Genomic DNA, 72,089 nt, shown 5'->3' with positions numbered 1-72,089 from the left:
CTAATACCAAATGCAAAAAAATTAATTTGAGAGATACACACAAACCTATTCTTATTGCATCAATATATTAGCTGCTAATGAAAACATCCCGAAGTTCTAATGGCTAATGAATAGGTAAAGAAGCTCTAGTAAATATGCATAATGACAGACTATAAAGACTATATAAAATGTGATATCATGCAATTCACTACAACCTAGAGAACATTATATAAAGTGAAATAAGTCATAAAGTTAAGGACACAATTTGGAGAAATAGAGATAAGTGATTGGAGGCAAGAAATGGTGCCAAAGACTTGGCTCTGGATTACAGATATAGAATGTTAAATTTTGGGGACAGGATGATAAATTTATTAGAGAAAACATAAAGACATTGGGTGAGTGTCTTGGGCACTTTGATGATTGTGAGTTAATGTAACTGCACATATCAAACTAATAAACAATAATACTATTATAAACATCTGATTCAAATTACTAATTACATTTAAAAATAATTCTGCCAATGAGATGGAGAGGGTAATCTGAAAGATGCCTGAGACATTTATTGAGGAACACTGATAAGACTAGTGAATATGAAGAAAAAATATTGTATGCTGGATACTATGTTAGTATTGTAAGTTGCAGCACCTTAAAATAATGAAGGCTATTATAAATAGAACTTACAAATTTTTTACTACCATAATAAAAATATTGAATAGTATAATACCACTTGTTTATCTTTAGTCTATTTATACCTATTATAACCATCTTCAAGATATCAATTTTTATTCCAAAAAATTCCCACAATTATCAAAGAAGACATATATAACTAGTAAATTATATCACCATTTCAATGACTCAATTCACTTGATACCCAGTAGCATTTAAGATTACTCTTTGATTCTTCCTGTCTCTTCTTTTGCTTCTTCTTATATAAATATCACTTACTCTAATTTTAACTTTCACTGCCTTTAAGTTTTTTTTCTTCTGTTAAATCCAGGGAATCAGGGACCAAGCTTGTTTAGAAGGAAAATGATGGGGGTTTATTATTCAGTGAAATGGTCTTTTTTTTTTTTTTTTTTTTTTGGTTTTTGGGTCACACCCAGCAGCGCTTAGGCATTACTCCTGGCTCTATGCTCAGAAATCGCTCCTGGCAGGAGCAGGGGACCATATGGGATGCCAGGATTTGAACCACCATTCTTCTGCATGCAGGGTAAATGCCTCACCTCCATGCTATCTCTCTGGCACAGTGAAGTAGTCTTAATCACAAAGTGAAGTGGAAGCTTCATGCCCCATTCCCAAGGGACTGCTGATATAGAAAATAATTTACACAGGTTGAAAGGAATAAAACAGGTTCAGGAAATATCCACCACAAGGCTTCCACTTATAGCAAGACATACTGCAATCATATAGACCAGCTGTGGAAACAAAACTGAAAGCTGTTTCTTCCTGAGACCCAAGATCTTTATTGGGAAGAGAAAGGCCACTCCCTAGGGTGGAGAATAGGTTTGGTAAGGAACCAATCCAGGGGCGCTTCTGGTACTTAGTGACAAGAATCAGCAAAAAATAATTATACTGAATAGAATAAAAACAATTTACTCCAACATTTATCCCTTTTTAATTTTATAGAAAATGCAGAAATATGAGATAAAACAAAGTAGTTCATTTTCTAAGGTTCTCTGAAAAAGGCAAGAGCCACTAGCTAAAAAAACGGTGGCACTTTTTACATAGACACAGTAAAATGTTGAAAAAACAGAAAAAATTATTGGCCTAAAAAAGGGTGTCCTTATCCATGAAGCATTCTTCTGGTTTCACAAATTGGACCCACAAGTCAGGGGAGAACAGCTGATGTCTGAGCAACTAAAGCCTAAGTAAAGTCACTAAAACAAATTTTCAGGGTGGAACACCTGCTCTCCTCAAAACAAAACATTTCAGAGTTCCCATCCATATTAGATAGGAAATTCTCTTTATACCTAAGATTCCCTCCATAATATTGTGTTCTATAAAAAAGAAAAATGCCACGGATACTGGGTAAAAATATCAAGCTCTACAATACCTATAATCTGGTTCTATCAGAAACACAGAACCCAAGCTATACTTATTTACTAATTATCCTATTAAACAAATTCAAAATATAAAAGGGGAAAACTACATCTACATAAGGAACTACATAACAAGAATTATACATATTAAGGAAATACATCTAAAGAAATATATACAAAAAAGGAATGTATACATATCCCCTTTAATTCTTTTGAAATAGTCTTTAAGAAAATTCTGAATCATAGTTCAGCCAGCAATGTGGTCTTGTGGTATCTGAAAAATGGCTCTGAGCAGTCATAGATCAGGAATTGTCCTTGGACCTAGGGTCTCTCAAAAGCTAAATCTGTTATTGAGCAACACTCCACTGGGAAGAGAGGTGGGAGAAAAGAGGTCACCAAGAGCAAATTATCAGGGCTGAATCAAGAGGTGGGCTAGGTTATTTAGAACATTCCAGTTTCTGAGGAACTGAGGGTATAAAGGGTTAGTGAGAAAGAAATAACAAATCAGGGGTGAGAGAGTGAAAGGAAACAATAGAAAAGGATTTGTAAAGTGTTAATCAGGATTGGGGAAAAGGTAGGGCTTTAAACAGCAAAAAAAGAAAGACTAAATGCCACATAGATATTATGTAAAATATAAAAGAACATTAAAAAGACATAGAATAGACTGCCACATTGGGGCTGGATCAATAGTACAGTGGTAGAGTGTTTGCCTTGCTTGCAGCTGATCCAGGAAGGACCTTGATTCCATCCTTCAGAGTCCCATATGGTCTCCCAAATCAGGAGTGATTTCTGAGCTTATAGCCAGGAGTAACCCCTGAGTGTCACCGGGTGTGGCCCGAAAACAAAACAAAAAGAATTGACTGCCACACATACACATAGACAGACAATAAATACTGGTCCATAGGCTGTAGTTGAAAAACTAACTGAGGTGGAATGGATCGAAGTGTTTCCAAAATATAAAGCCAGCAGATCAAATGGAAAAGTTTTCTAATTCCTATGAAAATCATTATTGATGAGGGTAAACTTTGCTGGAAAGGGCTTCATGGGTTAGATTGTACATAGAACATTCTCAAAACAATCATAATTTTCAAATCTAGAATGTTAAGTAATGTGGTAATGAGCACTGAAAAATGAGTCTACACCAAAGGGTATCATATTACAGATCAGAAGCTTTCAGGGTCCCTTCATGTAGGTAAATTAATAGCAAAGGCTAATGATAAAATAGAAAACTAGCTTTAATTTAAAATAAATTGCAAAAATATATCAATGAATGAGCATTGTAGCAAAAGTCTATAATATACAGATGCCTTTTCCAAGAATATCTATGGAGAGAAGCAGGCATAATCAAATGAAAAAAAATGAATAATTTAGATTATTTAAGACATTATATGAACACTATTAGGAGTATAAAAGAATATAGCACTGTATTGCAAAACTATAGTATACAACCTATGTCTCCAAGGACTACTGTGAACAAAATCATTAAAATGTTATTATAAACATAATAGTATTAAAATTAAGACACTAAAACAATCTTTTATTTGTTTTGTTTTGTTTTTGTTTTTGTTTTTGGGCCACACCCGTTTGACACTCAGGGGTTACTCCTGGCTATGCTTTCAGATATCGACCCTAGCTTGGGGGGACCATATTGGATGCCGGGGGATCGAACCGTGGTCTGTCCTGCGCTAGTGCTTGCCAGGAAGACACCTTACCTCTAGTGCCACCTTCCTGGCCCCCACTAAAACAATCTTATAGTGATTTCTCTAGTAGGAGTTCATGGCTTCCAAATGCATTTTGCAGCTATTTCTGTGAGTAAAAGCATTAGAACATTATTATAGACATAGATAAAAAGCAGTTAGTTGAACACCTGCTTATTTTAAACAGTTGTATTTGTTGCTGCAGTATAAAGTATAAAAGTTGGTAGAAAGCTCCTTTTCTTGTATTTTAATAATTTACTCTTGAGGTTTCTGTGAGCCCTTTCAACTATGTCTTTTTTTTTTTTTTTTTTTTTTTTTTGGTTTTTGGGCAACACCCTATGATGCTCAGGGGTTACTCCTGGCTATGCACTCAGAAATTGCTCCTGGCTCAGGGGACCATATGGGATGCCGGGGATTGAACTAAGGTTTGTTCTCGGTTGGCCACGTGCAAGGCAAATGCCGTAAGGCTGTGCTATCACTCTGGCCTCTCAAATATGTCTTGCCCCTGAGGATTATAGGAGATATCAGTGATATGTTTGATTTGCCATTCTTTGCAAAATGATTGAAAAGTTTTAAACTTTTAAAATGAAAAAAAAATTTAAATAAAAGAAAAAAGAAAAGTTTTAAACTGGTTTAGACAGGGCCATTGTCTATTTTTTGATTGAGTAATGCCAATAAAAATAAAACAAAACATTGTTTTCATGAAGATGCAAACAGTATTATCTCTTTCAGAAGTCATTGGTCATATGAACTAATTATATGCATCCATAGACACATGGAGCTAGAGTTTCTATGAAAGAAGTTAACATGTATAATATCCTTTTGGCATAGTTCATTTGTCTGTAAACCTTGAGGTTGGCCCTAGCTACACATTTTCTTTTATGCAATGGTGCACAAATGGTAAATCTGTCTGGCTTGCCTCCATGAAATATAATAGTTCACATGTAGGTGGTAGGCATTTTTATGGTGGGATACAAGTTATTCTTCAGGTAAAATAAATATTGACATGGCTAAACAATCAGCAGTTTCATTTCCTTGTACCATCAGGCCTGGGATGTCAGAATGGGCTTTTATGTTAGTGATGAAGATGGTCTCAAAATACTTTTGTAGAAAGGCTTGTTATTGCTGCAGCAGAAAATTTTGAACAATTTGGTTATGAGCACCTAAAGAGGCAGTGACTATGCCTCAAAGCAATTCTACCATGTAATCTGAATTACTTACTATGCTGCATGGCTTTGAATTATGTGATAATAAGTTATTTAAGTTAGCAAGTTACATTTTTTAGCATATTTGTGGTCACTTTTGTGGTCTGTGAAGGGCCAGTGAGACTGTCTTTTTCTGATGATGACCCTTCAATGGGTCTTCTGGTAATGGAGAAGAATGAAAAATTGAATAAATCATAATACTTGTTCTTCTGATAAAGTACCAGTTCTTTCCAGAACAATAATGGAAAGATATGTCTCCTGAAATATCTGATAAGGCTCTTTTATGGGGTCACTAAGAGGTAATATGAATTCTACTTCATTTTTTTATTTTGCAGACTATTATTTCAGGATTAAAACCTAACAAAGGAACTGCTCTGAGCCTTGCATTGATAAGAGCAGCAGCAATCAACTCTGTAGGTCACAAATGTACAAGGTTGTTTGTCATAAATAAATTTATTCTAAATAGTCCTAACAATTGAACAATATATCTTGTTGGAGATAAAGGAGTCACAGAAATCAATAGTCACACTTCCTCTTCAGATGTGAACCTGAAAAGATAAGACTTTTGGAGACAGTCTATGAGGATATCCCATCTTTCCAATGTGCTGAATAATTTGCTGATTTTAAAATCCCATGGAAGAGACTGATTCAATTTATGTCACTTAAGAGTTTTTGAAAAATCATTAAGAGTTCTTGTATTATTCTCATAGAGATCTTTTGGGGACACATTGAAGTACACTCCAATATGAAACCCAGATATTTAAACGGTGACAGTCTGAAATTTTTTTGTGGTTATTTTTAAATCAGTAGCTGCAGACAACTGATGACATTTAAACAAACATTGTAATTCTCTGTCCAAAGAGCAAACAAGCAATATATTATTAATATAGTGAAAGCTATACATATCAATATATATCAACAATATATTATCAATATCAACAATATGTATCAACAATATATTATCAATATAGTGAAAATATACATGGGAACTTTTCCTGAGCTGGGTTTAAGCCACATCAACAAAATACTGACGTATAGTGAGTGCGTTTGCCATAACTTGAGAAAAAACCATTCACTGAAATTTCCACATATAAGCTCTATATTTGAGAGGAGGAACTTAAAGGAAAAGTATTCTTTTTTTATTGTTGGGTGAATGGAATTATTATAAAAACAGTATTTTAAGTTAGTTACTATCAAAGCTAGTCTTTTAGAATCGTGACTAGTGAAGGAAAACCATTCTGTAATTTCCCCCTTAAAAATCATGCATGAATTAATAGCTCTTAAATCAGATAGTTTACAGCTACCTGATTTCTTTTTTATTACAAAGACAGGGGAATTTTATTCAGAAAAAGAGATTTCAATATTTTCCATATTTAGTTGTTTGTCAATCAAGATTATTATTGCCTATAATTTTATGTTGTTTGTGGACACTGGGAATCCAGATAGGAACATTTGATTTCCATTTGAATGGAATGGGTGCCCAGTGCTGTAATTCAGTGGCTCCAATTAAAAGGCAAAACTTCTGAGTTGGTGGACTGAGAGTGTTTGAACAAGTGGGTGAAACATCTGACCTAGTAATTTAAGAGGGGATTGGGCGAGAGATATAGTACTCCACCCCTCACTTTCTATGCAATTCACATGCCCAGAAGTAAATTAAAATTGAAGTCATGTATGGCAAAAAAAAAAGCCTCTTGTTACTATTCTGGTCATTTAAATATTAAAATTTCCTTAAAATATTAAACTTTTGGGCTGGAGACATAGCATGAAGGTATGGTGTTTGCCTTGCATATAGAGGGATAATGATTCGAATTCTGGCATTCCATATGGTCCCCAGAGCCTGCCAGGAGCAATTTCTGAGCGTAGAGCCAGAAATAGCCCCTGAGTGCTGCCGGGTGTGACCCCTTCAAGTACTCCGCCGCCAAAATTGAGCTTTTGATTGACAGATTCTGAAGGCAAACCAGCATCTATTTTTCTCAGGCTATATATAAGATGCATCTTGCAAAGCCCAATTACTGGGCTAGTGTTTTAACTCAATCACAGACAGATCAGTGCCAAAATCAAATAGTTCTTCAAATTTTCTGAATTTCAAGGGTTAACATTACATATTCTTCTTTAAGCTTTAGCAGTATAGACTTTTAAGGGAGTACCAGAGGCATCAGGTTCTGAAACCCTAACCCGTGGCTGTTTGGTTTTCCAGGCATAACAAAAGGAAGTAATAAAAATTGAGCTATGTTTTCATCTTCTTTAAAATTCCAAACTCTGTGCATGGAAATAAAAACTATTATTTATTCAATGTAGTCAGATCTATATTTCCCAACTGAACAGAAATGCCTTTAGTAGTTAGATTACTTCTCCAATATCAGGCCCATAGTTCCTAAAAGAATTAGCCTTTTTATGTCAGATCTTAATTTACAAGGACAATGGGCTGGTATTATTACGATTCTGTCATGACTGAAAATATACAAAGCACAGCTTCCTTAATTAGCTGGCTTTAATGAGTGTATGGTTGGAATCTATTCACTTGGGCTGGGAAGTTAAATTGTTGACAAAGAAATTATCTGATTTTGTGGGGTCCAGATAATTAGATCTTGGCCTTATTGGGGCAGATTTGAAAGCAGGGGGTAAAGGGGTGGAATCTTGCAGTCTCTGTGTAAGTGTCCCGTTTTGCCACAGTTAAAGCATCTGACCTTTTCTTGCGGGGCTTGGTTTGGATCTCTTCCCCTAGTACTCAAGTTACAATAAAATGAGAAACAATATATTGCCCAATGTACTGTATTTTATGGCGTATAAGACTACTTTTGAAACAAAAATAAGTCAACCAAAAATCGGGGGTCGTCTTATACGCCGAGTATATCTGAAAAATGTTTCGATATGCCGCTAAACAAAAATTGTCTGAATATTGCCACAAAACGAATTTTCCAACTCGATCCTGCACCAATCACTGCAAGGCTGCTCGGACCGCCTCTCTAACTCAGCCAATCCAAGCAGGCTTTTTATGCATGCAAATTAGACAATGTTCTGGACCCAAATCTATACTGTAAAAAGCCTGCTCAGATTGGTCATAGTCAGAGAGGAAATGTATTACAGTATAACCTTTGAACCTTTGCTTGTTGTGATTGGCTCACTGTGGTACATGAGCACAGGAACACATGCAGCACATGCAGCACAGGAACGTTCTGTCTGATACAGCAAATATAGGCCTAAACCTATGTTTTAACTGCAAAATTAGGGGGTCATCTTATACTCCCAGTCGTCTTATACACCAGCAAATATGGTAAACCTTTGTCCCACTTGAACAAAGTCCAGATAGTCTCCACGGACAGAGTCCTCTTTGTTTTCTACAGAATAATTAGATTTGTTCTTGTTCCCTGGAATTTGCCTCTCTACTGAGTAGTTTACTAAAGGTTTCATGAAACTTCATGATCAAGTATTAACACAAGCATGTAGAAATGCTATGACATCTCTCTCTAAAATGATGTAAAACAATAATTTTCATTGACATTTTTAAAGGCTAACATTTTTGTCAGAGGCTGTTATATTTCTCTGCCTTTAACCTTTAACAAATAGCATCTATCATTTTCCCTTGAAATTCTTCAAATGGCTCTGAGATAGCCTGAAAATCCTTAAATTCTGATCTGCATCATTTTTTTATCCCAAACACTCAATGCAATCGTTCTGACCAGTTCCTAAACTACATGGGGTACAGTCATCTGCTTGGGGTATCTGAGAAAGCCCCTTTCCCTATTAACAGCTCAAAAGACAATTTAACTCCTCTAGTCATACTTCCAGAATAATCTAGGTTATTAAGCTTAGGTTTAGCTCTGTCATAAATCTACATTTTCCTCATGCAAGTATTAGCAACACTAGTAAAGTTCTTTTTTATTAATTTTTTATTCATAATTAAGTTTTAGACATACAATATTTCAACCCCAATCCCACCACCAGTGTCACCTTGTGCATTATTTTAAATTTATTTTTTGGTTATTTGGACCACACCCATTTGATGCTCAGGGGTTACTCCTGGCTAAGCGCTCAGAAATTGCCCCTGGCTTGGGGGGACCATATGGGATGCTGGGGGATCAAACTGTGGTCCTTCCTTGGGTAGCACTGCAAGGCAGACACCTTATCTCTAGCACCACCTCACCAGCCCCCAAAAATACCAACATTTTAAATTTTTTTTTTGGTTTTTGGACCACACCCGGTAATGCTCAGAGGTTACTCCAGTCTATGCGCTCAGAAGTCGCTCCTGGCTTGGGCGATCATATGGGACGCGGGGGGATCTAACCACAGTTCATCCTATGCTAGCACTGGCAAGGCAGACACCTTACCTCTAGTGCCACCACTCCGGCCCCGATATATGTTAGGTATTTAAATAAAAATATTCTCAAGAGGGGCTGGAGAGACACTATGGAGGTAGGGAGTTTGCCTTGCATGCAGAAGGACAGTAGTTCGAATCCGGCATCCCATATGGTCCCCCGAGCCTGCCAGGATCGATTTCTGAGTGTAGAGCCAGGAGTAACTCCTGAGTGCTGCCGGGTGTGACCCTTCCAAAAAAATATTCTCAAGAAATATCTTTTTTTTTTTCTACAGTGTTATGGATTGTAAGTAAATGGGTTGATAATCAATTATGAGATTCTATAGCTGGAGCCAACTCAAATGGATTGTTCAATTCTTAATCTTAGATGAATTAGTCATGGAATGAGATGCTATTATTGTCACTTATGTAGAAATCACTCTTTTTGTTCTGAACACATATATACATACCCAAATAGGAAAGTGAGACTTCATGAAGATAGGGAAATAACTAGAATAAAAAACTAGATTTCAATTTGCTATAATCATGCCTATAGTGGGATTTATTCATCTAGTTAACCTAGATGAATTCTGTTTCCCTACTTGGTAGCACAAATTTCCCTACACAAAAATAATTAACCATACATACAGCCATAATTGTTTAAAAAAATAAAAAATATGAGATTAGAAAGACTGCCTGATATAAATAAGAAGAAAATTCTAAAAACAACAACAACAACAAAAGAAACTAAAGTTTGAGTAAGCTGGAGTTTTATACCATTTATATTTTCCTCTAACTTTCACAACTAATAAATGTTATGGTAACTATTTAATTACTTTTCTGGTTCTTTGGGGTGGGCATGCTCACTATTATTTAAGTTTTCCTCTTGGTTTTGTGATCAACAACCACTTTAGTGGGCTAAGAAAACTCCGTGGTGCTAGGGATTGAACTTGGATTGGCTGCATTAAAGACAAATATTCAATTCACATGTGATTACACTAACCCTAACTTCATCTTTTTCTCTTTGATACTGGGTCACACACAGTTTATTTACTCCTAGCTCCTTGGAAAACATTCCTGGCAGAACTTAGGGACTGACTGTATGTGGTATCCAGGATCCAACTTGGGTTATCAAGATCCTTAACCTCTTCATTCTCTCTCTGGTCCTCATTTTTTGAGTCTTTAAGATTACCATGTCCTTGTTTCTTAGTTTATCAGAGAAATAAGAAAAACACAAGAATCACACTTGCTTTCCTAGACTATGTTAACCTGATTTTTTTTGTCTTTGGTTTCTAAATTTATTTGTAAGATCTATGCTACCTGTATCAATAAATTTAAAAACAGCAACCCTAAAATAGCTGTATTAATTTTCTATTGCTGCTGGAACAAATTACCAGGCACACAGTGCTTAGAGCACACTGATTTAATCGTTTACAGTATTAGAGGTGAAAACCTGAAATAAGTTAGTTGGTTAGTAGAAATGTGTTCCTTTTTATCTTCTAAGGGAAAGAGCACATCTTGGACTTTTCTAACTTCGCAAGACTCTTACATTACTTGGCACATTACCCTGCATCCTACTTAAAATATTCTTCCTCTTATTATATTTTTCTCTAAATTGAACTTTAATTTGAACTAAAAGCCAATTCCTAAGATAGCCCAAAATATCCTCACATATTAAAGCCTTTAACATAGATCTACAAAGTTCCCATTTTTTCCTTGTAAAGTGAATACATTCATAGGCTCTAAAGATTAGCACAAAAACTTTTCTGAGATGCTATTATTTAACTTATCACAATGGCATACGAAGATCTAAAGGAATAGGAACCATATTGAATTTTTGAGAAACTCACCAGAATTGAACAAAATAGACCAAAAGATTGCAATAAAAAAATCTGACACTTTATTTTAACATACAGTCACCAAATTGTGGCATCTAATTAATTATATCTCAGATAACTAAATAACTTAGATATAATTTATTAATATTTTTCAGAGAGATAAGAAACATTTAAATTTCATTTATAAATTCATCATAATTTTTCATTCTTTCATAGTAATTTAGAGATTACAGAGAAATTTCTTGGATGTTATTTTCTGTTTTATATTCAAAGAGTCCTTACAAAGTAACTGTGGAATATATTTGATACCTATATTTGGATACCTATATTACACTGAGGCTCAGGTTTTAGATAATTAGCACGTAAGCTGAAAAGGTGTGTGAGGGACACATGTTTCACAGAATCTAACATTCATTTATTCAAAATAATTTAAATTCTCTTTCAAATCTTGATTACATGTTCATTTCCCATTAACATTCAGGACTTCGCACATTAAGATAGGAAACTATTCTAAACTTATATCATATAAAATAACAGAAAAAGTTCTCATTTCATAAATAGCACTTTTTATTATTCAAATAAATAACTTTTAATATATCACACCAGATAATTTAGCTATGATAAAATCATTATTACTGCTTTTCATATTTTGGGTTTTTTTTTAAAGGGGTGGTAGTTTGAGGACACCTGCCAGTGCTCAGGGCTTAATCCTGGTTGTGCTCTGGGAGATCACAAGGACCATGTGGGTACTGAGTATTGAACTTTGATTGTCATCATGCAAGACAAGTACCCTACCTGATATATTATCACTCTAGACCACTTTTTTCTAGCTCATTTTTTAAAGGAGGATTTTATTGAATCACCATAATATGCAAAATTAAAATGTTGGTTACGTTTCAACACCCATTCCTTTGCCAGTGTTCTTTTCTGCCACTATTTTCCCAGCATTTAAAAATCTCATTTTCTGTTATTGCCATTGGCAAAATTAACCACTTTCTAAAGAAGAAGGAAAAAAATTGAGTGGAGGACGAGAAAGGCAGATGTGAAATAATGGGGAACAGGGGTCAAGGGGACTCAGGTACATTGGTGGTGTTAAGGTACTACAGAACTAAATATCCAAGCCATGGAGTCAAAAGAAATGAAGTCATGAGACCCAAGTTTTCACGAAAAAACACAAAAAGGTGCCAGTTATGAAGAAGTCTGGGTTAGTAATGGTAATGGCATGAGATAGACCAGAGAAACATTGGTGGAAAGAGGCTAACATTTATGGTAAGATTTGTGCTGAAGCATCGCATGTCTAAAACTTCTCTATGAACATTCAATTCAAACTGGTGCTTCAGCAAAATAAATTATAGTATCTTAGAGGCCACAATTTCAGTTCCATGAAGTCAACTTCTCCTACTCTCCTCTTATTTATTTAGCATCATCACTTGTATGCCAACATGCAGTTTATCATAGAGATACATAACGTAGAGAAAACTTTAGCTTAGTTTTTTTGTATGAAGTATGCTGGGATCTTCCCTCTGCAGTCTGAGCAATACAGTTTCACTCTGTACCTACCCCTTAGTCCTTTTGTAGTTATTGTGTTTGCATCTTTTACACTATAGCACCTATGACTATTGTCTCTACTTTGATATATCATTTTTCTGCAATAAATCCCTTTATGTTATTGTCCTGGGAGCCTTACAACACAGAAGATTTTTTTAAAAAGCAATGACACAAAGCAGCAGGTACTCTATCATTTTGAAAGGTTCCAGTGGCTTAAGCCTTTGTGGCAAAGCTTTTGATAGTTTACATCAGCAATGTGTCTCATGGGACCCAGTTCTTAATATAGATCATTACTTTCCAAATTGAATTTTCTTTTATTCTTTATTTAAATATCTTGATTACAAATATGTTTGTGATTAGGTTTCAGTCATGTAAAGAATACCCCCCCCCTTCACCAGTGCAACATTCCCACCACCAATGTCCCGAATCTCCCTCCATCCCACCCCACCCCCACCTGTATTCCAGACACCAAATTGAATGTTCTTATCTCTTTTTTCTTTGTATAGAATGCTATGAAGAAGTCAAGTCCATGCTGCTCTTAAGAGTTTTTCTATGAATTGTTTTTCTAGTCCTTTGGAGTACTCGGGGCTAAAATTAATAATGTAACACACATCTAGCAAACACACATTTGAATAAAAGTTCTTTTATTTCCTTAGTGTTTCACACTTAATGGAAAATTTGGGCATTGGATTATTTTACCCTGTTCACTTTGAAAATTCTCATTTTAGTCTATTTGGGGAAAAAAGGCAATAATAATGCCTTTTTATTTTGTAGAAGGGCACAACCAGAGGTACTCAGGGGTCACATCTGGCTCTGTACTTAGGAATTAACCTTGGCAGGGCTCAGAGGACCATACGAAATGATGGGACTTCAATCTGGAATGGCGCTATGCAAGCATATGCTCTACAAGCTGTAATATATTTCCTTCTATTTTATTTTTTCTTATTTATTAATATTTTTATTAATCTATTTAAATTCTGTGGATACAAGGTTGTGCATAATAAGTTGGCTTTTATTCACTTTTGTGATTGAGTTTTAGTCATATTTCACAATACCCTTGCATATTTCCCTCGATCAATGTCCCCAGTTTCTGTCCCACCATCCCCAATGCTTATCTCTGTAGCAGACATTTTTTCCTTCTCTTTTTTTCTTTCTATTTATCTATGTAGTTATCTCTATATCTCTTCACCCCACACTTTTTTTTTGTTTTTGGGCCACACCCAAAAAAGTGGGTGACACTTGGAGGTTACTACTGTGTTCAGAAATTGCTATTGGCTTGGGGGACAATATGGGACGCTGGAGATCAAACCAAGGTCTGTCCTGGATCAGCTGAGTGAAAGTTTAAACGCTCTACCACTGCACTATCGCTCTGGCCCCTCTTCCCCCCATTTCCCCTCTTTTAGACACTGTGGTTTGCAATGAAAGGAAATAAAGAGATAAATTCTTTGATTTCTTGATCACTTAAAAACCTTTGCCTCACAGCCTCCTTCCTAACAAAGCCCATGTCAGTCAAGATGGAGCAGCCTTCTTTCAGGATGTTCTTTGTTCTGCCGCTTACATTCTACTCATCTTTATACTTACTACTATACTGTGCACTGTCCTTGTTGGTCATCATAAAACCATTTCTCATTAAAGCCAACCTAAAATATTTTATTCAGGCCTGAATCACTACATAGATTTATATTGTTTTCACCAGAATGTAGGTTAAAAATATTGTTATGCAGTAAGTAGGAAAAATAGGAAAATTAAAGGGGAGAAGTCTTGGATGAAAAATTGTACAAAGAAAAAAAGCAGGAACCAGGGAACAGATGGGAGAGAACTGACCATGCCCACGCATGCACTGGAGGGTGTGTGTGAGAGATGCCATCTCAGTGCCTCGGTCCCTGCAGCTCTGGTGATAGCATGGACCAGGAAACAAATGGGAGGCAGCCAAATTTTTCCGGGCACCCACAGACAGAGCACGTAGGAGACTCCATCTCCCTGTGCCTCAGTCCCTGCAGCTCTGGTGAAAGTGGGAACCAGAAAACAGAGTGGAGAAATCCGACCTAGCCAAGCACACATGAGGAGCACGTGGGTGATGCCATCACTGTGCCTCAACTACTGTGGGGCTGTACATACACATCCTAATCATAAGCTTTCTGCCCTATAAATCCTGCTTACACTTAAGACTATACTAGTCAGTCCTAGGCAGAGCAGGCCAAACTTCTTTCTTCCTTTGAAAATATATAGCCCCCAAAACTAACTAACTAGACTCTATCACCTCTACCATACTTGGGTAAAACGGTGCATCCAGAGTAAATAAACCCTAAAATAGATCTACCTTCAGCCACTTCCCACACAGTCAAACAGACCACTTTAAAAAACAACCCTGAAATTTTAGCACCCCAACCCACCCATGCAAAGAACAAAGTGTACTAAGGAAAATACCAGCAGCTGGGGATATAGAGAGAAAGCCTAATAGATTCCCAAATCCTCAAAAAAAAAAAAAGTAGAAATTTCATAGATTAGAACCTAAAATCAGCATTTAATATTCTAGCAATGGAATTCAAAGAATCACTAACTAAAGAAATTAAGAAATCCAGAGACAAAAATTCACTCAAATCAAAGAAGAACTCTATCACAAAACAAAAGAGTTCATAAAAATGGAACTGAGAGAACTAAAAAACATGCTAGCTAGCCAAAATAACAATTTACACACATAGAGAATCACATGGATGAACTTGAGGACAAAATACAAGCCAGCAACAACAAAGAAGTCAACAAAGAAATGAGAGACAAAACATTGGAATAAAATGTGAGGTACTTAATGAACAAAGACAAAATAAATAATCTAGGAATGATAGGAATACCAGAAAGGGAGGGAAAGGGGAGTAACAAGTAGTAAGGGAAATAATAGCAGAAAATTTCCCCACCCTCTGGAAAGAGGCACCTATATAAACCCAGGAGGCAAAAAGAGTTCCAAATAAAATAGACCCTAATATACCTAAAACAAAACATATAGTAATCCTAATGGCAAAAAAAAAAAAAAAAGGAGTTGTGGATTGTGCTGGTTTCCTTTGCTTGGCAGACATTTGGGGGCCTCCCCAGGCATCCCCTGACGGCTTGCCTCGGCTGAGGTGAGTGTTTGGGGGCCGGAGCGCAGCCGCTCTGCTGTGCTTCGCGGCCGCGCACTCCAACACGCCAATGAGTACCACCACAACACGTAGAAAAACCCACAGCGTAAGCGAGACCATGGGGAGACTACGCAAACCAACTTCAACCATAGAGAATGAAGATGGAAACTCTGATGACCCAACAACGACCAACTACCTAAGCAGTCTTTCAGAAATGGAGTTTAGAGACGAAATATGGAGGTTGCTAACAGATATCAAAGAAAGTATAAATCAGAGCACTAATAAAAATCAGGAGAATATGAAGATAGAAATCAGAAAACTCCAAAATGAAATATCAGATCAGATAACAGGTCTGAAAAACTCAGTAGATGAATTGAAGAACATAATGGATGAGATTTCCAACAGGTTAACAGCAGCTGAGGATAGAATTAGTGCTTTAGAAGACGAGATGCATAACAACTTTACACAGCAGAAGAGATTGGAAAAAAGCCTCAAATCAAATGATCAGACAATGGAAAATTTACTCAAAGAATATGAGAAGATGAAAATAGAAGTCTTTGATAAGCTCAACAGAAACAACTTTAGAATCATTGGAGTTCCAGAGACCCAAGAAGAAAATCTTCAGGAAGAATTAATGGTTAAGAACATCATCACAGAGAAACTACCAGAGCTAAAGAAAACATGTGACCAAATCCTGCATGCCCGAAGAGTACCAGCTAAAAAAGAACCCAGTAGAAACACCCCAAGACACATCCTAGTCACCATGATGAAACCCACCGATAGAGATAGAATACTGCAAGCAGCAAGATCGAAAAGGGAAATTACATTCCAGGGAGCATCCTTGAAATTTACAGCAGACCTATCACCAGAAACACTCAAGGCCAGAAGGCAGTGGTGGGACGTAGTGGCAAAACTCAATGAAATAAATGCTTCGCCAAGAATATTGCACCCAGCAAAACTAAGTTTCAGGTTTGACGGATGTATACACGGCTTCACAGATAAACAACAGCTCAAAATCTTTGCAGACTCAAAACCAGCCTTAAAAGAAAAACTGAAAGATCTACTCTAAAAACAAGACAGAACAAAAAACACACCAAACTTCTACACAAAGATGGCAATAAATCCCATGACAATTATTTCTCTCAATGTCAATGGACTAAATGCACCAGTTAAGAGGCACAGAGTGGCGAAATGGATCAAAAAACTGAAGCCAACCTTCTGCTGTCTACAAGAAACACACCTGAATAGTCAGAATAAACATAGACTCAAAATCAAAGGCTGGAGGAAAATCATTCAAGCAAACAACACCCTTAAAAAAGCAGGGGTGGCCATACTAATATCAGATGACACAAACTTTATACTCAGAAAAGTTGTAAGGGACAAAGATGGATATTATGTACTAATCAAGGGATTTGTACAGCAAGAAGAAATCACTCTCCTAAACATATACGCACCGAATGAGGGTCCAGCAAAGTATTTAATACAATTGTTGACAAATCTGAAGAAGGATATCAATAATAACACAATAATTGTGGGAGACCTCAACACAGGCTTGTCAACACTTGATAGGTCAACCAAATGGAAACCCAACAAAAATATACTAGACCTGCAAAGAGAAATGGATGAAAGAGGCCTAGTAGATATATATAGGGCACTCTATCCTCAGAAACCTGGATACACATTCTTTTCCAGTGTACATGGATCATTCTCCAGGATAGATCATGTGCTGGCACATAAAACATACCTACATAAAATAACAAAGATAGACATTTTGCAGGCTGCCTTTGCTGACCACAAGGCTCTGAAGTTAGACGTGAACTGCAAAGGGACACAGAAGAAAAAATTTAACACCTGGAAGTTAAACAGCCTCATACTCAATAACCAGTGGGTCCGAGATGAAATCAAGGAGGAAATCAAAAGGTTCCTGGAAACAAATGACAATAAAGACACAAACTATCAGAACTTATGGGACACAGCAAAGGCAGTACTGAGAGGAAAATTTATAGCTTTGCAAGCACACATCAGGAAGGAAGAAGGAGCTTACCTGAGTAGCTTAATGACACAGCTAATAGGACTAGAAAGTGCTCAACAAAAGGACCCAAAAATAGGGAGACAGAAGGAAATAACAAAGCTGAGAGCAGAAATCAACGAAGTGGAAACCCAAAAAACAATCCGAAAGATCAACGAAAGCAGAAGTTGGTTCTTTGAAAAAATAAACAAGATTGATAGACCATTGGCAAAACTCACAAAGCAAAAGAAAGAGAGAAACTTGATAACGCGTATTAGAAATGAAAAGGGGGAGATCACTACAGATACTGCAGAGATTCAAAGGGTATTCAGAGAATACTTTGAGAAACTCTATGCCACTAAATATGAGAACCTGGAAGAAATGGATAAATTTCTGAACTCATATAACCTTCCACGGTTGAATAAAGAAGAGGTAGCATATCTAAACACCCCCATCACTATTGAGGAAATTAAAACTGTAATCAAAAATTTACCCAAAAACAAAAGCCCAGGCCCTGATGGATTCACGAATGAATTCTTTCAGACCTTTCAAGAGGAACTACTACCAATTCTGGCCAGGCTCTTTTATGAAATCGAAAAAACAGGAATACTTCCAAATAGCTTTTATGAAGCCAACATCACCTTAATACCAAAACCTGATAGAGATGCTGCCAAAAAAGAAAATTACAGACCAATATCCCTGATGAACACAGATGCAAAGATCCTCAACAAAATTCTGGCGAACAGGATCCAGTGCCTCATCAAGAAGATCATTCACTTTGAACAAGTAGGTTTCATCCCAGGAATGCAAGGATGGTTTAACATCCGTAAATCTATCAATATAATACACAACATAAACAACAACAAAAATAAAAATCACATGGTCATATCAATAGATGCAGAAAAAGCATTTGATAAGGTTCAACACCCATTCTTGATGAAAACTCTCAGCAAGATAGGAATAAAAGGAACCTTTCTCAATATAGTCAAAGCCATCTACCAGAAGCCAGTGGCAAATATTATCCTCAATGGAGAAAAACTAAAATCCTTTCCTCTAAATTCTGGTACAAGACAAGGCTGTCCTCTCTCACCACTCCTATTCAACATAGCACTAGAAGTACTTGCTCTAGCGATTAGGCAAGAAAAAGATATCAAGGGAATCCAGATAGGAAAGGAAGAAGTCAAGCTCTCACTGTTTGCAGATGACATGATACTCTACTTAGAAAACCCTAAAGACTCTACCAAAAAGCTTCTAGAAATAATAGATTTGTATAGCAAAGTGGCAGGATACAAAATTAACACACAAAAATCAATGGCCTTTTTATACACTAATAATGATAGGGAAGAAATGGACATTAAGAGAACAATCCCATTCACATTAGTTCCACACAAACTCAAATATCTTGGAGTCAACCTGACTAAAGATGTGAAGGATCTATACAAAGAAAACTACAAAACACTGCTCCAAGAAATAAGAGAGGACACGCGGAAATGGAAACACATACCATGCTCATGGATTGGCAGGATCAACATCATTAAAATGGCAATACTTCCAAAAGCATTGTACAGATTTAACGCGATTCCTCTAAAGATACCCATGACATTTTTCAAAGAAGTGGATCAAATACTTCTGAAATTCATCTGGAACAACAAACAACCTCGAATAGCTAAAGCACTCCTTGGGAAAAGGAATATGGGAGGCATTACTTTCCCCAATTTTAAGTTGTATTACAAAGCAACAGTTATAAAAACAGCATGGTATTGGAATAAAAACAGACCCTCAGATCAGTGGAATAGGCTTGAGTACTCAGAGAAGGTTCCTCAGACATATAACCACCTTGTTTTTGATAAAGGAGCAAGAAATCCTAAATGGAGCAGGGAAAGCCTATTCAACAAGTGGTGTTGGCACAACTGGTTAGCCACTTGCAAAAAAGCGAACTCAGACCCACAGCTAACACCATGTACAAAGGTAAAATCCAAATGGATTAAAGACCTTGATATCAGAACTGAAACTATAAGGTATATAGAACAACATGTAGGTGAAACACTCCAGGACATTGAGACTAAAGGCATCTTCAAGGAGGAGACAGCACTTTCCAAGCAAGTAGAAGCAGAGATAAACAGATGGGACTATATTAAGCTGAAAAGCTTCTGCATCTCAAAGGAAATAGTGCCCAGAATACAAAGGCCACCCACTGAGTGGGAGAAATTATTCACCCAATACACATCAGATAAAGGGCTAATATCCAAAATTTACAAGGTACTGACAGAACTATACAAGAAAAAAACAACTAACCCCATCAAAAAATGGGGAGAAGAAATGAACAGACACTTTGAAAAAGAAGAAAGGCAAATGGCCAAAAGGCACATGAAAAGATGTTCAACATCACTAATCGTCAGGGAGATGCAAATCAAAACTACTATGAGGTACCACCTCACGCCACTGAGATTGGCACACATCACAAAAAAGGAAAACAAGCAGTGCTGGCGGGGATGTGGAGAGAAAGGAACTCTTTTTCACTGCTGGTGGGAATGCCGTCTAGTACAACCTTTATGGAAAGCGATATGGAGATTCCTTCACAAACTGGAAATTGAGCTTCCATACGATCCAGCTATACCACTCCTAGGAATATACCCAAGAAACACAAAAATACAATACAAAAAACCCTTCCTTACTCCTATATTCATTGCAGCGCTATTTACAATAGCCAGACTCTGGAAACAACCAAGATGCCCTTCAACAGATGAGTGGCTGAAGAAACTGTGGTACATATACACAATGGAATACTATGCAGCCATCAGGAGAGATGAAGTTATGAAATTTTCCAATACATGGATGTACATGGAATCTATTATGCTGAGTGAAGTAAGTCAGAGGGAGAGAGAAAGACGCAGAATGGTTTCACTCATCTATGGGCTTTAAGAAAAATGAAGGACATTTTTAACAGTATCTCAGAGACAAGAGAGATGAGGGCTGGTAGGTGCAGCTCAGGACATGCAGCTCATCACATAGAGTGATGAGTGCAGTTGCAGAGAAGACTACACTGAAAACTATCATAAAATGTGAATGAATGAGGGAAGTAGAAAGCCTGTCTCGAGTACAGGTGTAGGGGGGTGGGGAGGAGGGAGATCTGGGAAATTGGTGGTGGGAATGTTGCACCGGTGAAGGGGGGTGCTCTTTACATGACTGTAATCATACAACTATAATCATGTTTGTAATCACGGTGTTTAAATAAAGATAAAAAATGATAAAAAAATAAAATGAAGAACAAATAAACTTAAATCAACACAAAAAAAAAAAAGAAAGATGAATTCTTTAAAGCAATAAGGGAGAAAAAACTCTCAAGTACAAAGGAAGAAACATAAGAATCAAACCAGATCTTCCATTTGAAATGATTCAGGCAAGAAGAGAGTGGAATGACATATTTAAACTATTGAATGAAAGAAACTTCCAACCTAGCGTATACTACCTGGCAAAACTCCAACCTAGAATACACTACCTGGCAAAACTCTCATTCATATGGGAGGGAAGACTAAGAACATTCTCAATCAAAAATGAAAACGTACTATTAGTACTAACCAAACCAATTCTAAATGAACTACTTGGAGATGAATTACACAATCCAAACACCCAATTGTAACAACAGCCTCCTTACACAATACAAATATCCAGTGACATACCCTCAAATATACAAGCAACTAATATTTTACAAAGGAGCCAAGAATTTGAAATGCAACAAATACAGCCTCTTCAACAAATGCTGTTGGAATAACTGGACAGACACCTGTAAGAATCTAAAGATTGATCTATGCCTCACACCTTACACAAAAATCAACTTAAAATAAATTAAAGACCATGAAATCAGACCCAAAGCTATAAAGTTCATTGAGGAAAAATAGGCAAGAACACTTCAAGATGAATACCTCAAAAAGTCTTTGATTATAGAATGCCAATGGCAAGAACTATAGCATCAAACTTAAATAAATGGGACTACATCAAACTAAAAATTTTCTGTATGGAGAAAGAAACACTGGTTAAAACTAGAAGACAGCTAATGGAATGTGAAATTTTTTTTCTCTCAACACATCAGATAAAATGTTGATATCTAGGATATGCAATGCACTCGGAAAGGTTAGCTCTACCAGAACCTAATAAAGCCATAGAAAAATGGGGAGAAGAAATAGACACTTCTCTGAGAAATACCAACTGATGGCCAATAGACACATGAAAATATGTTCACCATCACTCATCATTAGGTAAATTCAAATCAAGAAAAGGGAAATCCAAATCAACAGCAACATTAAACCAGTGAGAATGGCACACATCAATAATAATGGGATCAATCCTTGCTGTCGAGGATGCTATAAGAAAAATACTCTCATCAACTACTAGTAGGAATGCTATTAGTGGGAATGCTTGTGGGAATGCCTGGTCGAACCCTTATGGAAAATAGTATGAAGGTTTCTCAGTAAACTCAGAATTGAGCTGCCATATCATCCAGCAATCACACTCCTGGGTATCTATCCCCAAGATAAAAAGACATTCATCCAAAATATGTATGTGCACCATTATTCATTGCAGCACTCAGCACTATAGCCAAGATCTGAAATAAACCTAGATGCCCAACAACAGATGAGTGGGTCATGAAGATGTGGTTCTTATACACAATGGAATACTACATAGCAGTTAGAAATGATAGTCATGCAATTTGCAGCAACATGGATGGAACCTGGAAAATATGATATTAAATGAAGTAAGCCAGAAGACAAAATGATAGCATTTACCTGAGGTAGAGTATATAACATATACATATATAATATTCCATGAATAGACAAAACAGAATTTCTGAACACTGTAGGTGCCAGGACATAGTGAGGAGAAGCGATCAAATCAAGTGAAAAGGCATAAAGACAAAGACTCTAAGATCTTCTATACCATAAAGAAACCAGAAATAATGGAAACATGTTTAGAGCAAACAGGTGTTCAATTTCACACCACAAAGGCCTATAATAATGTTCTAACGTATTTATCCACAGATCTAGGTGCAGAATATGATTGGAAGCCGGGGACTCCTGCTTTCAATATGTGCTAATGTCTTAAATTTATTAGGCAAAAATAATTCTTCAGCTTCTTTGTCCACAGTAGTTCATGGAGATATAGGGTGAACACCCTAATTTCGCAATTTGGCTCTTAACCTTATCCATTTCCTTTTGATTAAGCCTTATTAGGACCTACAACGTATGACCATTGAGACCACTGAAACAGAGAACTGAGCACCACAGACAGGTCACACTCACCTAGTACGTTTTTGCAAATTTCTAAACCCCTTTCCTATTCTTCCTTTTCTTTTCTTTTTTCTTTCTTTACTTTAATTTTCTTTTCTTTATTTCTTTTTCTTTTATCCAGTTCTTTATCCTTTTAATTTCAAACTGTTTCTATTATGTCATAAATACCATGCTATCAGTTTCTTTTAGGAAAGGAACCTTGATGCACAAGACATGGTGGATGACACTACATACTCTTATAGTGCTCACTATCTTATTGCTTAGTACTTTAGAGGTGAAAATGATGTGGGGCCGGCGAGGTGGTGCTAGAGGTAAGGTGTCTGCCTTGCAAGCGCTAGCCAAGGAAGGACCGCCGTTCAATCTCCCGGCATTCCATATGGTCCCCCCAAGCATGGGGCAATTTCTGAGCGCTTAGTCAGGAGTAACCCCTGAGCATCAAAAGGGTGTGGCCTGAAAAAAACGAAAAAGAAAATGATGCTTATCCTAAAATGATCTAGCCACAATCTAACCCTGAAAGCTTCATTTAGCAAAGTCACCTGTCATTGATGAAGTGCCTAGAAATTAGCAAACCTCACTCTGAGGCACTAGCTCAATTTTTGTTTTACTTATTTTTCTTTAGTTTCCCTCTTACATTTTTTCTTTCTCTCCTATCTATATTTTAGCTATTTATTTATCTTTTCTTAATTCAATTATTTCTTAAGTGCTCAGACCCATCCTATGAGGGTCAGGCCTCCAACAACAACTTATGAAAAGATCTCTAATGTCTGTCTATAAATGGAAATGACTCGTACACAGTGGGCTCTTTGTATGCCCAACTTTTACTGTAAACAAGTCATACCTATAATTTATATAGCCCTCTTATATATTACCCCCCTTTCCTTTTCAGAACTCCTTATATCCTATTATCCCACCAATCCTGATTCTTTGTCCCTCCATATTTAATCCTCTTAACCCACAGTTCTTAAGTCATTAGGTACTGAGACTGACTGTCTGCCCCAGTAAGCCACCACAGAAAGGAAAGATACCCTCTCAGTCCTACATCTCAGGCCCTAGCAAGAAGCTGCAACCACCACTCCTGAAAACTCATTCTATGTGGCCCTTCTTCTCACACATCCCCCCCCCCTAAATGTGGACTGTTGCATGCTACCAGATTCAACCCCTGAAGGAGCCCTGCTCAAGGACACTACTTGATTTCCTACTGCTGCAAACCGTTTCTCAAACTCAACAAGAATACGATCTGAAATGGAAATGGGCCTGGATCTCACCTACCCCCAAGAATACATAAAAAAACTTAATGAGATACCTATATTTTCTTTCTATGTTTAATACCTCAATATTTATGCCTCTTAGTGTGTTTATTTTGAAATGTAAAAGTAGTCTCCTCAATCTTTTTTTATTATTTATTTTTCTTAAATCTTAAATTTTAATTTAATTTTTAGTGTTTAATTTTTGATTTATTTAATTATTATATAAAATATATTATTTATTATTTATCATATTTATAATATATAATATTTATTATATATAATTATATATTTATAGTATTTATATATTATATAATATTATTTATTATTTATATATTATATAATTTAATTATTTTTCTTAAATCTTTAGTGTTTTATTTTTAATTTAATTTTTAGTGTTTAATTTAAATTTTTTTGGGGGGGTTGGGACACACCCGGCAGCGCCTGTGGGTTACTCCTGACTCTACGCTTAGAAATCACCCCTGGCAGGCACAGGGGACCATATGGGATGCCAGGATTCGAACCACCTTCCTTTGCATGAAAGGCAAACAACTTCCCTCCATGCTATCTCTCTGGCCCTAATTTTTTAATTAATATATATATTTATCTTTAAATATTTATATATTTAAATTTTGACTAGGTTTTTCTTGATACAAAATTCTAGGAAAAAAAAAGTCTAGTTTCTGATAAAAGTTCAGTTCAAAACCAGGTCACAGAGATTGTATAACCTGTCATTCTTACTTCCAAATGCACCAGCAATATAATATGGCACCATTCCCTTTTGCATAGGCATACTAAAAAGGGAAAATCTTATTTATAGAAACAACCTCTTATCTACTAAAGATAAGAACCTGTACATTTTATAATACTGGGGTGCTTCCCACCCTGAACATGTGTCATGGGGACTAGACTTAAACTTCATTTTATCGGATAGCTACCATCCAACCCTGAACACTAGATCACAACCCTGCAATAGCACCAGAAACCAAACTCCCTCAGAGGAGTTTCTAATACTGCTCTGGCACCAACTTGCTCCAAGTTGATAAGACATCCCAACTATGAGAAAACAGCAACAGTTTGATCTAAGAACAGGTTGCCCTACCTCATCTCCTAATGGTAAGATGCAATCAGAAGACATTCTGTCCTTTAATATGAGAAAAACCCAAGATCACTATTTATAGAAGACTAATTTTGACAACTGCAACTCGGCTGAACTTTTTTTGGGGACTAATAAGAAAGATCCTAGTCTAAGCTTCTAGCTAGGATTTGAACAAAAACCAAGATCTCTAATTCCAGAGGTCTGACTTCGACAACTGCGACTGAGCAGAATTTATGGAACCATAAAGAAAGACTATATCCTGTTTCAAACACCAAGATCACTAATTACATACTGACTACAACAACCATGACAGAGAGAACTTCAAGAATCATAAAGAAAGACTATCCTAGACTTCATCTTATGACTGTGAAAATACCAATATCTCTAATTACAGAGGAAAGATTTTGTCGTCCACAACTGAGCAGAATGTTTTTTAGCACCATAAAAAGACCTTGGGGTTTAGAGCCTGTAGTTATTCCCATGACAGTATATTTCATGAGTGGAGAAATCCTGTATCTCTAAGGCCAAGGGAATTCCCTTTCTAATTTTCCCAATACTTACTGTGTCTATGCAAGAAAAAACAAAAACAAAAAGGCACAAAATCTTACCACACAAGTCCTCCTTCTCTTTTTCCCTTTCCCTCTTTTATTTTCTTTGTTGTTGTTGTTGTTGTATAGTAGTTGTTTATTGTGGCTTTTGTATGTTTTGTCATTGCTTCCTTTTTTCCCTTTTCTTCTTTTAAATTGATATTTATAAATTCCAGATGGACTCTTCCCAGCTTTTTTTTTTCTCAACAGAACCACAAAATTTGAAACATCTTATTCTGCCTCATAAATTGAAGGGAAAAAAGTGGATGGCACCAGGAGCAAACAGTCACATGAACATTGATTGGAAATAATGATCAAGCCAAAATACCAAACTTAAAGTAAATGACAATAGAATCAAGATCTACAGTAAATTATATACAAAGGGGTCCTGTTTCATTAGCAGCTGAGGGAGCAAGGGGAGAGGGTCTGGGATGCATGCTGGGTACAGGAGTGGATGGAGAAAAACAGTGGTGGTGGGAATGGCCCTAATTTACTGTCACTATGTATCTTAAATATAACTGTGAAAGACATGTAATTCACATTTGTCACAACAAAAAAGAATAATAAAATAAATATTGTACAATGAAGGGAAGACACACCTGACTGTAAGACACACGTAGCTTTCAGATGCTCTCCTCCCCTACTCTTAGGCTTTAGTTCCAGGTGGCATTTGCTTCATAGATGTACTTTTTTTGGAGGGGAAAAGTGCATCTTATGATACAAAAAATAGGTAACTCTGGCTGTATTCTGGAGATGGGGATTCTGTTCTATAGATAATTGACCAACTGGACTTGTGATTAGGCATGAAGATTTAAAAATTAAACTCTGAGATTTTAGAGACAAGCCAGCCCACCCAACCAGTGGCCTCGAACTCCAGGCCTATACTTAGCAATGTTTAGGAGAACACATAGCACCATGTGCTTACATGTACTTGCACCATCTCTCCAGTTTCAGAATGCAGACTTCTTTTATTTTTTAGTGCAGATTTTATTCACATTCTATCACAAATAGGTTAAACAATCCTATCTAGGCACTTGCACATCCTCAGTATCAACTATAGATCCAAGCAATTATAACTTTTAAGCTAAAGTAAAATTTTCTGAGACATTATAGGGGTTCTCAACATTAATGTCAAGCAAATATAAAAATATGACAGAACTCAGAAAACTTGAGAAATGACATCAGAGATGATGCTTCACTACCTGATTCTCAGCTACAGCTGAGATGCATGTGAGGATTGTTTAAGAACTAAAAGCCAGGGCTGGAGTAATAGTACAGCAGGTAGGATGTTGGTCTTGCATTCTGATGACCTATGTTCAATACCCAGCCTTCTATTTGGTTCCCTGAGCCTGCCAGGAGTAATTCCTAAACATATAGCCAGGGATAATCTCTGAGTACTATCTTGTGTAGCTCCCAAACAAACAAAAAACAAATACACAAACAAAAATGTGTCGAAATTCTGGGATGGAGCAAAATTTGATTAACCATAACTAATGATAATTTTTAGGGAATCTGTGAAAATCAAACATGGCACACATCTGTGGTCAACTACTGGTACCCAATTGGCATGTATTATCCCATTGATGATCATTTCTCTTGAACTTTTTGACATGTTACCTTACGAGTAGACTATAACTGAAATAATTCTTCCCCTGGCTCTGCAGTTGGGAAGGAATTTAGGAGGAATTTATTCCTTCTGTATTCTTAGAATATACCACAAATAGTGTAGAATTTACCAACAGAGAGAATGTAAATAAAGGAAGCTAATTAAATAGATCTTTAAGTATTAGAAAAATTTGACAGAGATAAATTGTCTACCCAGGGAAATCAATATTTTTATTATATCTTTACACTTCTACTTTCCCCTTGGATGAAAATACTTAGAAGCTTTATTTAAAAAGTTATTTAAAAATTACATTTATTTCCTTCCAAAAACTCAAACCAAAATAAGACATTTGGGCAATGGATTACTGAAAAATTATAAGTAATTAGGCCTAAAGTATAAAAAATACAGGCTTCAGAGAAAGTCAAATATTTTTTTCTTTTCTTTTTTTTTTGGGGGGGCACACCTGTTTGATGCTCAGGGATTACTCCTGGCTAAGCGCTCAGAAATTGCCCCTGGCTAGGGGGGACTATATGGGATGCTGGGGGATCGAACCACGGTTCTTTCTTGGCTAGCATTTGCAAAGCAGACACCTTACCTCTAGTGCCGCCTCTCCAGCCCTGAGAAAGTAGAATATTAAATAGGATATTTCACTTAGAATATGTGAAATACCCCAATTTCTTAAATTAACATTACATAAACGTTTATAAGATCTCATATAAGGAAGAAATGTTCAAAGAAATAGTGTTAGACAACCAGGATTACTTTTGGCTGTTTTATTGAGTATTTTTAGAGAGATATAATTTTATAAAATTTATATTTTATAAAACCTAATGTTGAATAATATGAATAACAAAAAGGCCTAACAAATTTCTTTTCCTTAAATCAACTGCATGTCTAGATTAGTAATTACATGTTTTATATGTCTAGAATAAATAGTTGAACATCCTGTTTTTATTTTGCATATTTATGATAATCTAGTAGCTTTCTGATTAAATATGAATTAAACACATGATTTTCATTCCGGCTTCCTCCCTCTTTAAAAAAGTGGAAAAATAAATAAAAACATACAAAAGAGAAATAATGCAGGAGGAGACTGTCACCAATTAAAATGGAGGGTGCTTACAGTCTGTGAGATCATAAGAGAAAGAGTAAGATGAGAAAGCTAGGTGAGAGAAAGGTCTTCAGAGAAAGGTCCTGGAGAGAACTGCTTAGTTCTCACTCTAAAATCCAAGCATCTCAACCAAGAAAGCAGGTGGGTTGCAATTGTCTCAAAGGGGAAGTTATCTACAGACAATTATGTACTTCTTCCCAGGGAAGAAATCAAAATCAAGACCAAAAATCAAAATCAAGATTGTCACAAAACATCAGTTTGACTTTTAATCAGAATTAGAAGCTTTTGGTACAGGAATAAGATGTAGCTTAGAATAGAGGAACACAACTGAAAGTACAGAGGAATCAACAAGAGTCTGTACTCTTGGGGCCGGAGAGATAGCACAGTGGCGTTTGCCTTGCAAGCAGCCGATCCAGGACCTAAGGTAATTGGTTCGAATCCCGGTGTCCCAAATGGTCCCCTGTGCCTGACAGGAGCTATTTCTGAGCAGATAGCCAGGAGTAATGCCTGAGAACTGCCTGGTGTGCACCGCCCCCACACCAAGAAAAAGAGTTTATACTCTCCAATGGTACAGTAGGCAGGTTGGTTGCCTTGTATAAGGCTGGCAAAGAGTTGATCTCTAACACCCTTATAATTTTCTGAATAGTGCGGAGTGATCCCTCAGTGGAAACCAAAGAATAAGCCTTGAGCACTGCCAAGAAGCACTGCTTCTCCAGTCCCTGCAAAAAATAAGTGAATCTACTAGCTCCTTAAAATGACATGGAACAGGCTTCCAGAAAGAGACCAGGTTTTATTTTTTTCCTTTTTTTTTTGTTTGAGTCCCAGAGTTAATTTTTGATAAAATAAAAATCCTTGTAATTGGTGATTTCATAGGGCTCCCAAGAGGAAACGGGATTTCAAATCTCATACTTAAAGAACAATCCCTCAGGTTGAAAGTTTTCTACTCTTCAGATGGAGCTTCCATTTGGGTTTCTAATGCTTCAACCTAAAAAATGAGATAAAAAGGCAGATTGAGAGAGAGAAAGAGAGACAGAGAAGGAAGAATATAAATTTTGGCTAATTCCCACTTTGAAATAATGGTACACAAGAGAATAAAATGACTCAAAGAAAACAGGAAGTGCCATGAATAGACCTAAATTATGAAATAGGATGCTACCATAACAATGAACCTCTCAACTAGATGAAATCTTATAAACTTAGAAATAAGAAAAAGGAAACTGGAAACTAAAAATTAATCTGAAAAATGAGGTGATAAAATCAAGGTTTTCACATAGAAAGCAAAACAAAATAAAATGGAAGTAAAACAGAGTATAAGACTGACCAAAAATGATTCTCAGAAAAGATAATGGAAAGGAGAAAATTAGTAAATAACATATAATAAACTCCAAAATAAAAGCGTAATTTTTCAAATTTAAAAAGTCATAGTGACGATATCTATCTATCTATTTATCTATTTATATCTATCTATATACATACCCAGCAGTAATAATGGGTCTTAGTCCATGAATTATATTTCTACTTGGGCTGTAATACTAAAGCCTACCTATATCAACTTAAATCTCAGACTCCAACCTAATTGAACTAAGAATTTTAGGCCACTTTTTTGTCTTGATAATAATCTATTTTATTTACAGGATAAAATACACTGTTATCTTATTTATTATTTTTGGTTTGTTGGCTACACATAGCGGTGCTCAGGAGTTAGTTCCTACTCAGTACTAGAAAGTCATTCTTTTGTTTGTTAGTTTTTGGATCACATGAAAAGTGGCAGTTTTCAAGGGTTACTTCTGGTTCTGCCCTAAGAAATCAGTCCTGGCATTCTCAGGGGAGCAATATGGGATGCTGAGGATTGAACCTGGGTTGGCTGTATTCAAGGCAAACTCCTTACCCACTGTGCTATCATTTCATCCTCTTGAAAGTCATTTTCAACTATGTTCAAGGGACTATGTGAGACCATGGTTAAAAACTGGGCCTCTAGCATGCAAGAGCTTTTCTCATGATCTTTGAGTTATTTCTTTGCCAAAGCTGCTATTTTATTTCTTACTTACATAATTATTTTAGCATTATTTTTGTTTGAATAATTGCTACATATTATATCACATATGTAAGTAACTGCTATTTTTCTTTATACACATACAAATAATAGTGCTATAATGGAATATAAGAGGATTATTTTGCACCAATGTGCAAACAGAGGCTTTTAAAACTTTTAAAGGCTTTTAAATCTTTTTTTTAAACAAAAAGCAGATTTTCTTGTCATCTCTTCACAGTGCTATCTATTATCATCTCACATCTTGTTACCCACCTTGCAGAGAGATAGGAGACCAGAGATTTGTTTTACCTGAATGACTCAGAACAATCATAATATTTGTACAAAAGTCTGCTCTGTTTCACATTAGGAAAATGATAACTCTATAGTTGAATGAACATCTGGGACAGTTCAGGAGGCAGTACAATTTTCCCAATCCTAAAACTGCAAAACATAAAAATAAGCAATAAGTCCCTGAAGATCATCTGTTTTATAAAATATGCCCCTTTTGCCTTCACCCCCATTCTCGCAGAGATTTGGGTTAAGTCTGTTTGTGGAGGGTCTACTCATTACCTTGAACTTTCAATCTCTAACCTTTTATATTTTCATTCAAAAGGGGAATCGTTGCGAATCATCCATTATCTTCAACAAGGACAAACTAATGCAGGCTGTCGAGGGTCTCCAAACACAGATAATTTATTACTCAGAAATTTTAGGTTGAATGTGTTCCCAGAAAAGCATTCTTCAAACAGAATATCAGGCCCCTTTGTGTAGGAATCAGACTGTAAATGATTAAAAACACAATGGATCACTGGTCAGTTATTCAGTCTGTCTAGAGTCATTATACTTGGAAGAGACATTAAGAAGCTGGGAAGGGAAATCCTTTGAGTTCAGCTATTTATAAACAGGATTAAAGAGAAAGTCCCATTTTCCTTCCCACCAATACAAGCAATATGTGTGTGTGTCTACAACACACAATATACAACCACAGCTATTGCTCATAGGTCTAAAAGGCTCAGGGCTAAATTAAAGAATCATAAAGGAGAAAAAAAAAGACTGGGGGCCGGGAAGGTGGCGCTAGTGGTAAGGTGTCTGCCTTGCAAGCGCTAGTGTAGGACAGACTGCGGTTTGATCCCCCGGCGTCCCATCTGGTCCCTCCAAGCCAGGGGCGATTTCTGAGCACATAGCCAGGAGTAACCCATGAGAGTCAAACGGTTGTGGCCCAAAAACCAAAAAAAAAAAATAAATAAATAAATAAAAAAAAGAGAGACTATGGGCAATGATTTCAAAGAAATATGACAAGTCTAAGAACATGAGCATTATTTAATCCTATAAATTTGCTGTCTTCAGAGGTGTGATCAGAAACAGGGAAGTCATGGGTTTGCTCACCTTTGTGGCTAGAAGCTCTAAGAAAATAAATGTCTGCTGCAAAGATTTCCTGCAAAGATTTTCCTCCAAAGATTTCCATATCCTTTTATGGGAATCCTAACCAAAGAAGAGCTTCTGTCAGGAAAACAGTTTAAATCAGACAGATGAAGAAAAAACACAGCTGCCAACAATGATTCAGGGCAGGGTAAAGTTTAGATGTTCAACTGCCTATTATTCTATTAAAATGTGCCATTAATGTTGGCCTGGGCTAGTAGAAAGGGCGGTGCAGCATTCTAAATTGCTCCTCAATTTTAAAATCTTCATTCTAGGAAGGATTACACAGGAGACAGTGTTAAACCTCAGGGTAACAAAATGCAGGCTTTTTTGGTCAGAACATGGTTAGGTCTTGCAACTGCTAAGTGACACATAGGTTTCTGCCACTTACATCTTCCATAAGGTTGTGGTAGGCTTGTTTCCACAGGGTAAATGACTATGCTAAGATATAGATGTCTGATATTTAAATTAAAGTGAGGTAAAATTATTTTATTCAAATGAAGCTACAAATAGAACATGTCCAATTTTTAAAATAATATAGACATTTTAGAAAGTTTCTAAAAACTTAACAACCTAATTTAACTCTATATTTTACAAATGCAAATACTTATATAAGTACTTGAAACTTTCCCAAACCACATTTCTAGAAGTGGCAAAGCAATTCTCCAAATCTTCAGTCCTAAATCTCTTATTTTTTTCTTAAAAATGACTGTGGAAAAAAGTTAAGTTTATGGTTTCTGAGTAGGAGTTATAAAAATAAAACACACTTAATACTTGATAACTATGAGCAATGAACATACAAAGAAATAAAAACAAAAAAATCTTCATTAAAATCATGCCCTTTATTTCTACATGCTACCATAAGTTATAAAAGTTGTTCTTGATTTATTCAAAGGTAATTTAATTCTTTTTGTATTATATTGTTTGATTTTTGTTTTTATCCTAACAACATATTTCAAGTACTACTCCAATAGTTAAGTTCATGCCTGTCATTTCAGGTAATTGGATCAGGTCATTGCATGGTTTAAGCACAGGATTCTAGCATACAACGGTTGCACTGCACATTGACCATTTTCATGAACTTAAATCTGCTCCTAGCTTGCAGACTTTCTTTTGGTATTTGAATATGCTTGCTGTACCAGTCAAATAACAAAACCAACTTTCTGAAGAAATGGATATTCAGATTATCATAAATATTAAAAAAAGACAAATGCACAGAATTTCTCTAAGCTATGGTACACATATCATTCATTAATATTTCATCTATTTTTATTTTCTTGGCTTTATGCTTTGTATACTTAGATAAAAGTTTACAGTCTCCCCCTACACTTCCTCAGATTTATCTATTTCTTAGCTTGTTGTTTAACATTTGAGACTGTTTGGTATTTTAAGACAATAAGCAGTACTTCTTGTGGAGTGACTTTCAAATTCAAAAGTGGACCTTTTTGTCTCAGTTTTTCTCCTTAGGTTTCAGACAGTCATTTGTGGGGCCTGTCCTCTCTGAGATATTGAGGAAAGATTTGTTTCCAAGGAAGAAGTTACTCAAGAGTCAGTCAAGAGAAGAAGCTTTCAGTTTTCCCCACATCTGCTGCTCCATGGACTCTTCATAATCTTCATGAACCTTATGCATCCTCATAATCTTATAGTTGACGACTTCAATTATGGTGACTTCATAATTGCAAGGGCAAAGCCATGTACTTGCATCAGCAGACTGGAAATTAGCACTTCATTTCTTTACTAGTCTACTCATTATATAGGTTAACACCATTCAATGGGGGTAGGGGCAGGGGAGTCCTATAAACACCAAGGTACAGTGAGGATGATAGAGGGGCTCTCTTGTAAGCTGCCCTCCACTCTCTTCATTTAAATATATCCTCTAAATATTAAATTTTCTAATATTTGATTGATTTAGCTACATGAGCAGGACAATTCAAATTCAAATGTCATTAAGCATACTACCTCTTAAAGCACTGCATCTTATGATCATAAAGTATATAATAATAGTGCTTAACAATGGTAGTTATTCAATAAGTTTAATATATCAAGATGTATATTTATTTTATGGTTTATATTATAATATATTCATGCTAATGGGAATATTAAAATACATTAATAACTTATGTGAATTCATAATTCAAATAATTAATATATAAATTGGCATTTGACTAATAAAGTTTGAGTTTGCTGATTGTATTATTCGGCTATTTACTCTCATCTCTGCTTCAGTTATATATATTTTTATTTTTTTAGTAGTATAAAACATGCAAGGCTCATCTTAAATTTTCTTTGCCCTAATCTTTTTTTTTTTTTTTTTTTTTGGTTTTTGGGCCACACCCGGCGGTGCTCAGGGGTTACTCCTGGCTGTCTGCTCAGAAATAGCTCTTGGCAGGCACGGGGGACCACATGGGACACCGGGATTTGAACCAACCACCTTAGGTCCTGGATCGGCTGCTTGCAAGGCAAATGCCACTGTGCTATTTCTCCAGGCCCTCTTTGCCCTAATCTTAAGGTCACCTCTTTCATTACAGGATCCAAACTTTTTTTTAAAATAATTTTGGAGTATGACATCTTATCATTTAGCAGTACATTGTTTGCTTCTAGGTTCTCTGAAAAAAGACAGAGCCCATGACTATAACTGAATATTGAACTCAATTCAGTGTTTAATTTTTTCTCATTTTATATGTGCCAAGTACCATATAGGACATTTTATACTACTTATTTTTCTTGTGCTTATAATAATTCTATTAAAATCGATTTAGTACCTTCATTTTATGAGGAAGATAGTTATAACAAGTGCAGTATGGGAAAAGAGAAGCCAAGTCTAGAAACAGTCTTGGTAGACTCCAAGACTTTATTTTTGGACACATCACTTAACTCTTCAATGTACTATCACTCTGAATCTACATATTCTCTTTTCTTCAAATTAATTTGATTCCTATGAATTCGCCTTTACTGTAGTTTTCTATTGTACTTAGAAATGAGAACAGTTCCTGCAGATATGTAGCTCAGTGATATTCATAAATGACTTAAATATACCTGGCAAACCTAGAAATCATAAAAGTTTGCCAGAGATTAGACATATTTACAAATTGCCAAAAGAATCTTCTTTTTTATTGGATAAATTTGTGAAAGAAAACTAAAAGAGAGAGATAATAGTCAGGACTCTCAGCATTTTACTATTAGTGCATGGATGGAGAAAGTTGCCAAAGAGGTAGGGAAAAAAATTAGGAAGGTAGACCAGAAGTTTAGTTTTGAATATGTTAGGTCACCTACATATTAGGAATTCTTTTTATTTTTTTTAGGGTAGGAAATTTTTTTTTTAACTTTTATTTTGATCAAAGTGGATTACAAATCTTTCTCAGTAATTTTCTAGGTACATAGTGACATTGAATCATAAACATTCCCACCACAAATGTTGTCCTCCCTCCACCCCTGTTTCCAGCATGCATCTCATATCCCTCTCCTTTACCCCCTGGGTTGCTAGTATAAGAGGTCCCTCTGTGTCTAGCATGTTGTAGATTGGGTATAGATTCTGTTGTCGTTGGCTTTGGATTTGGTGTTTAAGTCTGATCATTTTTTTTATTTCTACTTAATGTTCATATGACTGTCTGGTCTTGGTACCCTCCGTTATTTCCCCCTCAGTTTGTGAGGTGGAACAAGATGGTTCAAATTATGTGGTTCTGTATAAAGGAAAGAAAATAAAGAATTGGGGCCGGCGAGGTGGCACTAGAGGTAAGGTGTCTGCCTTGCAAGCACTAGCCAAGAAAGGATTGTGGATCGATCCCCTGGCGTCCCAGATGGTCCACCCAAGCCAGGGGCAATTTCTGAGCACTTAGCCAGGAGTAACCCCTGAGCAACAAACGGGTGTGGCCCGAAAAACCAAAAAAAAAAAAAAAGAAAAAAGGGGGGGCAAAAATGAAACAAGCAAAAAATGAGATGAGTCCTTCTAGAGGCTATAAATATCAATTTAAGAGAAGAAAGGGAAAAAGGAAGAAAAACATAACAATACTAAAAAAGAAATTAAAAAAATCAAACAAGAAACTCAAAAAGCACCATAGCAATAAAGACACCAACCATGGTCCTGAAATAAAAACAAAACAAAACAAAACAAAACAAAACAAAGCACGCACACACACACACACACACACACACACACACACACACAGACAGACAGAAAACTCACGGAAATAAAACAAGCAACAAACAACAATAACAAAACAAAAAAAAGTTAATTTGTGCTTCTCTCTCTCTCTCTCTCTCTCTCTCTCTCTCTCTCTCTCTCTCTCTCTCTCTCTCTCTCTCTCTCTTTGCATAGGCACAGTAAATATTGGGGAAATTAGACAGGGAATTCCCTTGGCCTAAGAGATACAGGGTTTCCCCGCCCTTGAATTATACTGTCATGGGAATAACTACAGTCACAATACACGTTCTTTTACTCTCCCCTTTGGTCCTTTGGTGGTGTCTGGAAACTTTTCACTTCATGCCTCTGTAGCTAGAGATCTTGGTATTTGCACAGGTCAAAGGATGGAGCCTAGGATGGAGTCTTTCTTTATGGTTCTAGGAGTTCTGTACTATCATTGTTGTTTTAATTAGTCTTCTGTAGTCTGTGGTTTTGGTTTTTGCCCCAATCCTAGGATGAAGCATAGGATAGAGTCTTTCCTTATGTTTCCAGAAGATCTGCTCGGTTGTAGTTTTCTCAGTCAGATCTCTGGAGTTAGAGATCTTGGTTGTTGTACATATCATAGGCCAAGGTCTAAACTAGGGTCTTTTTTTATTGGTCCCAGGATAAGTTCTGCCCAGTCATGATTATCACAGTCAATCTACTGTAGATATTGAAACTGGCTTTGTACCAATCAAAGAATGACATGTCTTCTGAATTCATCTTATCGTTAGGAGGTGAAGTAAGACAATCTGCTCTTTGACCAAGTTGTTGCTATTTCCTCATTATGAGGATGTCATATCAAAACCAGAGCTTGTTGGTGTCAGAGGAGTATTAAGAATGTCTCCGAGGGAGTTTGGTTCCTGGAGCTGTTACAGAGAAATGTGTCAGTTCTATGTCTGAGATCTAGGGTTCAGGGTTGAATGGTCACTGTCTAATCACATGGAGTCTGAGTTGGGACCACAGGACATATGTTCAAGGTGGGAGATGCCCCTGTATTGTAAAGTATATGAGCTCCTATCCCTTTTAGATAAGAGTGTATTTCTATACATAAAATTTCCCCCTTTTAGTATGCCTTTGCAAGAAGAAATGGTGGTATATTATATTGATGGTGCATTTAGGGGTGAGAGTGTCAGGCCGAATCATCTCTGTGCCCTGGTTTTGACTTAAGCTATTATCCCAGGCAAGACTTTTTCTTGTAGGTTTTTGTATCAAGCAGAACCAAAACAGGTGGAGTTAAGGAAGTTTTCTTTTCTTCTTTAACTCAGTATTAGGAATTCTTATATATTGTTTGCATAAAGAATGTAAAATGAAAACTAAAGAATGCCTGAGGCTCTAGTAAATTGACCCCTGTTAAAACTGAGCATAGCACACCTATCCAAAATCACAATCAGTTAAGGAGGCAAATATTTCACCTGAAAAAACTTCACCTCCCATAAAAATGATGCCCCATGATAAGAACATTTTTTTTAAATATCCATCAGTACTCAAGAAATCCCACTGGGTTCTTCAACTCTAAATCTATTTGTTTCTTTGAAATGCAATTTTAAATATCTTATATTTTTAAATTTAAGCTATTCTCTTTTCTTTTCTATTTTTTTGGGGGGGTAGAGTGGGGGACATACCCGGTGATGCTCAGGGGCTACTCCTGGCTATGTGTCTAGAAATTGCTCCGGGCTTGGGGGACCATATGGGATGCCGGGGATCGAACTGCTGTTCGTCCTAGGTCAGAGAAGGCAAGGCAAATGCCCTACCGCTGTGCCAAAGTTCTGGCCCCTTCTATTTTTATTAATTTTGAGATTTGATTATACTTTCATATTTATCCTAAACCAACTTTTTATGTTGATATATGTTGATAATTTACTTCTAAAATATTGTTACAGTCTTTCTTATTGGATGATCATAGATCAGCAAAAAAAATTTCTCAAAGAAAAAATTAGATCAGATAAACAACTATTTAAAGATGTGATTACAAAGCAAGCTAGAATGTTATGCATTTGCAATTACGATAAATTGAAAAAGAAGAGTCTTAATTGTGAGAGGGAATGAAGTTTTAGAGACATTTTTCTTGAATGTGAAAAAAATACAATAGCTTTTTAAAAAGTAATGAGGAACATAAAGAGAGGTCCAGGCCTAGGAACAAAGTAAAATTATTTTAAAGTTTAGTTTCTGGATTCTTGAGGAAAGTTTATATAATGTAATATGTAAAGATACAGATGTAACATTATCTTTTTATTTAATTTTTTAAGATAATACAATATTTCTAAAAGAGACATGCTACTTTGTTCTCACGTAATTTGAAAATCTACCCTAGATAAATATTGTGAACACTTTTATATGTCAGGAGCTTAAAGAGTAAAACCAATTTTAAACTTGACTTTTTAATTGCATTTTTCTGAAAACACCTTTGTTTTTCAACCTGAAAAGTTTATTAATGCCGGGGCTGGGCGGTGGCGCTAGAGGTAAGGTGCCTGCTTTGCCTGCGCTAGCCTTGGATGGACAGCGGTTCGATCCCCCGGTTTCCCATATGGTCCCCCAAGCCAGGAGTAACCCCTGAGCATCATCGGGTGTGGCCCCCCAAAAAAAAAGTTTATTAATGCCAAAAGCCATTAGTATTTTTAGATTCAAGCCAATAACTTTGAGAGACATGATACAAATAACTGATAATGAACAATCTGATGAGTAATAAAAATATACTATCTTTTCTACACCAAGTGTCATTTTTCTGATGCTCAAAAGACTGCTTTACATATAAAGTAAATAAAATTTATTAAAATAATATTTATTAAATAGTGACTATTTTATTAAACATTAAATAACATATCTCATTAAAATAAATGAAAAAACTTGACATTTATAAAAAGCACAATCTATATTATTAAGTTTTCGTTCCTCCAAAATAAATAAGACTTACATTTTTTAGGATATCACTATACAGTCTTAGTGACAGCAGATCAATAAATACATTTACATGAAATCATTATGACTCAGCTTTTTAATTAAGTATTCTGTCAATTCTTCAGTCTGAAAAAAGACCAATTTTATTTCTCTCATTTGGGGAGTATTTTCAAAAGACTGTTAAAAAGGTTGTTGTTTTTTTCCCTTTCTTTTTCATTCAACTGCTGGAGACTAACTAGAAACAAATCTGTTGCTTGGAATAAATGTTCAGTCCATATGTTACCTTTCATGCTAACTGATAGAAGTGTGAAGTCCTCCTCAGTAAATTCTGCTGGCAGTCTTGCTCTTCCTTCCCCCACTTCCATATGCAACACATTTGCAAGGGAGTAGAATAATCCCTTGTCATTTGACTTTATTGCTTATTTTTGTGCCCACCCCACCAGTGACAAAGAAATTTCAAATAGAAACTAGTATGGAAATTGGACAGATCAACCAAGCTGGCCTTAAAAATGAGAAATAGTGGACTGTAAGGTGAACCTAGGTAAAACCCTGTGGACTGTAAGGTGAACCTAGGTAAAACCCTAAACTAAAATGTTCCCAACTTCCTCTTCCAATAACCTTTTTTTTTTTTAATATGTAAAAGACCACCTGAATTACAGGACCTTCCCCCACCCTGGTGGATTTGGTTCTGGATAATAAGGAGAGAGCAGTGCTGACCTTTGGAGGGGCACAGAAAGAGAACATGGCAGAGAGACCATGAGGCAAAAAAGCAGGCTTATTCCAGTGAATATCTTTTCTGACTCGCTTAGTATTATTTCTGCACCACTACCCTGGCTCATCAGACCCAGCTGCGTGGGGTTTAGAAACATAGCGTGTAGGGCAGTCTCACCACTCATGGATTTTTATTTTATAGTAGACATTGTAAAAAAGGCAAAAAAAAAAAGAAAAAATATAGTCAAACATTAAGCATCAACTTCAAATTTTGGCACAGTGAGAAATAGAAGGATCACTATATGTGTTCTGAAAAAAATAAATATATGTTCATTCTTTCTACTGAAGAAATTTCCATCCCCTAAATTTACTTGTAGTCATGAATACTTTTCTTAATTTGCATCTGAATTGTTCCCACTTGTGGAAAGATGGCTTATAGTATATATTTTGTAGCGTAGACTGGAGTTAGAAAGATAACCCCTCTTAAGTAATAGGAACATTGTATTATTCTACCTAGTATTAAATTTTTCATTTTCTAAACACCATTTTTATTATCTCTACCATTTGTATTATCAATTATGATTGTGGTTTTGCTTATGTTACAATGACATTGATTTTTTTCTCCAACACTATTAGTGATCTAGTACATTTTTTTGATTGCTCTTTCACAAGAGATTTCTCAGAATATTTTCCCCATACTATTACCAGTCTAAGTTCACTTCTTATGCAAAACTTCCAGTGTAACTAAAATCTTTAGGAATTTTAATATAGATGAATATTTTAGGAAAATTTAAACCCTGTCAAATGCTTGATGTTGGAAATATAGTCTTTCATGTTTGAATAGGTCTCAGTATAATGCTGAAAGTCAAATATGTGAGACAGAAACCATTGTGAATTGAAACTTCAAAACAGATTTGCATCAATTTCCTGCAAAGCAAATATATATAGTTTCATGCAGCTCTAATTGAAATTTAATAACTGTTTACAGATTTGAATGTACTATCACCACTGCATAATGGCTTCAAGCCCAAGAAAGTTGGAAATGAATTAAATGTCCTAGATGGTTTGCATGCTCAATAAAATATTTCTCAGAGTATTCCTATGTATGCCATTTTCCCTGCTCCAAGGCTCAACCACAACTTGACCTCCTGACCTCCTGGGTGTCAGTGTTGAGTCTGGGAAAGAGGTGACCTTTGATTTTGGGGTGTAGCCTTTTAACTTTGGATTTCGGTGTGTAACTTTTGGTTTTCTAGGATCTTGTGAGATTTTTTTTAAGTTTGACATTTTGTGTTTTTCTGACTTGAAAATATTATTTCATTTTTATATTAACTAGTTTTTCCCTAACTGCCCAAGGTCCCTGATAGGCAAAAGCTTGCCCCCCCAGAGAGGCGGATCCCCCCAAACCTAAGGTAGACTGGCCCCTGAAGATAAGGAGAGCCCAGGCACACTTGACAAGTATTTCCCTGATAGAAAATTTAATAAAAAAGGCCCCCTTCCCCTAATTGCTCCAATCACTGAGATGTCAAGAGAATGGGTTCTCCAATATGTGGATTAGGAGACCACCTGAAGGGTTCAACCCATACCTCTGTATACCATCAGTCTAGGAGTAAATGATGTCATGAAGGAGCTGTACAGACAGAAAATTGTGCCTTTTCTGTAAAAAACCATTGGATGATACGAACTGTATAAACCTATGAAATGCTTTGACCTGTATGCTCATTATCATATGAATTCCCTTAAAGGTTTGTAAATTTGGATACTCAGGGTCTCATGGCAGACTGAATTCCTGGCTTGCTGTGATACTCCAGAATTCTGGAAAGAAAATGAACCTGCATGTGATTGCATCTTCAAGGTTTGTGGTTTTTCATTTGAGACCCCTGATCATCCCCGACCCCCGACTTTCCTAGGACTGAGGTATCTCCAGTCCTCAAATACCATTCCGGGGCCAGGCCAGTTAGCTGGATTTAACAAGAGGAGCCTTTGATGAATGAATTTTGAGTTTATTGGACACAACATTATCTAAAAAAGGGAAACATTAAAATAATATTTTAATAATAATATTTTATTGGGAACTGGAGCGGTATTAATGGTGTTTGGTAAGCAACGTAGTGATAGGTTTCAATTTTGGGTCAGCAACCTGTAAAGCCTTTTATTACATGTAGTCTCCTGAGCACTTTCTGAAATGATCCCTGAGCAAAGAGCAAGGGGTAAAACTGAGCACTACTAGGTCTGATTCAAAAATAAGTTTTAAAATAAAATTCTTTGGTATTTATTTATTTATTGTTTTTTGGGCCACACCCGGCATTGCTCAGGGGTTACTCCTGGCTATGTGCTCAGAAATAGCTCCTGGCAGGCATGGGGGAGCATATGGGACACCGGAATTCGAACCAACCACCTTTGGTCCTGGATCGGCTGCTTGCAAGGCAAACGCTGCTGTGCTATCTCTCCAGGCCCAGGTATTTATTTTTTCCTATGTTATTGAAAACATATAAAACGATATATTCACCTCCACAAACCATGGATATCTTAATTTTTATAAATCGAAAGTTGTCACATATCTATAGAGGGTAGAAAGTAAGAATGGGAAAGCAAACATGAGACAAATTTAAAAACCTATGACTTTTTCTGCATGCAATCCATTCATTGTGAAAATGATCAAGAATTATTTACTCTGAAATACTGAACAGCTTTACCCAAAGAAACCTAATAATATATCTTAGAAAACAAAATAATACTTGGGAAATTTTTATACACAACATATAAAATAAAAATGACTTTCCTTGGGACCCGAAAAATAGCTCCCTGGTAAGGCGTTTGCCTTGCACCTGGCTGACCCAGGAAGGACCTCGATTTGATCCCTGTAATCCCAGATGGTCCCCCAAGCCAGAAGCTATTTCTGAGCACATAGCCAGGCGTAACCCCTGAGCATAATTGGGTGTGGCTCAAAAACTAAAAAAAAAAAAAAATTCTTTCCTTCACTCCAACCTCTAAAATCTTAGAATATCTTAGAATAAGGAACAAAAACACCAGGAAGAATGGGATGTCTTTTATAATGTAATAAAAATAATATTCAATTAGATAAGAAACATTTTTGAAAACTTGCATAACAATCTCAAGAGGCTAGTATCATTTCCAAATATTCAAGACAAGGAATGTAAAGTTTTGAAAATTTTATTGTTTTCTACATATATAGTAAATCTCAAAATACAAAGTCAAATCTAAGCATTGCTTTCTCCAAAATCATTGTTCATTTAAGAACAATGAAGTGTTCTATCTTAAAATCTAAAAAGAATCTAAAATTGCTACAAAGAAGATTACATTCGATAAAATATCTGATTTGAGCTTTATAATTTTTTTATATTGGAAAACCAGAAATATAAAAAATAAAAAGAGAATTGAAATGTTATTGCTTCATAGATTTCTTCTCTAGAAGACAGATTTTCCCAGAGGTAATGTGCAGGATAAATAAAAAAATAATAGATATATTGTTGTTTAGAAATGTTCTTTTATGTCTTTTATGATAAAAATTCTGTGGTAACTGAAACCTATTACTTCATCATATAATTGTGAGCAGACCTGAATCAGAATGCCAATTATGTTTTTATAATAACAGGCAAGAACACTTTTATAGAAGTTTTGTTGTACATTTATTAAATGGAATAATAACAGTGCCTACTTTACCAACTAAAAAAAATGAACATAAAGGGTGTAGCACAGCAGTTATCACACATAACAACTTATTACTCAGCAAAATGCAGTTAAGTTAGTGATTCAGTTAGTTTTATAGGTTTGATTAATTGAAATCCAAAGAACAAAATTATTTTTATTTTATTGTTATTGGTAAAAATGACTGTTCAAATGTAGAGTGACTGCACATTTGATTTTATTGTTCTCTCTACTTTGTTGACCTCAAAGCAATGATAGAAGTGTTGTCGTTCCTATATTGTTTCTTCATTCAAAACATATGATCAATATAAAAGTTTCTATAAAAATAGAAATAAAGGGACCACAGAGATGGATTAACAGGCTGAGGAGTGCCTAGATGTGGGAAACTTGGGTTTGAGCCATGATGCAACAAAACAGGAGAAAGAATGTAGCCTTTAATGTTTGCCTGGGGTGGGGGAGAAAGTAAGAGAGAGAGAGAGAGAGAGGGGGGGGGAGGGAGGGAGGGAGGGAGGGAGGGAGGGAGAGAGAGAGAGAGAGAGAGAGAGAGAGAGAGAGAGAGAGAGAGAGAGAGAGAGAGAGAGAGGAGAGAGAGATGGGGGTGGGGGGAGGGGGGTTTTCATCCAGCTCATGTGTAGTAAGCCAGACCACAGGGCCTGTCCTTGACCTGCTGGCTCTTCACCAGGGCTCCTTCTTACCCTCACACCACCAACCATCAGGCTTGCACTTTTTATACCCCACTTATTCCCCATCCATTGGCAGATACGGGGTGGTGACCTTATCATCCTTAAAGATACAGTAACATTGATACGGTAACACCACGGTACTACATTAGGCTTCCGAGGGCCACTGGGAGTGAATCCAAGCACACATCAGAAGTAACTCCTGAACACCAATGTTGTGCTCCTCCCCCAAACAAACAAACAAACAAAGGAGCAAAAAACAACGAAGATCTGTAATGTACTAAAATATTTTTCAAGTAAATTCTTGAATTATATGTCATATGTATATATGACAATATTCTAATTTGTTAGAAAATACATTTTCTGTTTAATGAAAACACCATTAACATTCTCAAAAGATTGGGCTTTTAGTCAACAGAAATATGTTCTTTAGTAGACAGAGAATGAAAATTCACATGTATGTGTAAAGTAAAACACTTGCATTAAGAGAGAACATAGATTCAAAGAATTGCTTCTCTTTATAGAGTGAAAGAGAGAAGGTAAAAAACAGACCATTACTAGATAATGTTGGTTTGGACCATTTATTTTCTCTTTATGGGTTTTCATATCTAACATATGAGAGAAATAATTCTGTATTTCTCTCATCCTTCTGACTGACTTTACTCAGTATGATACCTTTTAGTGGAACAATATGGTTAAATCTTTTCTTATATTTGTGGGAGTATATATTGAAGTTGAACCTCAAAGGATCATATAAGGTGAGAACCAGTGGGGATGGTGGAAAGGAACAAGCACTCTGTTGGCAGTTGTGTTATTGGAAAATTGTATTTATAAAACCATACTACTTACATTATTGTAAAATTGTAAATCATGGTTGCTAAAATAAAATAAAAATATATAAAGGTAAATTTTGAATAAAGTTTAAAAGAAAAGGAGGAAAAAGATTAGATTAAGAGCACAGTACTATTTTGAGTTACATGAAAACTTAGAAATACATCTAACTAAAGAAGTAAAAAAATTATACACTGAAATTTACAGATTGGAAAGTAAAAGGATATAAAAATGAAAGACAAACTGTTATAATAGATTTTAAGAATTAAGCTCAATAAATAAATGGTCATTTTACCTAAAATTGCATACTAATAAGTTCAATAAAAAATCAAACAACAGTTCAATAAAATAACTGAGAGGTTGTACATAAATAGACAAATCTCACACCCTGCTTTCTATAATACAATAAGCACACTAAGTTTACATCCTACTATCCCTAACCTGATTGGCTGACGCACTTTATAAGTATCCCACTGTAATCTAAAATTAACCGAGTCAACTAACCCAGGTTGATACCAGAGTGTTTGATCCTTAAGCACTTGTCCTTTGCTGTCCTGTATCACACTAAGCAGCCTGGTAGCAAACTCACATGGGATCCTACATCACTGGCTTTATCTACAAGAGTCCATGAACAGATAAATAACTTATGATAAAGGAGCCAGAAGTATGAACTTGAGACAGAAAATTCACTTCAATAAATAATGATGAGAAAACTATACAGCTAAAATAAAATAATGAAACTAAATTATAATTTTGTACCATTTTCTAAACATTTGAAGATTTAAATATAGATCAGTAGTAATAAAACACGGATGAAAATATACATAATAAGACTTTCAGTATTGACTTAGTGACTTTTTTGTAATTCACCTCCATTCATTTTATCACTACTGTCAGGTTCTTAATTATCTTAAGTGAAATAAAATAAATAAGTAAATAAAATAAAAAATAAATTAAAAGGGACTGACTCAAACTAAAAAAGTGTGCAATATTAAAGAAATAGGCACTACAATTAAAGGCAACCTATTGACAGAAGAGATTTCAAAATTGTATATTATCACAAGAATAATAATCAAACAAACTCTTATATTTTGACAACAAAACAGCTACTGCCAGAGGCAGGAAGTGGATCGAATAAAATAGGTTTTTCTGGATAGTTTTAGGTGGCAATCAGACTTATTAGAGGGCATGGTAGAACAGATACAATAATTAATTAATGTTATCTCATTAACACATAATTTAAGATAAAATCTTTAACTGGTATTACTTATGGGTGTGTATTTATTACAATAGGTACTAAATGGGGAAGTACATAATATTAATAGTTATCAATCTAGGTTTAAGTTTTGGTGTCATGGTCATAAATAAGACATAAAGATAAGTGTTTCTCTAAGTACTTGTATAAAGAAAGAATTTCTCACAATTTCTCATAGTTAGAATTATGCTTTTTCTATGAATATTAGTCACAGTTTTAGAAATTCATGAATTTTTATTTTAAACAATGTATGAAACCAAAAATTTAAATTACACAAAGAATTTATCAACTGGAATAAAGCATATTTTACACATTTTCTAGTATATTTTATTTATTGTATTTATTTTAATGCACTTAAATATTTTTGTCTTTAAAAATATACTATTTTAAATGTTAAATGTTAATATTAAATGTTAAGCTTACTCCTATAATCTATATTGTGTACCTGTCAACTTTCACTCTATTATAATATTGCAAAATTTAAAACAATATTTGCTTCTTTCCCAATGTATTAAAAAATGAAAATTTCTGTTTTTCTCCTACTCTTCAAAATGTTAGAGTCTTATCAGCTTTCACAGAGAAATGCTGAAAATGAATAACAATATTTTCAATTAAATTCTTCATTATTGGGGCCGGAGAGATAGCATGGAGGTAAGGCATTTGCCTTTCATGCAGAAGGTCATCGGTTCGAATCCCGGCGTCCCATATGGTCCCCCGTGCCTGCCAGGAGCAATTTCTGAGCATGAAGCCAGGAGTAACCCCTGAGCACTGCCGGGTGTGACCCAAAAAACACAAAAAAAAAAAAAAAAAAAATTCTTCATTATTTTGCATTATATCTCAGATATCACTTTTTCCGGATGGGCTCAGGAGACCATATGAGATGCCTGGGATGGAACTCTATATTATAGTGTGCAACCTAAGTGCCCTACCCCTGTATTATTACTGGCCCCAATAAGTGACAAGTTGAAACCTAAGTATCATATCTATCTACAGCTAAAAGCCCAAATTTTTCTAAGTATCCAAAGGCTCAATATTGCTGCTAAAAATAAAATAAGATAAACTCTCTGTCCTTCTCTTAGGGTTTTATTTTTCAACTGTTACCAGTTGGTGTGGCAAATTATCTCACTTTTCTATTATCACATGTCTATGCAAACAGAACTACCTTTAGTTCTTAGTTTTTATTAGAATTATGATATTTCATTTGAATAGTTATAGTCTTTACTGTCAATGAAACAGGTAACAGCAGCCTAACTGAATAAAGCTCATAAAAACTCCATTTAAAGTTCCATTGCTATCATCTGAAACTGGTAGAACCAGTGATCTATCTCTCCATTTTGACCCTTCAGCCCAGATAATTCTATCTTTTCCCTTCAGGACCATCTATCTGTATAACCCCCAAATGTTTTTCTAAAGAATAATCTGAAACTAATTCAAGAAGTTTTGGACACAACAAAGCCTTGTGATTTGGAGCTAGTAGAGGAGAATGAATTTGATCAGATGCTGCAGCTCTAGTTGACCTCTTCTCATTCTGCTACATGGCTTGGCTAACCTCTCAGATAAAAATTTATATTTCAAAATAAAAACAGCTGCATTGGAACAGTCATTTTTGGGTGGGTGTAGCTTTGTTTATGAATGGCAGAATGTCTGTGGGATGTGAGATGCAAATGGCATTTATTAGTTATTTAATAACACAATTGGCCAAGAAGGTGTTGGACACTCTCTTCTGACCTTCACACCTGACAAAAAATATTGCTTCAATGACCCCCTTAAATAACTAAATAACATTGTGATAAAATAATTTCACATTTAACCTTTTGTTGTATACAAAATGATCTGGTCACAGATACAATAGAAAGCTATGTTCAGTTTCTTGCAAATAGCAAAAGAATCCAAATAAAAAAAGATAGAGTTAAATGAGTATTTATTATATAACAGGCTCTGAAGCAGAATTTCTGGATTCAAATTAAAATCTGGGAAGTTATTAGTTGTGCATCTTTAAATTTTTAAAATATTATTTGTGCATTTTAAAATGTGCTGGCTTATATTTTCTGTACTTCAATTCTTTCTCTTTCTAATTGATTGAATATTAGTTTCTCTTAGGCTAGAGAGACAGTTTAGTGGTTAGAGCTCTTGCCTATATTTGTTTCAAGTGTCCAACTAATATTCATTTTCTGGCACTGCATTTGGTACAAGATATTTCAATTTTATAAAAATCTTAATTTCATTTCTAATTTTCTTCCTATACAGATGCTTGACCATACAACGTAAAAATAGAATTAAAATAATGACCCCAAATCATGTGACTATTGATGAACAGCACTGAGAAGTTTAACTCTCTTTCTCCAATATGTGAAGCATTATAATTTTTGCCCAATATCTCAAATAAATTTACTTCTTTGTGTTACAAATGTCTTTGTTCTGTATTTGTACTGTGTTATCATTGAGCAAACTTGGAGCTTATCACTATTACTAGGATGTGGCTATGACCACCACTTCAGATGAGTGAGAGGGAACAATAAGAAAGAAAACAATAAGAAGGTTCTCAATCCTCCTCTACTAGTAATATTCTGATTCAGTTCTTGAAAATATCTTTGGCACAGAAAATGCAGTCTGATAGAATCCAAGCAATTTTTTGAGGACAGAAACCCCCTTTTACATTCATTCAGTATTGACCTGAATATCTACTGTGCATTATACTTTGTTTCTGATGCAAGAAACCAGCACTAAAAATCCCCAAAAGGTCTCTATTCTCATTTAGAAGAGAAGCAGCAATCAAGAAATCACATAAACAATAACTTGTTAAAATGAGAGACTGGAAGGTATGTGATAGAGATTAGCAGGTCACTACTTTAAAATCTAGTAAGAAGTAAGTCTTCTCTGAACACTTAAAATAATATCTGTATAATAAAAAGATGGATATCTAAGTAAAATAGAGAGAAGAATTTAAGAAATGATTCAGCTTGAGAGAAGATTAAATTTTAGAAGAACTGAGAAATGATTAATATGGCAGATGCAAAAGAAAGAAGGAAGGAAATAAGTTCAGAGAAGTAAGTAGGGGTCGGGTTAAAGACAGCTCATAAGTCAAGCTAAAATAGATATTACTGTGACTGATAACCTACAAAGTCACTAGAGGGAATAAGATGGTTTGATTTATTAATTTTCTGCAATCATCTTGGCTTGTAGCGAAAGCAGATTTTAAGAGGAGAAATGGGAAACAGTCCTTTGGGAAATTAAGAGTCTAGGTGAGATGTAAGTGTAGTTGAACTAAAGAGATTGTAGTATAGATAAAGGAAAACAAACATAGGCTGGAGTGATTTTGGAATATTTTTGTTGAGAGACTTTGTAGACATTGTAAAGTTTGACCAATGCCTAATATATCTTTGATATATATCACACCTAATCAGATGATTGGTGGATAAATAATTTCTTCCAATCTGTATATGTCTGTGTATGTATTGTGCTTATAAGTCTATGATTCCAGAAGTGAAAGCTTAAATAATGTTGTGAGATTTTGTATAATTATAAATGATAGTATAGAAGTTAGTTTATTTGTTCAGAAATACTTATTGCGCACTTACTAAATGTTTAACAGTTTTAGACATCAAGGACACAGCATTGTGAGATCATATTCAGGATAATACTCACAACTCAGAAATTTGTGTCAAATAATGTTGACTTCACAGAAAGTAATTTTTCAAGAAAATAAATGAAAACAAAGATATTTGGAATAGCATAGTATAATAAAAAACTACAGGGAAAATATGGAACAAGGTTAGAAAAATAAAAATGAATAGAGTAAAGGTAGAACAACCATGTTATTTTATATCAAGAAAGTTCTTATTTTCAGAGACTGACAAGGTCATTAAATCAAATATAAATAAATGTGACTGGCAGACATTTGATCACTCAACCCCTGAATATAACATGTATTTTGACATATTATGGTTCCAAAACAATATAACCTTTTATTACAACATTACCTTTGTCATGGTATATTCAGTACAGCATGTAAAATAATTTAAGTTGTAGATAAGATCAGAATGAATTCTCCTAAATATTGAAATTCCCAATTCATGCAATTCTCCTACCTTGAATTGAATTAAACTATAACATAATACTGAAAATAAGAACCATACAATGAAAAAAATGTTCTTACGGATACATAATATCAGAAATTTTTATAAAGTAGTAATCTGGGTTATGTGATGGAAAGTCAGATAAGAAACAATTTACATTTGTTTTTTATTTGAGACATTCTGCTGCCAAAACACAGTTACTAAGATTTCATTTTCTTTAACACCAGTGCAGTCTTTTTTAATATTTTCTTTAAAACGGGTCATTCTGACTCTAACTCTTATTGAAATGATTAAAGGAAATCTTGTTTGAATTTGCTTTAACCTTACAACTCAAAATGCCAATTGAGTTCTCATTCCAAATAAGGAAATGAGACAACATTTATTGCTAAATTAAGTGAACTGCTCATATAATTGAATCCTTGAAAATTCCTCGAGTTCGAAAACCAAAAAAATTGAGATTTCCATAGATAAAAAATGACTCAGTGCTGATTTCTGAGCAGGTAGTTGTTAACCTCAAAATTTTTTATGAGATATTTGCTATTTATACCTGCAATTTACCTGATATCATCTCCATCCTCATTACACATAGTCTGAAACTCAAAGTACGCATATATATAATTTATGATTGTATATATATTAGAACTCCATCTCTAATTTTCAGTACTGATGCATCTAGTTCTCAGCATGTCATACTCTAGCTGTGAAATCTTTATTTTTTCCATGCATTTCTATTTTAATTAAAAATAATAGATCTCTAGGTACAAAACTCTGAGGCCTTAGAATAGAGATAGGCAGATCACACCTTACCTTCCATAGAGACTGAAGAGTTTATACATCTGACCTCCTCTGATATATAAGTGGCCCAGCTCCACAGCTCCTGGGGCATGTGGGCATGAATGCCGCCACACATATCCTCCATATTTCTTTCTAATAACAGCCCAATAAAAGCACAATAAATTTAATAGGAAAGTTGAATTGAAGACCACCAAATTCAACGAGCAAAATCTAAGACCCAATGGCTTAACCAGCACCAACAAATTCATCCAATTTTAGTAACACCATTGTAAGTTATAAAGATGATCAAAAATGGAATTTTATTGACCTATTTACCTATTATCTAATCATTCCACTTGTCATATTGTTGTAATGATCAATATTCAGCACAACTGTTGTTCCTGTTAATGGGATACACTTGGGACTGTGGGAGGGAGTCTGGGAACATTAGCAGAGGGAGCATCACCCTGGTGGTGGGATTTTTGGTGTGGAACACAGAATGTCTAAATATTTGAAATAACTGTACTATGAACAACTTTGTTAATCATATGTTTAAAACAAAAAGTAATAAAGATTAAAAACTAAATAAATATTAATTGTGAAAAAATTACAATTAATATACAAAAATTATAAGATAAATCAAGTAGTTAATAAAAGTACTTAATTCAGCACTGAACAAATCCCCAAAATAAAATATTCCATATGTCATATTTTGTATATGCTCCCAAATATTTATGGTAGCATCTGACCATTACTCTATGTACCATAATAACAGAGTATGGTTTCTGTACTCTTTTTTTTTCTTTTGGTGGAGTTACACACAATAGTACTCTATATTTTCTTATGGTTTTGTACTCAGGGATCACTCTTGCCAAGGCTTGGGGGATCATGTGGGATTCCAGGGATTAAATCTAAATTGACTGAGTGCAAGGCAAAAGCCCTATCCTATCCTATACTATCACTTTGGTACCAGCAGTCTTCTTTTTTATTTTTAAGCCATTTTTATTGAGGTACTTGGATTTGCAATACTGCTAATCATACCTTTCAAGCATATATTATTCCAGCAACAAACCCATCACCAGAGAGCCAATTTTCTTCTGTTTATTTTCCCCCAAGCACTTTTCCAAATACTGCCTCATTTAAGCTCAGTTATATAGACAAAATTCTTAGTTATCATAACTTTTACTGTATTTTTTTCTCTATTATGTTTCTTCTTAATAGCACACATGGAAAAAGTCTTGTTTTTTAATGTGGAGATGGTGATAGCTATACATATATAGATTAATAAATTTCATCTACTGAAATTCTATAAATTTGTAAACCAATGATTAATCAATGACTTTTTACTTTAAAAACAATGCTTTAATTATTTTAGATTACAGTCATATTTTTAAGGATGTCAATTAAACATTTGGAAGAAAGACAACCTATATATATCTGATATATATATATATATGTGTGTGTGTGTGTGTGTGTGTGTGTGTGTGTGTGTGTGTGTGATAGTTTTTAGTTTTAGTTTTTAGTTTGAGGGTCATACTTAACAGTTCTCAGGGCTAATTCTGAACTCAGGTATCACTCTTGGCAGGCTTGGAGAACTAGATGAAGTGTCAGGGATCAAATATGAGTCTTCTGTGTGCAAAGAATATCCTTCTTCTGTATTATCACTCTGACCCCAATATTTTTTAAAGATTTTAAACAAATATTCTTCACATATAAAATTAGTAGATCTACCAATATTATCTCATTCTTTGGAAATTTTCTAAATAATTATATTTATCAGAATTTCAAAACTTTTGAAACTAGTGTCATCAAACAATAATTGCTTTATTTGGCCAACAGTATCATGAATTGACTAAATAGTTTTTCAGACACAAGTAAGAATAACTGGAATCAGATTTGCTTACTTGACTGTTTCATTTGGAAAGTCATCGGGTTGCTCATTCTCAAGTTGCCTGAGTTATTGATCAGAACAACAAACATACATAGTTATTTAATCTCTTCTTTCTTGTTGTGTGTGTGTGTGTGTGTGTGTGTGTGTGTGTGCTGTGATTTGAACCAAGATCTTTATTCATACAAGGCAAATTATCTAGAGGTAAAGAATGTCAGTCCTATTTGGGAGATTCCAGTCTCAGCAGAATGTGGGATAAGTCAGTCCTCCATGTAGTCAAATTAAATTTGATTCTTTACATATGTTTTTCTATTGACTAAAAGTAGTCACCTGGCCATACTAAGGATCAATGCAAGAAATTAATACTACCAGAGCCTTAAAAATAGAAAAGAGAATGACTGAGCTATTTTGCAAAACAATCTATTACAAATGCACATGCTGTACATATTATAGTTAGTTAAAATATTAATATATACAAAGTCAAATAAAATATTACATTGGAAGTAAATATTTTGACTATATATGATTTATTAAAAATTATAGCATTTAGTAACCCCAATTATTTTCCTAGTTCATTATATTCCATAAAAACATTTATTTAAGGAGTGTATCCTAGCTACAAAATAAAAATGATAGCATCCAATTAGACTTTTCAGTACCATTTTAGTAAACCATGCAGAATGTATAACTATATTCTATTTATTATTTAATGATTAAAAGTTCTGAACACATAGGATAGCTCAGAGTAGCATTTTTAATTTCATATTGTTAAATAGGTTTGAAATAATACTGTAAAACATTGTTATCTATTTGACAGCAAATTTTATACTCTGATGATTTATTATCAATAATTAAAATAGAAAAAAGCACGATGTCTGGAGATGATATTTTAATGATTTCTCACAATTATACTCCTTACTCTCCACATTTTAAATTTTTGACATCATGAATGAAACAAAGAAATTTGTAGTTAACATACCTTTCATGTACATTGTGTTTCAGAAAATTGCTAATTTTATCTTATAAAATTAATTTTTATCTTAAAACATTGTTTTGCCAAGCACTATTATACAAACTTAACAATGAAGGAATTGTATTTGTGTTGTATGTACTTTAAATACTCAAACTATAAAAGATAAAAATTCTTGAGAATTTTTTTAAAAAAGAATTTCTTTGATTAAGCAGTGTAGTTACAGAAATGATCATAGTTGGGTTTCAGTCATAGAATATACACATTTGGTGTTAAAAAAACAATGATATAAATGACTGGAACTAAATTATTTTTGTGACTATTTTGCAGAAGTTGAAAACCCATAAAATGTTTTCAATCTGAAGGGTATATTCACAAATTAATATATTTTAATAGTTTTCATAGAATAATTTCATGTATATAATCTAATGAGCATTGTCTAAACACTAAAACAACTGACATGTGAAGTATAATTTCTATGAATTGTCAACCTCTGATTTAGACAATTATGGAATGTATTGTCCTTGGAAAAATGAAAAGCAGTAAAACCTTGTGCTATCATACTGAGTTTTCTGTTAGAAGGAAAAGGACTTATTCACAACGACCTATCTCACCTGTGGAATATAAAGCATGATAGGGAAGAAACAAAGGGCTAATGGTAAGAGAACTGGAGGTTTTGTACACAGAACTAAGTTTCCCTGGGGATACATTGATTGAGAAAAGTGGGCATCTGGTGGTAGATGCGGTGTTGAAATGATGTATTAGAAAATTCTCATTTGCATTATTATAAATCATTAAAATTCAATAAAATTTTGAGAAATGAAAGCAGAAAAGTCAATTAAAAGTCATTCTTTTGGTTGTAATCATATTTTATTAGCTACTGGAAAAAATAGGATATGAGTCAAAGAATAGTTCACAGTAAAATCGGGTGTTCATTCTTGCTCATCATCCTGCAGTCACCATCGTCAGACTCTTATCCAGAATGTGGATAAAGGGTTTGTGGGTCAAATTGTCATCCAAGGGATCCCTCCTCAAAACTTTAACTTATGTGATTATTTGGGGGTTTCTGGTTATGCTCCACAAGATCTCCCAGTACTGAAGCATAAGTGTTAAGAAGTGGGTACCAACCCATGGGTATAGGTTCTAGGATAGGGAAGTTGCCTTGAGAGGATTCTCATTTTTTTGTGTGTCCATAAGAGAGCTCCCCTAAATGTGGGGCAGAGACAGATTTCACAACAGTGTAATAGGAATGTGTCAGGGAAGCCACTTGGCAGCACAGAAGGAGTCAGACCCTGAGGCTAAGACTGAAGGTTTCATAGTTTTGGGAGTGCTGTAAACGAGGGCTGCCTTGGCCAAGAGGGTCTTTAAAAGAATGTCCCCAGACTTACCTCTTAGTAGGGAAGCCTCAGTTTAAACAAATAAGGAGGAGGGAGCCAGCAGTTCCAATGCTGACTAAGGTCCTATTGTAAGACCTATCAGCAACCATGGAGTAGGAGAGAGCATAGGATCAGACTTCCCAGAAATTGCCAAAGATTGTTCATTGTGCATGTATCTAGAACACACTCTGGACTCCTTAACAGAAGTGGCCCTGAAAAACAGGAGGAATTTGGACCTAAGGTTCTTAAAGTAAGGTGGTATATGTAGAGCCCAAGGGGAACAGATGAGGGTCATCTGGAAAAAATTGCAGCAGATGAAGGCCAGTTTGCAGGAGTGGAAAGATTCTGCCTCAGTATGAAAAGTGTTTCACTCAATCAGCCTGGGTAACTGCCCTGTCTAGGCCACTGTTTATTCTTTTTGTGATGTTTCTAGTAGATCCTTACATAATTAATTTTCTCACCCACTTTATTCAGGGATGCATAGATGCAGTTAAGATAAGCTTGTGCCAAGGTCTAGTATGCGCCCATAAGCAGGGACGAGGATGAGGAATCTCAAAGAGTCAAGGATTTGACTCAGTCTCAATGTCATGGAGTGTTTTACCGATGTGTTGTTCTATATACCTTATGATATCTGGTCTGATATCAAGGTCTTTAATCCATTTGGATTTTACCTTCGTACATGATTTTAACTGGGGGTCTATGTTCGCTTTTTTGCAAGTTGCTAACCAGTTCTGCTAGCACCACTTGTTGAAGAGATTTTCCCTGCTCCACTTAGGATTTCTTGCTCCTAAGTCAAAAATTAGGTAATTGTATGCCTGGGGAATGTTCTCTGAGAACTCAAGCCTATTCCACTGATCTGAGGGTCTGTCTTTATTCCAATACCATGCTGTTTTAATAACTATTGCTTTGTAGTACAGTTTAAAGTTGGGGAAAGTAATGCCTCCCATTTTCCTTTTCCCTAAGAGTGCTTTAGCTATTCGAGGATGTTTATTGTTCCAGATGAACTTCATAAGTGTTTGATCCACTTCTTTGAAGAATGTCATGGGTATTTTTAAGGGGATCGCATTAAACCTGTATAATGCTTTGGGGAGTATTGCCATTTTAATGATGTTAATCCTGCCAAGCCATGAGCAGGGTAAGTGTTTCCATTTCCATGTGTCCTCTCTTATTTCTTGGAGCAGGGCTTTATAGTTTTCTTTGTATAAGTCCTTCAGGTCTTTGGTCAAGTTGACTCCAAGATATTTGAGTTTGTGTGGCACTATTGTGAATGGGATTGCCTTCCTGACTTTCATCTCTTCCCTATTATTATTGGTGTATAAAAAGACCATTGATTTCTGTAGGTTGATTTTGTAGCCTGCCACCTTGCTATATGAATCTATTGTTTCTAGAAGCTTTTTGGTAGAGTCTTTAGGGTTTTCTAGGTAGAGTATCATGTCATCTGCAAACAATGAGAGCTTGACTTCTTCCTTTTCTATCTGAATTCCCTTGATATCTTTTTCTTAAAACACTCCATGACATTGAGACTAAAGGTATCTTCAATGAGGAAACTGCACTTTCCAAACAAGTGGAAGCAGAGATTAACAGATGGGAATACATTAAACTGAGAAGCTTCTGCACCTCAAAAGAAATAGTGCCCAGGATACAAGAGTCACCCACTGAGTGGGAGAAACTATTCACCCAACATCCTTCAGAAAAGGGGCTAATATCCAAAATATACAGGGCACTGACAGAACTTTACAAAAAAAAATCTAATCCCATCAAAAAATGGGGAGAAGAAATGAACAGACACTTTGATAAAAAAGAATTACAAATGGCCAAAAGACACATGAAAAAATGCTCCTCGTCACTAATCATCAGAGAGATGCAAATCAAAACAATGATGAGATACCACCTCACACCACAGAGATTGGCGCACATCACAAAGAATGAGAACAATCAGTGCTGGCAGGGATGTGGAGAGAAAGGAACTCTTATCCACTGCTAGTGGGAATACCATCTAGTACAGCCTCTATGGAAAGCTATATGGAGGTTCCTTCAAAATCTGGAAATTGAGCTCCCATTCGACCCAGCTATTCCACTTCTAGGGATATACCCTAGGAACACAAGAATACAATACAAAAACCCCTTCCTTACACCTATATTTATTGCAGCACTATTCACAATAGCCAGGCTCTGGAAACAACCAAGATGCCCTTCAACAGACGAATGGCTAAAGAAACTGTGGTACATATACACAATGGAATAGTATGCAGCCGTCAGGAGAGATGAAGTCATGAAATTTTCCTATACATGGATGTACATGGAATCTAGCATGCTCAGTGAAATAAGTCATAAGGAGAGAGAGAGACGCAGAATAGTCTCACTCATCTATGGGTTTTAAGAAAAATAAAAGTCATTTTTGTAACAATCCTCAGAGACAATGAGAGGAGGGCTGGAACACCAGCTCACTCCATGAAGCTCACCACAAAGAGTGGTGAGCACAGTTATAGAAATAACTACACTGAGAACTACCATAATCAAGTGAATGAATGAGGGAACTGGAAAGCCTGTCTGGAGTACAGATGGGGGTGGGGTGGGATGGAGGGAGATTTGGGACATTGGTGGTGGGAATGTTGCACTGGTGAAGAGGGTGTTCTTTATATGACTAAATCCTTATCACAATCATTTATGTAATCAAGATATTCAAATAAAGAGAAAAAAATTAAAAAAAAGAAATTGCTTCTAGTTTACATACTGAATCTAAAACTAAAAAAAGAAGGATTTGACTCAGGTCCCTAAGAAGATGAGAAAATGTGAGGCCCTGGGTTCTGAACAAGAAGGACTCTATTTTGTAAGTTCCACATATTGCAAACCACTGGTTAGATTTTCTCAAGCCTATTTCCACTAACACTATATTCAAACCTATCTGGAAAGGACACAAGGGTGCAGTACAAAGGTACTCTAGACAATAGCCAATCATTTTAAAGATCACCAGAAGCTAGAACCTACCTATATCCCCTCCCTACATAAACCAGCTTCTGACCTTGGCAAGGGGTTGTCTCCTTTGAGAGATGACCTTGACTGGTCAGTACGGGGCTTGTGGCTGATGGAAAAAAGTTTTGTTTAGCTTAAAAAAAAGATAAAAGAGTTTACCCTGTTTAGGTCACATTGATGGTAGAGAAGATGCAATAAATACACATCAAATCACAAACATACATTAAATTTTGCAGTCATGTTACCTAAAGTTCAATAAAAAATACTCCCCCCATTTTCAAACTATTTTATTTGTATAATGACTTAGAACAATTGCTGCAACTACTAATGACACTGAATTAGGAGTCTGTGATTCTAGTTCTATCTACTGTGTTGCCTCTGACTATTTAGGAACAGCTACTTAAGTGAAGAAATATATATTATCATAAAGGCTGTGTGATTAAATACATAACTTAGAATTTTCTATATTGTAGCTTAATCTGTCAGGTCTAGTGTTATCTTTTGATAAATAATATCAGAATTAAGTTGAATTATTGACTATTCAGCTGGTATTAAGAGAATTGCTTGGTATGGTGAAAAAAGGGCAACAGGTCAGAGCAATAGCACTGGTAGGGCGTTTACCTTGCAAGTAGCCAACCCCAGAGGGACCCGCTTGATTCCTGGCATTTCATATGGTCCCCAGAGCCTGCCAGGAGTGACTTCTGAGCACAGAGCCAGGAGTAACCCCTGAGCGCTTCCAGGTATAACTCAAAAAACAAAAATAAAATAAAATTAATTACCTTTGAAATAACTATACTAACAACTATCATGACAATCTTAATGAGTGAGAGAAGTAGAATGCCTATTTCAAATACAGGCAAGGGTTGGGAAGGAGGGAAGGAAGCATTGCCAGTGGGAATATTACACTGTTGAAGGGAGGTGTTCTGTTTATGACTGAACCCCAACTACAATCATGCTTGTCATCGTGGTGCTTAAAATATTTTTATATATTAAAAAATAAAGAAAAAAAGGCAACAATAACAACAAATACCTTCACATCTGGTTTCAGAATGTTGTGAATTGAATTGAGATCAAATGACAAACAAAAGTGTATTTTTCTCTACAGAGTTCATCATGAAAATAGTTTTACTCTTTTAAATATTATTTTTAAATATCCTGTGATTAAGAGAGAAGGTTTTTAGGCTAGACTTACATATCTCAGTTATATCATTGAATTCCCACTTTGGTTATTTTATTACTCTTAGTATTTCTATTTTATGAAATATGTCACTGAGAATAAGCAATATGTGGAAAAACAGTTGACATTGTAATGTCTAGAAATCATAACTGTTCACAAATATATTTGTGTTTATTTCAAACAAAATTCTTAAATGCCATGCCAATAACTAACATGAATACAATACCAGGAAGAATATTTTTTCAGGGAAAATATAAACATTTTTTTCTAAATAAAATGGTTACAAGAGAAATGGTGAACTATAAATTGAAGTCTGCAATTTCTCTTAAGTAATTATGTTCCTAATAATTTTGGATAAATAATTATGGATAAATAAATTAAAAAAGGGATAAATAAGTGAAAAATATTTTAAGCTATGTCATTGATTATTTGGTATATGTACAGAGAGGAGAGAATTCTAAGCAATGTTCAGTGGACTTGGGGGGCAATCCAATTGGTTATTAGCTAACCTTGCCAGATGATTCAATAGCCAGAATATCGCTTGGGTGCTACTTAACCCTATTGGTTCTGGGGACCATCATATTTACTCAGGAGTATTAAGGAAGTCAGAGGAGCCAGGGGCTACTGCTGGACTTTCTTCATGTAAATAATGAACCTTTGACCTATGTGCAATCTTCCTAAATCCCCAAGATTTAAAAAAATACTTTATGATAGAGTCAAAAAGATTGTTCAGGGTTAGAGTCTTGCCTTGCATGTGACCGATCAATATTCCTTTCTGGCATCAGAAGCTTAGTGCAGGGCCAAGAGAAACCACAGAGCCCAGAGTCAGGAGTAAGTCCTGAGCACCTCCAAATGTGGAACTAAAAATTTAAGCAAAATAATTTATGAGATCTAATGTGTCTCAATGTGTGACTCTCTTATGCACTTGCATATGTAGTCTTGCCTAAATTTCTGGTACTGCAAAAACAAAACAGCAAAAAATAAATGTCTATATAGAATATGTTTTGGTTTAATTTTGTTTGAGAGCCACACTCAATAGTGTTCAGAGCTTATTCCTGGCTCTTTGTTTTGAAATCACTAACTCTTGTCAGTTTTAGTGATTGAACCCAGGTTAGCTGTATGCAAGTGTGGTCTTCCAAAGACCCCGACCAGCGGGTAAAGCTGGGGACCACGTCAGTAATTCGCAATTCTCGATGAAGAATCCAGCCTGAAATAGAAGAGGGACTGGGAAATGAGACTCGAGTCGAGGGTTTCCGATCAGGAGTCCGTTTAATAAAAGAAAAATTAGACCTTTTATAGACAATGCAAAACAGAGAGAATAGGGGCGAGGCACAGTAGGAATTGCTGTAATTTTCCACGGGAACATCTTGATTTTCCAAGGTTAATGAGATTATCATCAGTCAAGAGATTTACATTATTTTTGAGCAACAAAGTACAAAATCTAATCTCTGCTTGGGCCTTTTGACCCCTGTCTTTACAAGGACATCTTGGAGCCTAGTAACTCCCTAGCTCTAGGCTATTTCTATTTCTTTGGGTCCAAGGGCAAGGAAGGCCACATGCAGCTTGTAAGCACTTTGGCTAAGACTTTCAGAAACTTCATTTTGATTAGTGAGAGGGCTTTTTAATTATTCCAAACAGTCTCCAACATGCAAGCAAGCAACCTTTCTGCTGTGTGATTTCCTAGACTACTTCTTATATAGACAACATCATATATATATATATGATATATATATTATATTTATATATATATATATATATAAAGTATTATGGAAAAGGAATTTGTGGGAGTAAAATTTAGATCCTTAGTTATGGGGTATCTCCCAAATGAAAACATAATGAGATGTAGAAATAAATAGTTAGACTGATGTTTATATGTTGCTTCTACTTTTGAAAGGAATGTTTTTATAGAATGAATGTAACCAGGCTTTATATATATGTTTAGTAAAATAAGTTTATATAAGTACAAATATGAAGTGAATAGAATATTTATTTTTTGTAATAAAAACTAGTTTTATAATAGAAGAGGACAATATATATAAACACTTGTGTTCAATTTCTGTGAAATATGTAGAGAAAGCAAATAATGTGTCACATAAACAATATTTCAACATATAAACTATTTATTCATATATTTTTCAGATTTTGGGTCAAAACCTTCATGCTTTACAATTGCTTCTGATGTTGTACTTAGGAAATGTGGCAGCTGAGTTTAGGAGGCCATGGGATGCTGAGAAGCCTCAGATTCCCTCACACAAAACATGCATTTGCTCCTTTCCTTCTATCCTGGCTCTGTGGTCAAGGATCATTCCTTGCAATGCTCAAGAGATAGAGATCAAGTACAGATTGGTTGAATGCAAGGCAAACACCCTATCCACCATATTTTCATCTGCCCCCCATATATTCTATTGTTATGGTGTATGCTTTACATCAATATTCTCACCAATTTGTCAGCTGCCTTTCTGGTATTCTCTCTAAAGTCATCCAAATTATTTTCAAAGGCAAGGATTCTATTTATTTATTTTTTTAGTTTAAGAACAAATAAAATTAATAAGAATCTAAGAACTGCATATAGTATGATTCGACCATTTTTTTAAGTATTACACATACATTGTCAGAGAGCTCAGTCAATGACAATGAGTTGATACATAACTGTCCTTTGCTGATTTCTAAATCAGGTAACTCCAGCACTAATTATTTTCATGAAATATCAACAGGCCTAGCTTTACTTTCCTCTGAGTTATATCATTGCTATCCTCTCTCTATGCTGTGGAGAGTAGATATTAAACAAAAATTATCCTAGAGGGGCCAGAGAGATAGCACAACTTCAGGGTGTTTGCCTTGCATGGGCGATCCAGGAATCCCCATTATCCCATATGGTCCCCCAAGCCAGGAGCGATTTCTGAATGTGTAGCTAGGAGTAACTCCTGAGCATCACAGTATCACAGGGTATGGCCCAGAAAGTTAAAAAATTTTTTTTCCTGGAATGTGAATATTCAGCAAAGATAAAAAGGGATGTATGGATGCCTGGCTTTTAACTTTATATGAAGAATTTTAGTCTTTTTGTGCATGTGTCTGCAAGCCTCGTTGTTTGACCTTAAATGGTGAAGGAATATTGAGCAAGTTCTGCTATCTCTCAGTCCTTCTGTCCCAAATCTAAGAGCAGCTAAAAGATTAAAGACAATTGATTCCTTATCTTGGAGTGGAAATTGGATCATGGAGCATGGAGCAAGGCAATTCCACTTGGTGCTTAATGAAGCCACAGTGTTTGACACTGTGGTTATTGAAAGCAACTTAAGTCTGAGTTATAATCATGTGCTACAATTAATACTAGGATCCTACATTTTTTACTGTATTTTATAAAGTATATTTTTAGATAAGACTAAGACATAACTATAAAAATAAAAGGCATATATTAAATATGGTTGTGTCTAAATTCAAAGATAATACAACCAAATTAAACGTTTTTGTGACTTTATCTGTTCAATAAAAAATTCAGTGGGTGTTAAAGTTCAACTCCATGACTATGCTTAGGTTGTTTATTTAAATTTTGTTTTCGCATTAAAAACTGAAGTAACAAAAAACCGGCTAACCTTTGCAAAAGCTGGCTCCCTGTGTGTGACACCAGGCTGGGAAAATCCGCAAAAGTACACCGGCCCAGTGGGGCTCAGCTGTGAAAGACTGTGAGTGTGACCTGTCTATGTCTGTCTACTGTCCTCTTGCGTGAAACTCTTGCGAGTGGGGCAAAAAGAGGCTCAGAGGAGCACGGCCGCTCCGCTTCGCTACGCGGCCGTGCACTCTTTCTAAGGAAAGAACTCCATTGCAACAAGAATGAAAAATCACACTAAGAACGGCGCTATATCACAGAAGCAAATATTTCTCTCTGGACTGTCTTCTCTGTTGCATGCTCGGGCCTAAGATTTGACCCAGTGTGAGGCTTCATCCACGGAGGACTCCCCTCCCTTAGAGGCAAGTCAGCCCATCCAGAAAGGGAGGAGCCAGAGGAGTGTGCTGCCTACATCATATAGACAATGAATACCACTACAACACGTAGAAAAACCCACAATACAAGTGTGACAATGGGGAAACAACGCAGGCCAGCATCAGACATAGAGAATGAAGATGACAATTCTGAGGACCAGATAATGACTGAACAACTAATAAACCTCTCAGATAAGGACTTTAGACTAGCAATATGGAAGGTGCTCAACAGACTCCAAGAAACCATGGATCGAGTTGAACAGAACACTAATAAGAACCAAGAAAATATGAAGGCAGAAATGACAAAACTCCAAACTGAAATAACATGTCAACTAACAGGACTGAAAAAGTCAGTAAACGAAGTGAATGACAAAATGGATAAGCTCTGGGACAGGGTATCAGAAGCTGAGAATAGACTTGGTGCTGTGGAAGATGAGATACATAACAATTCCATACAGCAGGAGAGATTGGACAAAAAACTTAAAGCAAATGAGCAGACAATGGAAAAATTAGTCAAAGAATGGGAACAGACGAAAATAGAAGTCTATGATAAGATCAACAGAAACAACTTAAGAATCATTGGAGTCCCAGAGACCCAGGAAGAAAATTTCCAGGAAGAATCAATGGTCAAGAACATCATTAAAGAGAAACTTCCAGAGCTAAAGAATATATGTGATCAAATCCTGCATGCCCGAAGAGTACCAACCAAAAGAGACCCCAGAAAAACCACCCCAAGACACATCCTAGTCACAATGACAAATCCCACAGATAGAGACAGAATTCTGAAAACAGCAAGATCAAAAGGGGAAATCATGTTCAAGCAAGCTTCCCTGAGATTTACAGCAGACCTGTCACCAGAAACGCTCAATGCCAGAAAGCAGTGGTGGGATATTGTGACAAGACTGAATGAAATGAATGCTTCACCCAGAATACTATACCCAGCAAAACTCACTTTCCGGTTTGATGGAAGAATACATGGTTTCACAGACAAAAAACAGCTCAGAAACTTCACAGACACAAAACCAGTCTTAAGAGAAAAACTGAAAGACCTAATCTAAGACAAGACTACCCAAAAGACACACCAAATTTTGAAATAAAGATGGCGTTAAATCCCAGGACAATTCTTTCTCTCAACGTCAATGGACTAAATGCACCAGTTAAGAGACACAGAGTGGCTAAATGGATCAAAAAACTCAATCCAACCTTCTGCTGCCTACAAGAAACGCACCTGAATAGTCAGAACAAACATAGACTCAAAATAAAAGGCTGGAGAAAAGTTATCCAAGCAAACAACACCCATAAAAAAGCTGGAGTGGCCATACTAATATCAGATAATGCAAACTTATACTCAGGAAGGTTGTAAGGGACAAAGACGGACATTTTATATTAATCAAGGGGTACGTAGAGCAGGAAGAATTCACTCTCCTAAACATATATGCACCGAATGAGGGGCCAGCAAAATATTTAATACAACTGTTGACAAATCTGAAAAATAATATCAACAACAACACAATAATTGTGGGGGACCTTAACACGGCTTTGTCAACACTGGACAGGTCAACCAGACTGAAACCCAACAAGAATATACTAGACCTGAGTAGAGAAATGGAAGAAAGAGGCCTAGTGGATATATATAGGACACTCCATCCCCAGAAACCTGGATACACATTCTTCTCCAATGTACATGGGACATTCTCCAGGATAGACTACATGCTGGCACATAAAACATACCTCCATAAGATCAAGAGGATAGAAATTTTGCAGACTACCTTCGCTGACCACAAGGCTCTGAAATTATTTGTGAATTCCAAAGGGACTCAGAAGAAACACTTTAACACCTGGAAGTTAAACAGCCTCATGCTCAATAACCAGTGGGTCCAAGATGAAATCAAGGAGGAAATAAGAAGGTTCCTGGAAACAAATGACAATAAAGACACAAACTCTCAGAACTTATGGGACACAGCAAAAGCAGTACTGAGAGGAAAATTTATAGCTTTGCAAGCACACATCAGGAAGGAAGAAGGAGCTTACCTGAGTAGCTTAATGACACAGCTAATAGAACTAGAAAATGCTCAACAAAAGGACCCAAGAATAGGAAGACAGAAGGAAATAACAAAGCTGAGAGCAGAAATCAACGAAGTGGAAACTCAAAAAACAATCCGAAAGATCAACGAAAGCAGAAGTTGGTTCTTTGAAAAAATAAACAAGATTGATAGACCACTGGCAAACCTAACAAAGAAAGAGAGAGAGAGAAACTTGATAACTCGTATCAGGAATGAAAAAGGAGAGATCACTACTGATATGACAGAGATTCAAAGGGTAATCAGAAACTACTTTGAAAAACTCTACGCCACTAAAAATGAGAACCTGGAAGAAATGGATAAATTCTTGGACTCTTATAATCTTCCACGGTTGAAGGAAGAAGATGTAGCATATCTAAACACCCCCATCACCATTGATGAAATTAAAACAGTAATCAAATGTCTGCCGAAAAACAAAAGCCCAGGTCCAGATGGATTCACTAATGAATTCTATCAAACTTTCCAAGAGGAACTACTGCCAATCTTGGCAAGACTCTTTCATGAAATTGAACAAACAGAAACACTTCCAAATAGCTTTTATGAAGGCAACATCTCCTTGATACCTAAACAAGACAGAGACGCTACCAAAAAAGAAAATTACAGACCAATATCACTGATGAATGCAGATGCAAAGATCCTCAACAAAATCCTGGCAAATAGGATTCAATGCCTCGTTAAGAAGATCATCCACTACGATCAAGTAGGTTTCATCCCAGGAATGCAAGGCTGGTTTAACATCCGTAAATCTATCAACATAATACACAACATCAATAACAAGAAAAATAAAAACCACATGATCATATCAATAGATGCAGAGAAAGCATTTGATAAGGTCCAACACCCATTCTTGATCAAAACTCTCAGCAAGATGGGAATGGAGGGAACCTTTCTCAATATAGTGAAGGCCATCTACCACAAGCCAGTGGCAAATATTATCCTCAATGGAGAAAAACTGAAAGCCTTCCCTCTAAATTCTGGCACAAGACAAGGCTGTCCTCTCTCACCACTCCTATTCAACATAGCACTGGAAGTACTTGCTATAGCGATTAGGCAAGAAAAGGATATCAAGGGAATCCAGATAGGAAAGGAAGAAGTCAAGCTCTCACTGTTTGCAGATGACATGATACTCTACTTAGAAAACCCTAAAGACTCTATCAAAAAGCTTCTAGAAACAATAGACTCATATAGCAAGGTGGCAGGCTACAAAATTAACACACAAAAATCAATGGCCTTTCTATATACCAATAGTAATAAGGATGAAATGGACATTAAGAAAACAACCCCATTCACAATAGTACCACACAAACTCAAATATCTTGGAATCAATATGACTAAATATGTGAAGGACCTATACAAAGAAAACTATAAAACTCTGCTCCAAGAAATAAGAGAGGACACACGGAAATGGAAACACATACCCTGCTCATGGATTGGCAGGATTAACATCATCAAAATGGCAATACTCCCCAAGGCATTATACAGATTTAATGCCATCCCTCTAAAGATACCCATGACATTCTTCAAAGAAGTGGATCAGACACTTTTGAAATTCATTTGGAACAATAAACACTCTCGAATAGCTAAAGCAATCATTGGGAAAAAGAATATGGGAGGAATTACTTTTCCCAACTTTAAACTGTACTACAAAGCAACAATTATCAAAACAGCATGGTATTGGAATAAGGATAGGTCCTCAGATCAGTGGAATAGGCTTGAATACTCAGAAAATGTTCCCCAGAGATACAACCATCTAATTTTTGATAAAGGAGCAGGAAATCCTAAATGGAGCAGGGAAAGCCTCTTCAACAAGTGGTGTTGGCACAATTGGATAGCCACTTGCAAAAAATTAAACTTAGACCCCCAGCTAACATCATGTACAAAGGTAAAATCCAAATGGATTAAAGACCTCGATATCAGCCCCAAAACCATAAGATATATAGAACAGCACATAGGCAAAACACTCCAGGACATTACAGGCATCTTCAAGGAGGAAACTGCACTCTCCAAGCAAGTGAAAGCAGAGATTAACAGATGGGAATATATTAAGCTGAGAAGCTTCTGCACCTCAAAGGAAATAGTGCCCAGGATACAAGAGCCACCCACTGAGTGGGAGAAACTATTCACCCAATACCCATCAGATAAGGGGCTAATCTCCAAAATATACAAGGCACTGACAGAACTTTACAAGAAAAAAACATCTAACCCCATCAAAAAATGGGGAGAAGAAATGAACAGACACTTTGACAAAGAAGAAATACGCATGGCCAAAAGACACATGAAAAAATGTTCCACATCACTAATCATCAGGGAGATGCAAATCAAAACAACGATGAGATACCACCTCACACCCCAGAGAATGGCACACATCACAAAGAATGTGAATAAACAGTGTTGGCGGGGATGTGGAGAGAAAGGAACTCTTATCCACTGCTGGTGGGAATGCTGTCTAGTTCAACCTTTATGGAAAGCGATATGGAGATTCCTCCAAAAACTGGAAATCGAGCTCCCATACGATCCAGCTATACCACTCCTAGGAATATACCCTAGGAACACAAAAATACAATACAAAAACCCCTTCCTTACACCTATATTCATTGCAGCTCTATTTACCATAGCAAGACTCTGGAAACAACCAAGATGCCCTTCAACAGACGAATGGCTAAAGAAACTGTGGTACATATACACAATGGAATATTATGCAGCTGTCAGGAGAGATGAAGTCATGAAATTTTCCTATACATGGATGTACATGGAATCTATTATGCTGAGTGAAATAAGTCAGAGAGAGAGAGAAAAACGCAGAATGGTCTCACTCATCTATGGGTTTTAAGAAAAATGAAAGACACCCTTGTAATAATAATTTTCAGACACAAAAGAGAAAAGAGATGGAAGTTCCAGCTCACCTCAGGAAGCTCACCACAAAGAGTGATGAGTTTAGTTAGAGAAATAACTACATTTTGAACTGTCCTAATATTGAGAATGTATGAGGGAAATGTAGAGCCTGTTTAGGGTACAGGCGGGGGTTGGGGGGGGAGGAGGGAGATTTGGGACTTGGGTGATGGGAATGTTGCACTGGTGATGGGTGGTGTTCCTTTTATGACTGAAACCCAAACACAATCATGTATGTAATCAAGGTGTTTAAATAAAAAAAAAATTAAAAAAAAAAAACTGAAGTAACTTCTTATTTGCATAACAGGAAGAGCTATATTATGCTTATTCTTTAATAAGCATTACATATGCTATGTGTTCATAAACAAGCCACACTTCCAACAGATTAATAAATTTGTTGTTAGTATTACATTTGTGTTTTCCAGAGATTCAGCTCCATAGCATTTCTATTTATTTAATACTGACATATTTCTGGTTAATTAATATAATCATTCTCCACATTATCGAATGACATTGTGCCCTAAGTTATGTAGATATACTGTTATTGTTTTAATTAAATTTCATTCTGACTTTTATGAGAAGCAGTATTGCCCTTTTTTCATTTTTTATTTTATTAAAGCACCATGATTTCTATTATTCACAGTTGAATTCTAGGCTCCAGAAACAATCCTCCACCAGTGTCAACTTCCCTATACAATATTTCAAAGTTCCCTACCAAACCCTTCCAATCCTAGCTCAAGACTGCCATCTTGACATACTAGAAAGTTCACTGCTTGATTCAGTTTTCAATAAACTCCTTTTAGTAACATAGTTCTATTAAAATTATATATTTATCCTTTCATGAATATGATATACTGTGTATTTATAGAAATTTATAAACCTCTGTTAACAAATGTATGGAGATAGAGCTATGCATTTTGTTCTTTATAATTATTTAAATGTTCATAAAATTAGTAGTTTAGGCTCTTTTCTGTAATTATATCATACAATTTTAACCTCTCTGTTTTTATTCATATTAAGTTGGTTGCTACAATATAGATTTTATTAATATACATCAAGCTAAACTAAGTATGTCAGAAAGAAAAAATGATCTCATTGTTAGGAAATATATACAGAAATAAAGAGAATACATAATGTGCAATGAATGGAGCCCCTCAGACTTGAGTTTATCAAAAAAAAAGGATATTGAGAAGAAAGAAGTCAAAGGACTATAATTGAGGGTTGTTTACTATATGCTGCTGGTAAACTATATTCCTGAAACATAAATATTTACATTTTGTATAGCAATGTTTCCATAATAAAACATTTCACACACTTATATTTGTGCAAACACATATATTTATATATATGTTAGGGCACTTGCATTACATGCAGCCAACTTAGGTTTAATTCCTGGCATCCCATATGGTGTCCCAAATCTACCAAGTTTTAATCTTTGAGCTCTGAACCAGGAGTAATCTCTAAGTACAGCCAGGTTGCTCAAAAACCAAATATATACATATAAGACCACTCTATTCTTTTGAATTCTAAAGTGAATTTGATACTTTTTTTTTAAGATTAAATACCTGAATACACTTAAAATTGGGTGTAGAGAGATTAGTGTATTATCAATACTATTAAATAACACTGGATCTCCCTCTTTTATTATTTTCTCTTTTTAATATAACCTAAGTCCAAAGCCAACATATTATTATATTCATTCATTTTGAAAGGCCGATTTCTGATAAACAGCCTCCTCCCAAATATATGGCAGTTCACCCATCAATTCCATTCTTCATTCTCTTCACATTTTACTATCTATAACTGAGCATGATCAATTTAATTTAGCAACCATCTGTCATACATTTAGATCCAAGTTCTCTGGTTCCTGTACAGGAACATTGTTTATTCTTTATTCTTTAAGACTCTCAGATGCATACTAACTACAAAATTTGATATCTCCCATTACCATCTACATTTTTATGCCATAAGGCTAGACTACCTTGTTATTACAGGAGGTAATGAATGGAGTTTTCAAAACAAAAATTATCATTCAAGTGTATTTTAGAATGTTGTAAGTGTGTATTCACACTTTTTAGTTTATGTTTTTCACTGGTGAAAGCTATATTATTTCCTATATAAGCAAGTAACTTCATATTACAAAAAAAAAAATAAATGAAAGAAATTCACTCAAATCTCCTGAAGTAGGTGAGTTGATTATTACTAAAGATCATGTAGTCATGTGGTCTCTGTAATTTGAAATCAACCATGCCTATATTGATGGATGATAAAAACATTTATCATTGACTTAAAATCTTAAAGTTCAATAAAAAACATAGAACCTGGAGTTTGCTCTTTGTTCTCACACATATCTGTCTAGCATTTGGTTAATACAAGAGTCTTGCTAATACACGTAATGCAATCTATTCCTCAACATGATTAATTGTAGTAGGGCTGCTGCTGAAAAAGTGTGCTTAATGTATTGTAAAGGGTCACAGATGGGGAGTATTAAAACCAAGATATCCTGATAGCTATACTATGAAAGATATAATCTATATTTAATATCCTTTCCCATTAAATATAAGAGTCATATATGTGTGATCTAAGTTAAGAACAAATCTAATACAGTAACAAAGTTAGATAGCTTCCCTAATTATAAATGTAGGGCTCCATTAGTCCAACCCACAATTGGCTTATTAACAATAATAGTAGAAATTAATGTGGGTTTTATAAAAATAAAGTAGTGAAAGTAGATACTAGCCATATTATAGCTATTCAAGAAACATAATATCAATGGTGCTTATTCCATATTTTTAATACATTTCTTTTGAAAAGCATGAAATATAACTTTCAGGTGAATTTCAATAATAGAGAATGATTTTGGTAATAAAATAACAGCTTTAAGGATTATAACTAGTGTTACTTAATGAAGCAAAGTAAGTACTTATTATTTAAGAATAAATGGAGGGGCCGGGCGGTGGCGCTAAAGGTAAGGTGCCTGCCTTGCCTGCGCTAGACTTGGACGAACCGCGGTTCGATCCCCCAGTGTCCCATATGGTCCCCCAAGCCAGGAGCAACTTCTGAGCACATAGCCAGGAGTAACCCCTGAGCGTTACCGGGTATGGCCCAAAAACCAAAAAAAAAAAAAAAAAAAAAAAAAAAGAATCAATGGAGGGAAGACTTTCTAACAAGAACATCTAGAAAAATGCTACTTATTATTGTTATTTATGTGTTTTAAGTCATGAGTTCCCAGAAGGTTAATTAAACATCAAATTTTAGACATGAATGTGACAATATTTCTAGGTAAAATTGGTATTAAAATGTTTCTTTTTTAATATAGAAGGAAATATTACAATACTTTTGGAGACCTAAATAGAACAGAAACGTAGAAAAAGAGATTATTTTCTCTCTCAACTGACTAAACATATAGACATTGAGCATATTGGTTTATATTTTGAAGACCTTGATTAATATACTAAATTAATTTCAACACATACATAACATTGCTGCTTTATAACTTGATAGGTTTTAATTTATAATTATATTTGAGTTGAAGTTAAATTAAAAATTTCTAATTCTGCATATCTAAATCCAAGTCAATCAAGGGAAAACCTCTGAATGCGT

This window comes from Suncus etruscus, chromosome 11 (assembly GCF_024139225.1).
Source record: "Suncus etruscus isolate mSunEtr1 chromosome 11, mSunEtr1.pri.cur, whole genome shotgun sequence".
NCBI classification, from domain to species: domain Eukaryota; kingdom Metazoa; phylum Chordata; class Mammalia; order Eulipotyphla; family Soricidae; genus Suncus; species Suncus etruscus.
The sequence above is the reverse complement of the archived record's forward strand: the minus strand, read 5'-3'. Positions refer to the sequence as shown.